We start from the raw sequence: 72,089 nt of genomic DNA, 5'->3' as shown, positions 1-72,089 counted from the left end.
CGAGATGGCCGCTGCAATGCGTCTCGCGGGGGTCTCGTCTCTCCGAGACGAGACGCGAGCCCGGCGCGAGACGCGTTGTGGATGGTCTAAGCTTTCATCACTTGGAGCATGTGCTGACTATTATTTTATTAGTTTCCTAAAAATATGATTAAATGTTTTGGTAATATGTAGTAATATATTATCCTACGCCAATCCGTCTAGCGTCATTTGACATTGCTTAACACGCTTCTAATAAATGTATTGTTGATAATACATTACATTTTATTAAACTGTATAGTTTTTGGGATAATTAATTTCACCATGTTCTAAATGGATTGATCAACATATTACACTCACACGAGATATTTTCATGCCAAGAAAAATATTTAAATCTCAAACCTATTGTTTTGATGCCACCACTCTACAACAATGAATGAACTGATAGAAAATTCATAGAAACTATAATTTCTTAAGAACGAGATTTGTTATCAAATCATAAATTGACTAGAAAATAGTTATATCCATTATTTACATAATTACATGCGATTGAGAAATTCCAACAAATTGTAAATGAGTAAAAGGAAGTTACAAAAAATTTAAATGAAATCTTAAAAACCAGCAAAATATATTTTTCACAAATCGTATGGTCTATGATTGCGAAAATAAATTCATCATGCATTGGCACACTCCAGTGAAGACCTGAGTTACACTCTTTGGCCTGATTTCGTTCAAGCCTTTAGCGTCTTTCAAATCATTCTAACAGCGTGAGTTGTAACTAAATATTTTTCCTTGATTTAAACGTATCGCTCAAATATTTTAAAATTCATTTTTTAATGATAACCTGCCAAATTAAAGATTTTCATTTGTTATATTTCTGAAAATTTGACTTGTCAGGTCATAGCAGCCATGCTATATAATTATAACCTAAATATTAGGAGAGGATGCAATGAATTTACTTTTGTTGAAAATATGATATGCCCCACCAAAATAATAATGTTAAGAGTGGGTAAGAAAACTAGAAACAGGAGTAGATAATGACTTGCAGATGATATAAGAACCTCTGCCCATGATTGTGTTACATGTGTATATATGATATACACTTGATATATTCATCTAATAATTTGTCATAATTGGCTTAGATTTGCCGAAACGTCTATACATATAAACTGCATATGAAACCGAGGCGCAGGTAATTCCAATCTCTTGCTTGGTTTTATATTCGAATAAAATGCCGACTTATAAAAAATTTAACAGCATGCTCCCTCCGTCCCTCAAGAATATGTACTCTTTCATTTTTACTCCGTCCCATAAAAATATGCAATTTCTAATTTTAGAAAGTCTTTTCTCTCTAATAAGATGAGACCATTCTCCACTAACTATACTTTATTTACTTTTTCTCTCTACATCTCTCTTACTTACCAATTTTACATTAAAACTCGTGCCGACCCAAAGTGCATTTATTTGGGGACGGAAGGAGTATATAAATACAATGAAACTATATCTAACATTGTATAGTCAATCGTTTTTAATGTACCACTTTCTGAAGTGATATATAATTTCTTTTTTTTCAAAATTTTCTAATCCAGGAAATGACATACTGACCAATTTCAGTAGACGATGCAGAAAACGCTAACGGTGTTGGAATGAATTTAAAATTTATACTCCCTCCGTTCCCCAAACAATATACACTTTGAGTTTGATATGAGTTTTAATGAAAAATTGGGAAAGTAAGATAAATGTAGAGAAAAAGTAATTAAAGTATATTGTTAGTGAAGAATGTGTCCCACCTTATTAGAGAGAAAAGACTTTCCAAAATTGGAAAGTGCATATTCTTATGTGACGAACTAAAAAGGAAAGAGTGCATATTCTTGTGGAGTAGATGGAGTATTAGCTTGTAAAACTAGTTGACGAGTCGATCTCATCCCTAATTTTTGTCATTTGAAATTTGACCATCTAACATCAAGATAAATATCTATTATTTATTATTTCATGATTTTATTTTAATTTTCATAATTTCTTTTTATTTCGTTGGAGTTCATTGGAATCGTTTAGAGCATCCGCAATGGCGGACTTCCGCGCGGAATTCCCACGGACGTCCCGGAATTCCGTCGCGGACGTCCGCCATTAGGCCTGCCGGGCGCGGATACGGAATTGGGTTGATGACGTCGTAGGTCCGAGGAATTTAGCGGAATTCCGCGCGGAATTCCGTCCTGACGTCAGCCATTGCGTGGACTGTCACGGAATTCCGCACGGACGTCCCGTATTGTGCATTAAATGTTTTTTTTTATTTTCTATAAATACATCCCGTTGAACTTCATTTCATTCGCACCATTTGTTTTAACGAGTATCTCTCTCTCTAAATACCATTCTTTTGAATCATCAATGGAGCACCACGATAGTGATTCTTCTCCCGACTCGAGCGATTCATCGGCGCCGCATTTTCCCATCGGCAGGAGTACGCAATTGTCCCAGTCGATGTCCCAATTTCCGGGGATGCTGCCACAATCCCAAATGCCATCGGGCATGATACCGGGGTACTACAACATGTACCCATAGTGGTATGAGATCATGCTCCAGATGTCGGTGGTGATGCCCCAGATGCCGGGGATGATGATGCCCGGGATGATGCAGGGATCGCCTGGCGCTTCGGGGGGAGTAGGTCGGGTGTCCCCCAATCGCCGGTGGACAACGTCTATCGGCCCTTTATGGATTTACTGTCGACGGACAACCCGGTGAGTACTCCTCTCTAGACTCAGTTCACTGGCGTTGACACGTTCTCGTTCGAGGAGTTGGGGCTTTCTCCGATCCGGGAGGATCCGCCGGTGACAGAGAGGAGGGGAGGCCAAGGCAGGGGGGCAGGGGACGGGGCGTCCCGGCGTACGTTGCTGACGCGGACGAGGATCAGTGCATTCGGAGAGTACAGCAGCAGTGCTGGTTCCGCTGAACTCCCCCCGTCGAGGCAGAGTTCCCCACTCCCACATCGTCGGCCCGCCGCCGTCGCCCGATTGGGCAAAGGTCCGCGATGTGTTTGTCAAGGGGAAGTCCCAGTCCCAGCGGATCCGCCGAGGCCCAATCGGTAGCACCCATCCAAAACGATCCGGATCCCGAGAACCCCTCCTATGCCCGCATCGCCGCACATGACGCCTTGTTACGTGCGATGCAGGAATGGCGCCAAGCGACCGACTACAAGCGGAAGCTTAGACCCCTCCTCAACAGTATGCGCCGCGACTTGGGGTTCGACGCGATGTCGGATAGCGACGGCGAGGGGTGCGGCGAGGGAACCGGCGGCGGGGAATCCGAGGAGTGAGGAGCCGGTTTTTATTTTAAAAATAATGTACTTGTTTTAGTAATTATGTAATTTTTTTTAAAAAAATAAAGTGGTTGCATTTTCTCCGTATTCGCGTCGAAATTTTAATCCCGTAAATTGTTTACTTCCGGAAATTATTTAATTTGTGAATTTGTGATTTATTTAATGTGAGAATTCCGATAGGAATTCCGCAGGGGAAGTTCGCCACTGTGCAGTGGGAATTCCGTATGACGTGGCAGGAGGTGTTTTTGGGAATTTTGCAGAGAATTCCGCCGAGACATCCGCACCACTACGGATGCCCTTAGGGAATGGCAAAATAATGTGCACAATAGCTACGACAAATGAAAGTTTTGGGCTCTAGAAGGATTTAATGTTGCTCATATTTTACAAGAGAAGCTTTCAAACCACTTATGAATAGATTTTATTATTTTATACTCTTTGTTCCGTTTTAAGTGATTGACTTTGTTCCGTTTTAAGTGATTGACTGCTTTTCAACACGTATTTGGGAAAATGATAATAAATAGTTAAAGTGGAGAGAAAGTAAAGTAAATAAGAGAATAATGTAGATACGACACTTTTCTATATTATTATTCTCTCTTATTTTACTTTCTCTTCATTTTAAATATGTATTATCATCTTCACAAAATAACGTCCAAAAAAATTAATCACTTGAGCTGGGACGAAGAGCGTAGTTAATTTTGATTATTATTAATATATTTTAATTTAAAGAAATGGAAAATTGGTCCTTAAAACCATAAACTTTGCTTAAAATTTGGTATTTCCCATGAGCTTTAAAATTGACATATAATATCACAAACTTTGCACTTTGTTTGGTATTTTCCACAACATATCTATACTATATTTGACTAACTTACGAGTCATTTTTATCATATACTTGACACAATAAAATCAACGTTATTTTCAAAGTGACTTTTTATCCTACATGCTATGAACTTAAAAAATGGTTTAAAATATCATAAAACGTATCACGGTTGCATCCGTAAAATAAGATTTTGATGAAAATATCTTTATTTGGGTGGGTTTGGGAATATCAAACAAAATGCAAAGATTATGATATTATAGACCAATTTCAAAGTTCATGGGAAATATCAAATTTTGGACAAAGTTTATGGTTTTAGAGATCAATATCCCTAAAGAAATCGGTGTTTCTTTTATATTTTTATATTTCAGTAATTCCTTGCGGCACATTTGCATTCCATACTCCTTTTACGATCAAGAATGTTGAATAATCTTAATGACGTGATTTTTACTAAAATATTAGAATGACAATCTTGTACTCGTACAAGAGGAAAAATCACACAATTAGTTAATTGCACATATGGCGGGCCCGATTATGATGGAGAGATGTGAACAAAAATGAAGCGTGAACTTTATTAACAAAAGAAAAAAAGTTAGGCATTTTCTGTTATCTCATAAAAATAAATGTCATTGGACAAATAGTTAATCACATTTGAAGTATATTTGTAATATATTCAATATTTTTTTGTTGTTTTTCAAATATTTATATTATTAAATATATTTTAGTCTTTACATTTATTATGTGAGTCCATGAAAAAAACTCATACTCTTTAACTGTGGGCTGTAAATCAAAATTAATCATTATATACTTATAATAAGTTTTTTGGTCTTATATGTGTATCCGATTTTTCACTAACAATATTTCAATCACAATTTTTTTTATCTTTCTATTACTAGAACAGTTCTTTACTAAAACTTGTGTTGTTCATTATTAAAACTAAGTTTTTTAGACAAATGTAGTATTATTTTTCTATCCTCTCCTCTCCCTCTCTCTTTTCCTAATCTTTCATTTCTCTCATTTATTTATATATCATTCTTTTCTCCATTTAATTAGTAATTTAATTGAAATGGATTACAATGTAAATTAAATTAATCAATTTACTAGTATGTTATATTTAAAAGTATAATTCATAACAACTTTATCTTCTTGTGCTTGGAAAAATATCAAGATTTTAAATTATATATTTTAATTTCAACACTAAATCAAAAGCAATAATTAATATATTATTTACAAGTACAAGAAAGATATATCAACCTTTCTAATAACAATAATATTAACTATGAATAAACTAAGAAAATGTAAATAGCACAACAGAATATTACTTAAAATTAATTGATTGCATTTAACTAAAATATGTATAAAGGTAAGCACCAAATAATCCTTAAATAGCCAATGCCTATAAATAGAAAGAGTTAAGGCTTGCAACAAAAAATTTAACAAATTCCATACTAATAGTTTACTTATTCCGTTTTTAGAAAATATTAGGAAAAGTTGTTAGGATTTGGAACCTATATTAATGAATTAAATTAAATTATATAATTGCAATAATAACTCAATTAACTAATTAACATAATTATTTTAAAAATTTTGTAAATAAAATAATAAATAATATAATCATATACTAATACTTTTATAATTGTAATATGATTTAAGTTATTAATATATAACAAAATAATAACAATAATAATACTCTCTCCATTTTGCTAGTTGAGGCTTTTATTTTCAGCCCAAAAATTAAGAAATAGATGTTTATTGTGTTAAATGGATAGATAATATAGTAGTGGAGAAAAATGTATGCGAGAAAATAAAGTACTCCCTCCGTTTTTTAAAAATAGCAACTCTTTTCATTTTAGTCCGTTCTTTAGAAATAGCAACTTTCAAAATTTCTATTTTAGGAAATCTTTACACCCATATACATCAATTTATTTACCACTTATACCACTAATAAAGTGGCCCCCATAATCCACTAATATTAATTCCATTACTTTTTTCTCTCATTCTCTCTTACTTTACCAATTGTTCTCTCCCTCTTTCTTACTTTACCAATTTTTCTCTCCCCCTCTCATACTTTACCAAATTGTTCATTAAAACCCGTGTCATTTTAAATGTTTCTACTTTTAAAAAACGGAGGGAGTATGAAAGAGAAAATTAGTTAATTATTATCATATATAGAAATAACTAAACTAAGATGAACTTCCCAAATTGGAAAACCAACTCAATTATGGAGGAATGGAGGAAATTATTATTATTATAGGATTCATAATAATAACAATTAAAAATAACATAATAATAATAATATAATTATATTCCCTCCATCGCATTTTAAGTGGAGCATATCTATATGGCACGAGATTTTATGCTGTGAGTTAAGTAGATGGATAATAAAATATGAGAGATGATAAAGTAAATTTGTAAGAATCCTAAAAACTGAGATAAAAAATACCTAGGAAAAACCGAGGAATTAGAATCTTGGAAAATTTTACTACTACTTTCTTTGTTTTCAGGATTGTGAGAGCTTCTGCAATAGTTCTCATGCGGATGAGAAAACTCATCTAGGAGGGACGAGACCGCATCGAGTCCCTGTTGCGAGTGACTCGCCATAGAGAACGTCTCGTCGCAGAGACCAAGACTTGGTTATGGAGTCGAAGCGACCATTACACGTGGCACTCTGTGGAGTAAGAGGTGACACCCACTCAACCCCGGTGAGTGGGCGTCGTTCTCGCAATTTGGGGAGCTTCATCTACATTATTCTCTCTCTTATTTTACTTTATCTACACTTTCACTATTTATAATCATTTTCCTCAAACACGTGCCGAAAAGCAGTCAATCACTTGAGATGAGACGGAGGGAGTACTAAGTACTGTAGAATTTAAAATGTCTCGCATACCCGGCGGGTTCATCGTTTGACACACCGGGGAAAATAACTGTTTAAAAAGTTAATTGTTTTTTAAGTAAACTGCCTCATTAGTCCTTAACATTTTGGGTTGTGACACCTAGACCTTCAGATAAAATAGCACCAGAGGACCCTCACGTTTAACATAATCACGAATGATGTTTTTTCGGACTAAAACACCCTCATCCTATAAGAGCATTTTTGTCACTTCATTGTATTGCTGACATATGATTTCTGCCACATTTAGAGCATCCACATCCATGCTCTTGCCAAGAGCATGGATGTGGGCCCAGACCCACATTTATTCATTTTTAATTCCTTGTTCTTCCGCAAGAGCACAACACCCACATCCATGCTCTTTCGTAAGAGCATGCTCAAGGGTCACACCATTCTATTATTCAATTTAAATATTTCAATTACTAAAAACATTTGCACAATATTAAAATGCATTCAAAATATCCGAAATACTATTACAAGTTACTAAAAAATTAAAAATTAGAGCATCTCCGTCTGTGCTCTTGCCATCGAGCATGTATGTGGGCCCGGACCCACTTTTACTCACTGTCCTTAGGCAAGAGCACAACACCCACATCCGTGCTCTTCCGCAAGGACAAGCTCAAGGGTCCCACCATTGTATTATTCAATTTAAATAAAAACATTTCAACAAAAATAAAATGCATTAAAAATATCCGGAATACTATTACAAATTACAAAAAATTAAAAATTACATAATTAAAATCCTAAAAATTAAAAATTACATAATTAAATTCATAAAATTAAAAAACCCACTTCTCGTGGCTGAATTTCACCCAAATGGATGATGAATGTGTGTATTTATAGATGATTTTGGGATTAATTTTTTAAAAGAAATTTTAAAAAAAAATTCAAAAAATGGTAATAAAATCTGTATATTTTTGGGAATCCGAAAATATATATTTTTTAATTTTTGGTATTATTTTCGATTTTTTTAAAAAAAAAGAAAAAGAAAATGCCAACGGCCAATAGAAACGTGCCACGTCGCCCTGCTCAGCGGCACGGACGTGCTCTATTTATCGAGCAGAGTCGTGCCAGCGGCAAGAGCGCCGCGGTGGACAGGGGTGTGTCGTGCCAGCGGCACGGACGGACGGACGGACGTGCCGGTGCAGATGCTCTTACATTATTAAATCCTAAAAATTGAGATTGGGAGAGTTGTTTGGTGTAGAATGAATTTTTGTGTTGCAATGGAGGTATTTATAGATGAATGTGTTAATTTTGGGGTAAAAATAATGATAAAATAAATTTAAAGTGTGGAAAAAATGGATATATTTTATTGGGAAGTGGGAATTTTTTTTTATTAAATATAAGTTTCTGAGATTTTTTCAAATTTAAAACAAAAAAAATGATAAATCACGGCCAACCAGAGCATGTCACATCGGCTGCTCGTGCTCTAGCCGTCGGCACGACGGTGCTCGATGGTAAGAGCATGGTCGTGTCATCGGCAAGAGCACAGCGGCGAGCACAGACATGCACTTACCGTCGGCAAGAGCACGACTCTCCGCAAGAGCACCAATGCGGATGCTCTTATGTCAACAACTTCAGTGTTTTCAAGAAAATCATTATTATATCATTTAACTAAATGTGAAATATTTTTTATTCTGTGTATTGTTGATTCAGATTTTATTGCATAAATAACTTTACTTTTCCATAATTTTTGTTATTTGTCAATGGATTTCCTATATGATATAACTAGTAGTATATTGTTACCACTAACTAGAAATAGAGGGATATAAGAATTTTTTTGTGCAAACAGTGAGAAAACTTTAATGATGTATGAAGTACCATAAATTATTAAGAAATCAAATAAGAAATTGCTGATAGAAATTTGATAGAATTCATATGTCCCTAAATTTAGGGATTGACAAGAATACCCTTCAAGCTATATAGGCATTTTCATTAAAAAAATAACTAAAAATACTACATTTGTAATTATATTATACGTTAGATTCATTCGATGCTATTTTTATATTAGGAGTATGTAGTGTCACAAATCTGAATGTTAAGAACTAATAAGGCAGTCCACTTGTTTTATTTTGCCATTTTTTAAGTTAATAGAAAATAACATATTTTTATAAAATTTATGATTGTAAAAATCAAAATTCCTATCAACATGATTTACTTTATATTTTAATTGACGGTGCGTGATAAGTTTCAAAATTAAGGGTGATGCCGCAGCCTAGGTTGCCTCTCTATATTTTACTGTTTTGTGCAAGATTGAAACTCTTTCCACATATTTGATCTCAATATATAAAGGGCAACTTTCTATAAATATATAAATACTCTCCTTTGTAGGTTAGTATGCCACTTTCAATATCACATGTACGACACCTACTTTTCCATTTTCGATTAATCAGAAACCATAAACATTTATCTGTAATAAAGAATAGAGAAATAGTGAAGTATCTATCTTAAGCCAATAAAATGTTATTTAAGACTTGATAAATGGTAAAGTATAATGATCGATTTGATTGATTTACAAAAAAAGGGCAGGGAAAAGTTCTTGTGTTGTCCCATGACATGGCGAAGACATGAAAATGTACAAGCAATAATGCGCGATATAGCATGTGATTCATATAACAAGAATAATTCAATATTGATGAGTATAAAAGAAATGAAAAAGGAAAACCGAGGGAGTTGAGCAAGCAGCACACAATATCGAGGCAGAAACCGCTGCTGCGGTGGACTTTTATGGAAATAAAAAATGTAGTGGGGTTCAATGTAGATTCGTTGTTGCCTTTGCGATCTTTTCAGCATGACGAAAAAGGATACCGTGAATATAATTTGTTTCTTATCTGCCGCTGTACTAGTCGCTTGCCTCACCTTTCTCTCTCCATATAAACTTCTTTAGAGTGTCGACTGTAAGATATAAGGCGAACATCCCAATAGCCTCGACCCAATTTTTGTCCATAATCTTAAAATTATTGTCCACGGTCGCAAAAAATTGTTTCCGCCACTATGATAGACACTTTCAATAACCCCAAATTCTATAATCAATTTTCATTTTAAAATGTTTTTAGTTTCGATCAGGTATAATTAAAATCATCGCAATGTAAATAATTAGAAAACGAGGTAATTGAGACCGAATATTCATTGTATTGAAAATTGGTAAAAGATTATAACAACGAAAATATTTAAAATAAAAATCAAATAAAACTCTGGCCACCCGTCTACTCGGTGTTCGGAGTCGGCTTCCTCGTCTTCTTCATTCATCATCATCATCATCATCATCTTCCTCTTGCTTCTTCTTCTTCTTCTTTCTTCTTCTTCTCTTCTTTTTACCTTCTTCTTCTCTTCTTCTTTTTCTTCTCTTCTTCTTCGTCTTCTTCTTCTTCTTTCTTTATTTCTTCTTTCTTCTTCTTCTTTCTTCCTTCTTCTTCTCCTCCTCCCTCTCTGCGTTCTCTTCTGTCCGCCGCGGTTCCCTCAGGAGCATATCAGCCACCTCTAGACGACGCTCAATCCGAGTGATGAGCTTCTGGTATATATTCTTGATATACGGGTCATCGGTGGCTAGGTATTTGCTGCAGACGTCCTGCAGTTGTTGCATCAACTGCACATCGAGGTTCTCCCTCAAGACCTCATGGGGACCAGGAACCATGTGCTGTGAGATTGGGGCGGGCTGCGGGATGCGCGATCCAGACGCTGCCGACGGTAGGCGGGAGGCACTTCGAGCCCTTCTAGCGCTGTGGATAGAGGCCTGTTGTCCCGGGGGCCGTCCTCGCCGAGTGTGTGTAGGGGCGGGCTCTTCGACTTGCTCGTCGTTCTGCTCGAACGAGTGCGAGCCGCTTCCGCTGCTGTAGTCCCCGGCAAGGTTGTGTCTTGTACGCTTCGGCCCGGGAGCTCCAGTGACCTCTTGCGCGCAGATTACCTTGAATTTCGGACAATCCGCAAGGACTAGATACTCCTCCCATATTGTGAACTTCGGCCAGCCCTCCGTGTTGTATTGGCCCATCGACATGGCCTTCACGTCTGCTTCGCTTCGGCTACTCTCAGCGTGGAGAAGATTGTTCTGGTATATGCACGCGAACCGCTTGGTAGCCGGCAGAATCCTAGACCACTTTTTGCGGATCTGTTCTGGGTCGCGCTCTCGGGCGCCTGCAGGTTTCAACTCGTCGTATGCCATCAGGACGCGCCGCCAAAAGCTCCCCGCGGTTTGATCGGTACCCACTATGGGGTCCGATGTGATGGCATCCCACGCCCTCGCCACGACAATGGACTCCGCTTTGGTGTAGAGCTTGCCCCGTTTGGAGCCCGAGCCACCGCCACTGCCGACGCCGCTGCCCGAGCTGCCTCCGGCGCTGCTACCGCCACCGCCATTGCAGCCGCCGGCCCTACCGCCGCCGCCCCCGTCATTGCTTTGGGTCCTAACGGGCATTTCCACCAGGGCTGTAAGCGTATCCGAGACACCGGAACTGAGCAGCCCCATCATGGTATCCAGTGCGTCTTGATCTGCTTCGGTGTGAGGAGATTGGCTGGATAGGAAAGGGGACTCCGGACGCGGCTGGTTAAACGCGTCGAGGTTGGGTCTGTAATCTCCAAACGCCTAGCGACTCAGATTCCGCTGTAAAGGTGGGGGCGTTGGAGAAGACCTCCACGATTGAGATGAAGGAAGGTTTGGACTCGATGCCCACGGCGGGGGAGATTGACCCCAAATCCACGGCTGGGACGGAGACCCGCCATATCCTAACGGCTGAGAAGGATAGCCGCCATATACCGACAGCTGAGAAGGATAGCCGCCGTATCCAGACGCTGTGAAGGATTGCCACCATAGCCCGATTCCTGCGAGTCGGGTGATTCGTCGTCTCCATCGTGCATTTTTAGAGAGTGAAAATGTAGATAGTAAATGAAGGAAGAGTTTGAAAATGGTGTAAAAATGGGTGGTGGAGCCTATAGGCGCGGCTAATGGCCGACCGGCGCGTCCTCGCCCCGCTTTCGCCAAATGGGCGTCCGCCCCGGGGCGGACGTCGCCTACACTATAATCCGCCCCGCGATCGCCCCCGCCGGGGCTATAGGCGCGGCGATCCCATAGTGGATACCCTTAGCTCCTCGTCCACAATAATGGAGCCCTAGTCCAAGGCCAAGAAACTTGGTCGGGCCACAAAAAACTTATCCATCCCAATAGTGAACAAGCCCAAACCATAAATTATTATTTATTTTTATTTTTTAACTAGAATAAAAATTATCGGACTATAATTAATAAACAAATAAAAAATTGCATAATTTAATAAAAAATATTAAAACCAAATATTGGTTGTATTATATAAAGGGGAAAATTATACAACGAAAATTAAAACCAAATATTCGTTGAAAAGAGTGGAGATTGAAATGGGGTAGAAAATGGAGAAAAAATGGTGTATTTATAAAAAATAAGAAAAAAAATAGATGTTGGGCGGGAGCCGCGGCTCTTGGCCGCTACAATAGCGAGCTGCGGCCCGTGCCCAAGAGCCCCGGCCAGGCCACCTGTGTGGCGCTCCCTTGGTCGACACCCCCTCCCCCCGTTGGGTTTTGGAGCTCCTTGCACAACGGAAGACTTGTACAAAACAAATAAATCAAACGTAGGATCTATTTGACAGATTATGAGATTAATCTATTCACATGTTAACACAGAATTGCATGCTAGAACACAAATAATTCATGCTTAAAGAATATAAATCCTAAAACATGAATTCTACGGTTTAGAGTTACCGATTTGATTTTCCAAAGAATCGTCGATTGCTCGCGCCTTCTCCACGATGATCTTCAATACTAGACCACGGATCTTCTGACTAGTTCCCGAACTGTATCTCGATATCAGGGTGGGTTGATCTTATCAAAATACTAGGACTCGAATAAAGAGATAGAACTTTCTCACGGAGGAGGAGCTGAAAAACTCACGGAGGAAAAAATTAGAAAATTTCGTCCTCCTTCAGAAAGAGAAGGGACGAAAATTTCATCTTTAAAAATTGTGTTTTCTGTCTCATTTATTCTCCAATTTATATTAAGTTCATATTGGGCTCAGTTAGGGATCTATAGAAGGTTTTGGATATGGGCTCCCCCAATTAGCTTTTTACTAATTAAATTGAACCCACAATTTAATACAAGCTTATATTGGAATATTACGAGCAGCCACTACAGAAGTAATATTGACCTCCCCATCCAAATCCGAAATTACAAGTAATCCGGGTTTCCATTTTGTTTATTATTTATTTCCCGCACTTAAGATATAAATGTCCATTAATTAATTTAAGTCTGTTATGGACTTAATTAATTAACATCTTATCAATTCCAAGAGTGGACTTAGCAAGAAACATTTATTTATTATTCATGGAATAATTAAATTCCAACTGACCAGTTTCCTAATAATAAAACTTTGTTTAAGCTCCTCTTGAGGACATTATCAAACGAGACTCACCTCGCGCACGATTCAACATAATAGCAATCCTAGCACCGCTAGATATTAATCACCACTGCCCAATATATCAGGATTATTGGGTTGCGAAAACCCACACCTTTTGATAAGTCAAAGTAGTGCATAATCAATACTGTATGCTCAATGCTAACGTATGTAGATTAAGAAATAGTATTTTATCAAGACCTAGTCTTTTAGTAGATAGCATAAAGGCACGTCTTGCTGTTAGATCCATTCAGTTCTCTACCACACCAACGTCATCTTATTTCAGAAAGGCTTAGAAATAATCGGACTGGCATTGCAACCTTTCACGATAGGTAGTATAAGCCTATCTGGGTTGTGAAATTCTTCTTTTTCTTTTGCAAAGCATTGCATAGAACCGACTGTGTTACCTTAAAGTGGACGACGCCCACAACCAGTCTACTAAGCAAAAGACTTATACTTTGTTTGCTTCTTATACATTTAAATGTTTATAAAACATCTTATAAATGCACAAGAAAACACAATGTAATAATATACTGATCCTATTTGTGCGATACTGCTCGAATAATACTGAATCGGGTTAAAAGTGGATTGTAGAATTTTCCGTATACAAGCAAGATTATATTCGCGCGAACTTGCTCGAAACATGCTTTTCAGTATACCAAACCTAACAATCTCCCACTTATACTCAAAACATGCTTTCGAGTATACCCACTACCAAAAACTCTCCCACTTATACACAAAGCAGGTCTTGGAGCTAGATATATCGAACTACCATTCATTTCACATCATGTTTGAAACATGTTGTGAAATCTGTTTGGTTGTTCTCTGATCATATCTTTTCCACCACTATGTCTTTGCTACGTACTTGATCTTTAATTAATTTAATCTCTCTATGTGATTGCTTAGCTTATGATCTCGTATGTCCCTTGAGTTAGCCTTTGCTAGAGTAATTAAAAAAATACTCATAGCCATACTCAAACTTACGATCAAAGCTACTAGGAATATACTCCTAAGGTAAACACATATAATGAGGATGACTTACTCGATCACTGATTAGTCATAAGACTTAGTCAGTGTAACCCCAAGGACATTACATGAGTGACTGGTAAACTAGAATATAGCGATTAGTCTTTCTCAAGTATTATGGTATATTCATTACCTCAATCAAAGTCCTTTGCCATGGTTAATATGATATACACTTGCTATGCATAAGCACAACTAATAGCATATATGAGACATCTATCTCCGAAACTAGTCTCATCATTCTTGATCTCACTAAGTGTCAAACGACACTTACTAGACACAAGACAATTCCATCTTGAAAGGTAAAAGCCTTTGCATGGAAATTCTAATGCTAAAATGTTCCAAGCAATGTATAGATATAAGATTCCTAAGAGAATCTCAACATTCTTTCTAGCAATCTTAAAGACTTTAGATGCTTAGAATGTAATTAGTTTCTCTTTTCCTAAGCCAGATGTCAATCTCAGTTGTTTGCAACTTTTGTAGATTTCATCATCGTAGAGTACCAATAATACCATATTTAATGCACTTTCAACTTGCTTGTGCTTACAGCACTATTAAGGGCACAAGTCAAATTCAAAACATTTGACAATCTTGATAAAACACATATAATCTGATTTAGATGCATGCCTAAGACCACAAAGGTCTTCATAAGCTTTTAATCATGTGTTTCTTGCCCTCTATTACATACCCATTAGGATGTTCCATGTAGATGATTTCCTCAAGACTTCTATTAATAGAAAGCTGTCTTGACAATCATAATACATATATTCTAATTTATGTATGTTCTGATAGACAGTAGGATCGAATCAATCTTGGCACAACGACGGATGAGAAGATAATGTTTCTCTTTGGGCATAACTCATTGACATTGTATAGCCATTTGAGATCCACATTTACACTTGCAAATATATTAGCTCCCACTGACTGACACAACCTGTAGGTAGTATTGCAAGTCTTGTAAAACATGTTGTCTATCTTAAATTGTAGTTTGTAATCTATCACCTTTTTAAGGATGAATATCCAATTGAACCAATGCTACATTATAGTTAATGGGATTATGTTCAAGTTAATCTAAGACCGAGTCTTGCGACACTCTTAGACCCATGAACTTGTTATATTCCAAGGAACACTCCCACTATGACATGGTTCTTACAATCTTAGGTACTAAAGTAGATTTTATTAGTGCAAAAGTTTCTAAAGGTATGACTCCTTGGTAATATGGAAAATCCGATATCTCTCTCTTTATCTTGAGAGTTATCACGGTGTTAGGCTTGTAGTTCATCTCTTGAGCTTCATACAAGAATTCTATCTTTGAAGATTAAAGAACTTATAACCTTAATCATTTGGGACAACCTTAAAACATACCTCAGTACTCAACTCCAATTACTTGGATACCTTTCCAACATGCATTGGAACAACATTACACCTTGAGATGTGCTAGACTAGAGTTGCTCTAGTCCACAACTCGTGTTTTGTAGAAGGTACTGATGTTGGTAGTTTCTTTAAGGTGTATCTCGTTGTATATAACGCTTATCCCATCAATGATAAGATTTTCATGAGTACAACTCATCACTTAATCAAACTTGTCTTAGAAAGACTTCGATTCCTTCTTACATAACTATCCCATTCTTTAGAAGAATTCTTGGATTCGTCAATGGAGATTAGACTCCCACTACTGATCATAACCCATTGCTCGTCTCCTTATGGTGTAAACCATTGAGACTTGCTAGTCTTTCTATGTTTCACTTCTGTAAGTGATCTGAATCAAATGATTCTAACTTACAGTGCATCAAAAAAACATTCTCGACTCTCAAGCAATTTAACAAACAAATTGTTAAAATCTCGATAGTTTAGATCAGTGTGAACAATTGCTAAGTATTTTTTTAGCCTTAATACTAAGAGCCATAAATACTTTATCATTCATTATTTAAGAAGTTGATGTGTTGTTTGATACTCAATCTTGTTGCATTTATATTTTTTCAATACTATGATGCCTTAAACATCAACCATAAAACAATAATTGAGCATTAATAGCTCCCACTACAACAAAAACCTAACTGGATCAAGATCTCTTACTTAGAAGTTGCATTGTCATGTAGGTCATTATCCTTCTCTAAAAGAGGTCAACCCAACTTACAAAGCATCTTCACTTCGCTTTTAAACAAACATTGATGACAATTCAGGCTCTCCCATTTCTATATCTAGTCTTTTGTTCAAATGAACTAGGACTTAGGAAAAATGCAGCCTTTATGAATTCGTCATCTATCATGCTACTTTCCTCTAACAGTAATATAACGACTAATATTCTGAAGGTTTTCTACTTTTCGGTTAAACCTTCTTTTAGTAATTTCTTATTACTTCAGGCGATGACTTGAGTCAGAAACTATTTGAATGATCAAAAGATTCCTCAAAACATTCTGTCCCTCTAGGATATTCCAATCGAATCATCTTGATAGATTCTATTGATATCCATCTTTCATCATCACTAACTAAGACTTGTCATGCTACTTAAAAGAAAATAGCTTGACCTTATTCCTCAAAGAACTTGTCAAGTACATGCAAAAAGCATTCTCGAACATTCTTCATGGAATTAGGTCGAGGATATGGAGGACATGAATCATTGAGTATAAACTCCAAGTTTTAGCGACGAGAATCTTATCCATTCACGTTTCCAGTCTACATAATTTTGGCATTCGAGTTTTTCTTTAAGGATCGTAGATAAAATATTGAATGGCATAATGAAGATTTGACAAATTAACTTATTATCACATACTTATGCTCAATACATAATCGCAAATAACCACAAAATAATTATGTATCTTGCAACTGTAAAATCGAAAACAAGTACCCTCCATAAGAGGTCAATACTCATTCACAACTTTAACATTTTTACTGGTCACAACACCGACGAATAGTTCAGAGACCACATAATGACATGGCCGCCTAATGTTGCCTAAGCACGACCATCAGATTTAGCATTACAAAATTTTGTTTCTACAACACATTCCCATAACAATGCTCATGTGCTGATAACAAAATCAAACTATCTCATAAATTCTGTATGAACTTTGAAACTTGTAATTTCTTAGGATTATTGTCCCCACATAATGAGTGGCGATAATATTAGAAACTACTTTCTAGTTCACACTATTTATATTTGAGAAGTCTTCCCATATGAACTTGCTATTTCGTAGGATTATTGTCCCCACATAATGAGTGGTGATAATATTAGAAACCGACTTCATAAAATTTGCAAACCAATCGATGGAGACCATATACAATACACTTGTTGTAATTATCGCTTAGATATTTTATATAGTTTTTGCATAATTATCGCATAAGCAGATAAGACAGATAATCCACTTAAAAAGATAAACACCAAATAAACAGATAAATTCATTTAATGCATAGCATTTAAACACACCGGATAATTAAAGACAATTATTTAATCTAGTCGAGGGAGAATCAATTAAATAATTAAGATTTATCTTGGATAATGATTATTTAAATTCATTTATGATTTATCAAGATAGTGTTAACTATCTAAATCCATTTAGGATTATTCTAGATTTTATTTCGATAAAATCAAATCCTACAATTCAAGATGACGTTGATCTAGGATTATCATTATTTAAATCGTACTAGGATATTACTAGATAGAAACAATTCCATCATAATCCATAAGATAAAAATGAAATCCAGTCAACCAAGATTTATACAAATCTTAATTCTATTTAGAATAGACATCTAGAATACATCAAATATTACTTAGGATTTCTTAGATAAATAAATTTATCTAAATCTAATTAAATAAGGATTTTCTTATATATCATCTTTATCCTAATCTATCTAGGATATAAATCCAAAAGATAAGGATAAATTGGATTAATATTTATTTTAATCCATCTAGGATTTGTCTTAATAGAACTAAATCTATTCAAATCCATATGATAAAAATAAATTAATATAAATATTAATCCTAATCCACGTAGCATTTTTCTTGGAGTAAATCCATATGAATCCATAGAATTAGATAATATTATATTAACACCATTCACATCCATCTAGAACTCATATATGAATAAACTCATATAAACTCATAGGATAAGAATAAAATATTATATTATTACTATCCAAATCCTTCTAGAACTCATATATGAATAAATTCATATAAATTTATCGGATAAGAATAAAATAATATTATCATTATCTAAATCCAACTAGGATTTGTCTAGGAATAAATCCATAGAAATCCATAGGATATAGATAAAAATTAGATTGTCATTTTCCAAATATAACTAGGATTCATCTAGGAATTAAATCCATATAAATCCATAAATAAGGAAAAAAATCTAATTAATCCATGATTTAATTCATAAATTAAATCTCAAATAATATATAAAATCCACAAAAGATATATTCAAATCTTATTTCCAAATTCATCTTTGAATTATTTCCAAAATTGAATCCAAGGAAAAACCCTAATCAATTTTTGCAAAGCGAAGTCACGGAACGAGGCCAAGCGACGTAGAACTCGAGTATGGGAAACTACCAGCGAAGGGCTCCTACTCGAATCACAACCGCTGCTCTCCCTAGCCGCCGCCGCAGCTCATGGCAGACCGCCATCCTCGGCTGCTGGAGCGCGTCATCGTCGGATCGCTGGCGCTGCACTGCGGGATACCGATGCTATTGTCGCTGCGTCGTCGCACCCGCCGCTGCCCGATCGCCGTTGTCCGCGTCGCACAGACTGTCCAGCCTGAAGGCTTGGGCTGCCGCTGCATCATCTTCGACGCTGCTGTTGAGTCGTCGTCGCTGCTGCGACGTCGACTTCGCCGCCGCCTCGCTGCTGCGTTGCTGTCCGTCTGCTCGCGAGGACGCACCACACGCTGCGTCGTCTCTACGTTGATAACGCTGCTGCGTCATCACCCCGAGCCGGATCACCGGTGGTCTCCGCGACCGTTCTTGCCGTATCTGCAGCCGCCGGCTATGGACATGTGCAAACCACCGTCCTCAGCCACACGACGATTTGATTCATGATCATGCAATTATTACTCTTTTGAATTACATAAAATAATCAAGACTTAGTTATCATTATCTGCATGAATTCGGGAATTAGTCTATGATCAATAGACATGCCGGCTACTCTTCTTCACGAAACAAGCCCCCATAGTTGTTCAAACTTCTTCGTTCTTAAATTATAATAATTTAATCGAAAATTAACAACCACGCAACAAAGAAAAACATGCATTCAAGCAATTCACATAACATGAAATTAATCCACATAATAAGAGCTAAAAATTGGCTCTGATACCAATTGTTGGGTTTGGAGCACCTTGCATAACAGAAGACTTGTACAAAATAAATAAATCAGACGTAGGGTCTATTTGGCAGATTATGGGATTCATCTATTCACATGTTAACACAGAATTGCATGCTAGAACGCATATAATTCATGCTTAAAGAATATAAATCCTAAAACATGAATTCTACGGTTTAGAGTTATCGATTTGATTCTCCAATGAATCGTCGATTGCTCGCGCCTTCTCCACGATGATCTTCAATACTAGACCACAGATCTTCTGACTGGTTCCCGAACTGTATCTCGATATCAGGGTGGGCTAATCTTATCAAAATACTAGGACTCGAATAAAGAGATAGAACTTTCTCACGGAGGAGAAAATTAGATAATTTCATCCTCATTCAAAAAGAGAAGGGACGAAAATTTCATCTTTAAAAATTGTATTTTCTGTCTCATTTATTCTCCTATTTAAATTAAGTTCATATTGGGCCCAGTCAGGGATCTATGGAAAGTTTTGGATATGGGCTCCCCCAATTAGCTTTTTACTAATTAAATTGAACCCATAATATAATACAAGCTTATATTGGAATATTACGAGCAGCCACTACATAAGTAATATTAACCTCCCCATTCAAATCCGAAATCACAAGTAATCCGGGTTTCCATTTTGTTTATTATTTATTTCCCGCGCTTAAGATATAAATGTTCATTAATTAATTGAAGTCTGCTATGGACTTAATTAATTAACATCTTTTCAATTCCAAGAGTGGACTTAGCAAGAAACACTTATTTATTATTCATGGAATAATTAAATTCCAACTGGCCAGTTTCCGAATAATAAAACCTTGTTCAAGCTCCTCTTGAGGACATTATCAAACAATACTCACCTCGCGCACGATTCAACATAATAGTAATCCTAGCACCGCTAGATATTATTCACCACTACCCAATATATCGGGATTATTGGGTTGCGAAAAACCCGCACCTTTTGATAAGTCAAAGTAGTGCATAATCAATACCGTATGCTCAATGCTAACTTATGTAGATTAAGAAATAGTATTTTATCAAGACCTAGTCTTTCAGTAGATAGCATAAAGGCACGTCTTGCTGTTAGATCCATTTAGTGCTCTACCACACCAACGTCATCTTATTTCAGAAATGCTTAGAAATAATCGGACTGACATTGCAACATTTCACGTTAGGTAGTCTAAGCTTATCTGGGTTGTGAAATTCTTCTTTTTCTTTTGCATAGCATTGCATAAAACCGAGTGTGTAACCTTAAAGTGGACGACGCACACAACCAGTCTACTAAGCAAAAGACTTAGACTTTGTTTGCTTCTTATACATTTAAATGTTTATAAAACATCTTATAAATGCAAAAGCAAACACAATGTAATAATATACTGATCTTATTCGTGCGATACTGCTCGAATAATACTGAATCGGGTTAAAAGTGGATTGTAGAGTTTTTCATAGACAAGCAAGATTATATTCGCGCGAACTTGCTCGAAACATGCTTTTCAGTATACCAAACCTAGCACCCCCCCCCCCCCCCCCGCGGCTCTTCATGGATCCAGAAATAGGAAGTCGCGGCCCAGCCACACCTAGGCCGGGAGCCGCGACTCCCCTATTGTGGACGCTCTAACTATCCACAATGGTGACCTATCTCCGGAGCTTATTTCAGAGTCTATCTTCATTTTTTTCTAACATGTCAGCAGGCTCATCTCAGAGCTTATCTCCCTGCAATGAGAGCCCATCCTAGAGCCTATCTCATTTCCACATCATCATATTTTTTTATATTTAACTTGTAATTGTTGGTGTAAATTAAAGACAACGTAATATACGATAAATAATAAATTCATTAAAAACAAAATAAAACATCATACATTAAAAAAAAGATAAAGATAGATTACATAATAAAAAAACAATGGAAGTAGAAATTATGAAATATAGCACACTCATACACCAAGCTCGTCCTCCCCGACACAACCCATTAACCCTATGAATTTGGGGCAATCCTTCAATTGCAAATATATTTCCCAGTACTTGAACCCTCTCGCATTGCCATGGTAGAAATCGTGAAATTTAGCACACTCATACACCAGGCGTTTCCAATGTTGCGTAGATTGCCGGGCTGGTGTATCGGGGCCCCTACGGGATTTATTTGTTCATATATTTTCGTGATACGCCCCTAGAAACTGCCCTCGCAATTTTTGGCTACCATCGGGTCCTCAGAGATCTCTGTCCAACAATGAGCAAGAGCAATCGACTCCTCTGTGGAGTAGGTACTCATCGTCCGCCTAGCTTCAGACGCCTCCCCGACCGTCTCCTTCTTCCCCTTCATGTCGGGCACCTTGTTGCTGAAGTTCATATCACTGTGGAGAGATGTAATAAAATTGAAATTGAGATTAGAAAGGGATGAATGTGAATTGAAGGAGAATGAGGTATATATAATGGATTAAAAATTAAATTAAATTACAAAAAATTGGATATCGGCTCTGTCATCGGCCCAGGCCCCCGAAATGGCGGCCCATCACAGGCCAATGCGGAGCCGATATGCTATCGGCTGGAGCGATCAATTGGCTCATGGGCGGAGGCGTTGGGGAGGGGGGAGAGATGGGCTCCTCCCACAATGGTGACCCATCGGAGGCGATAGGGTGGCCGATCGATCGGCCCTTGTGATCGGCCCCCATTGCCATTGTTCTTAGTACGAGTTTGAGAAATATAGTACTCCCTCCGTCCCGGCTAAGATGACACATTTCTTAGCCGGCACGGGATTTTAGGAGTTATTGGTTAAAATTTTTAATTGGAGAAAGAAAAGGTGGGTGTAAGTATTAAAATAGATAGATGAAGAAAGATGAATATTTTTATATGAGTGAGAAAAAGTGATTGGGTGTATTAATTGGAGAGGGAGAGTGTTTCCAAAAAATGAAATGTGTCATCTTAGTTGGGACAAACTAAAAGGAAAATGTGTCATCTTAAGCGGGACGAAGTGAGTATAAAATAGGTTGAAAAAGTTAATAACAATGTGGGTCCTAGTACCAAAAATAGTACTCCCTTCGTCCCAAGGAAGATGAACCCTTCCTTGGGCGACACAAGATATATGCACTTTTATTTTGTGTGTTATGTGGAGAAAATAAATTGAGAGATATAATAAAATAGAGGTAAATGAATATCTATTTTCAGTAATGTGTCATCTTGGGTGGGACAAACTAAAAAGAAGAGTGAGTCATCTTCTATTGGACGGAGGGAGTATTAAGGGGGCCAATTAATTAGGACATAAGAAAAAGGACATTGGTGTCAATTAATGGGGAACGGAGGACGTATATAGATCACCAATGTGTTTCATATTTGCTCAATAATAATTGTAGGTACTTTTCAATAGCCTATTTGTAAGTTCTATGGTCATGCATCACAACTCATACGTGAGGGTGCATGGATGCACCGTTCCTCAGCCACACATGATCCGAGCCTTCGGGAAGTTAGTTATAACCAGCCAATGCTTCATTGGGAGAGAGATATAAATATCAGCTACTGCAACTTGTTGTGTAACATGAGGTTTTAGTTACGAGAGAGAGAGAGAGAGAGAGAGAGAGAGAGAGAGAGAATATCAACTAAGAGTGTTATCTTGAGATTAGATAGCAGCTAAGTAGTTTGATTCTTTATTATTCATCTCTGTAATCGTTCGTGTTTGAGTGTGAAATACAAACAATATCCTACCATTTCCCGTGGATGTAAGCCTCTAAGGCTGAACAACGTAAATCCTCTGGGTCTCGTTCTTTGTTATTGTCGTTCATCTTCGATCTGTACATCTTCAATTCTGAACAACTGGCGTAGTCCTTGGGAATGGCGATGGCTCGTTTTGATACGGAGAAATTTGATTGGAAATCAGATTTTGGTCTCTAGAGGATCAAGATGCAGTAGCTCTTGATCCATCAAGGTCTCGATGAGGCGTTAGAGGCAGATGAGGATGACCAAAAGGCGATTGGGAAGCGGTTGGAGATCTTGCGGAAGGCGCGCATCGCCATTTTCTTGAGCCTCGACGGCAAGGTTCTGAGAGAGGTGGCTCATGAGAAAACTGAGAGTGCGGTATGGAAGAAGCTTGAGGATCTTTATATGGTAAAATCCTTGGCTAACCGTTTGTATTTGAAACAGCAACTCTACAGCTATAGATTTGTTGAAAGCAAGTCCCTCTCTAATCAACTTGATCAATTTGCCAAATTTGTGGATGATCTTGAGAATGTGGAGTTCAAGCTCGAAGATGAAGACAGGGCGATCGTATTTTTGAATGCTCTCCATCTTACGAGCAGTTGAAGGATGCACTCCTATACGGGAGAGATAAGCCTATCACCCTGCTTCAAGAAATATAAGGGCAAGGGAAAGAATAAGTCAGGTTTCTACAAAGAGCAACAAGAAAGTGAGAAGGGTCAAAAGAAGGAGACAAGGAGTTGCCACTATTGCAAAAAACCTGGACATATTAAGAAGAACTATTTTGCTTGGAAAAGAAAAGAAGATGCTGATGTAGCTGGCATATGCACCACTAATTTAGTCCAAGATGAAGGTAATATGCATATTCTCAACATTCTTTAAGGATGTAGTGGTGAAAGTTGGATTGTAGACTCTGGCTGCAGTTTCCATATATGCTCACACTATGAATGGTTTGAGGAGTTTAAAGCATCATCTGGCTCAGTAATTCTTAGGAATAATCAGGGCTGTGCAATAAGAGGGACAAGAAGCATAAGGCTAAAATTAGCATCTGGTTCTGTGATTTTACTTACTGATGTAAGGTTTATCCCTGAGATTAATAGAAATTTGGCGTCTCTGGGAGTATTGCAGAAGAAATGATTGAGTTTCAGAGGTGAAAGTGATCACATGGAAATTCTTCAAGGCACAAAAATAATCATTAGTGCAGTCAGAAATGGGACTCTGTACTATTTGGATGCAGATGTAATCACTGGGCAAAATTGCAGTGTCTCGAAAGCAGATGGAGATTTTGAGTTGTGGCATTCGAGGTTGGGGCATCTGGGACAGAAAGCTATGGAACATTTGGTCAAAGAATGAGTGATCAAAGCTGATGAGTCAGCAGATTTGAAGAGCTGTGAAAAGTGTATCATGGGAAAGAGTAAGAAGTTACTATTCCCAAAAAGCAGACACACTTCAAGGAAGGCACTGGAATATGCGCATAGTGATATCTGGGGACCAGCTCAAGCAGCTACACTCAATGGTGGAAGGTACTTCATCACTATCATTGATGACTTTTCTAGAAAGCTGTAGGTGAAAATCTTGAAAGAGAAGTCATAAGCTTTTGCATTCTTTAAGGATTGGCATATCATGGTGGAAAGAGAAAAGGGAACAACATTGAAGTGCCTAAGAACAAACAATGGTCTGGAATACCTCTCATCAGAATTTGATAACTACTTCAAAACCAGAGGGATTCAGTGGCACAAGACAGCACCAAGAAATCCTCAACAAAATGGAACTGCTGAAAGAATGAACAGAAACATAATGGAGAGGGTCAGATGTATGTTGATAGCTTCAGGAGTGGATAAGGAATTCTGGGGTGAGGCTGTGACTACAACTGCATATCTCATCAATAGAAGCCCATCTTCTGCTATTGATTTCAATATTCCAGAAGTGAGGTGGAGTGGTGTTGTTCCTGATTATGGGCGCTTGAAACCTTTTGGGTGCAGAGCATATGCCCACATCAAACAAGGGAAGCTAGAACCAAGAGCACAGAGGTGTATTTTGTTGGGCTAATAAGATGGCTCCAAAGCCTACAAACTATGGTGTACTGGTCAGGGGAGTGAGAAGCTTTTGATCAGCAAAGATGTTGTTTTTGATGAGAAATTGATGCCTTGCATCAAAGCAAATGCTACATCTGTTGAGGTGGAGTCACCAAGAAATGATAAGGATCCAGAAGTCAGGGAGGGAGCTGGATCAGAAACACATGAAGAGGCTAGCCCACAGCCTGCTGTCAGTTCATCAACACCTATTATTGAAGCTACTGGAAAACCGAAGAGAGTGATAAAGTTGCCTCAGAAGTTCAGTGATTATGAGATGGCTTACTTTGCACTTTGTGTTGCTGGGAATATTGAGTTTGATGAGCCTGCAAGCTATGAAGAGGCAATGAAGAGCAGCCAATGGGAAAAGTGGTTGGATGCAATGAGGGAAGAAATTGAGTCTTTATTGAAGAATGGGACATGGATACTTGTGGATAGGCCAAGCTCTCAAAAGGCTGTGGGATGCAAATGGATATTCAAAAAGAAAGTAGAGGTGTCAGAAGAGAACAAGATTACATTTAAGGCTAGACTTGTAGCAAAAGGCTATTCTCAAAAGGAAGGAATCGATTTCAATGAGGTCTTCTCTCCCGTGGTTAAACACACTTCAATAAGGATCTTGCTATCTGTTATTACTCATAGAAACTGGGAACTACATCAACTAGATGTCAAGACAACCTTTCTTCATGAAGATTTAGAAGAGACAATCTATATTGAGTAGTCTACTGGTTTTCTAATCCCTGGGCAAGAAGATAAGGTTTGTTTGTTGACAAAGAGTTTGTATGGATTAAAGCAGAGCAGCCGTCAGTGGTATAAGACTTTTGATGCACACTTGGTAAATATTGGGTTTCAAAAGACTGCATACGACAATTGTGTTTATATCAAGGTAGAAGTTGGCAAGGCTGATGCATACTTGGTCTTGTATGTAAGATGATATGCTAGTGGGAGCCAAGAATTTTGCAGAAATCAACCAGATAAAGAGGGAGCTGCAAAAGCAGTTTGAAATTAAGGATTTAGGAGAGGCTCGAAGGATACTAGGAATGGATATTCATAGAGACAGGGGAAAATGTGAACTTTAGCTGATTCAGATCGATTATTTGTCAAAGTTAGTCCAGAAGTTTCAGGTGCAGAATTCTAAGAGTGTTTCCATTCCTTTAGGACAACATTTCAAGTTGTCAATTGAGCAAGCACCCAAAACAGAAGAAGAAAGATATGAGATGCAAGATATCCCTTATGCTAACATAATAGGAAGCATTATGTATTGCATGATATGCACCAGACCAGACTTGGCGCATGGGATGAGTGTGACCAGTTAATATATAAAGGATCATGGTAGAGAACATTGGTCTGCACTCAAATGGCTATTGAGATATATCAGCGGCGGCAGGACAACTGGAATACTCTTCAGGAAGCAACCGAAAGAATCAGAGAACCCTTTGTTGGATATTGCGACTCAGATTATGCCACAAATCTTGATACCAGAAAATCCCAGTCAGGGTATATCTTCAAGTTGAATGGCAGTGCAGTTAGTTGGAAGTCTACTCTTTAATCGGTCGTTTCTCATTCCACCACAGAAGCGGAATACATTGCGCTCACTGAGGCAATAAAGGAAGGAAAATGGCTAAAGGGAATACTTGGTAATTTTGGGATTGAGCAAGACAAAGTGAGAGTAATGTGTGATAGCAGCAGCGCCATTTGTTTAGCAAGACTTCAGTACTTCCATGAAAGGAGTAAACATATAGACGTCCGACTACATTTAATCAGAGATGAGATAGCATGCGGTGAAGTTGAGGTGTTGAAGGTAGGGATTGAAGACAATGCAGCCGATGCATTGACTAAAACACTTCCAGTTTCAAAGCTGAAACATTGCTTAGAACTGGTTAGTGTGTTATCGAAGTAAGGTGGAGTTTGGAAAGGAAAGGAGGATGGAGTTTGTTCAGCTTGACCAAGGTGGAGATTGTAAGTTCTATGGCCATGCATCACAACTCATACGCGAGGGTGCATGGGTGCATCGTTCCTCAGCCACACATGATCCAATGCTCCTGCTACTTGTTGTGTAACATGAGGTTTTAGTTACAAGAGAGAGAAGAGATCAACCAAGAGTGCTATCTTGAGATTAGATAGCAGCTAAGTAGTTTGATTCGTTGTTATTCATCTCTGTAATCGTTCGTGTTTGAGTGTGAAATACAAACAATATCCTACCCTTTCCCATGGATGTAAGCCTCTAAGGCCGAACCACGTAAATCCTCCGAGTCTCGTTCTTTGTTGTTGTCATTCTTCTTCGATCTTCACATCTTCAATTCCCAACACTAGTATTTCTGTGTTATTCTGTTTCAATTTGTTTCACAAAAGATGTTATATTTCTGTTTCTTAAAAGTTTCTCTCTCACAATAATATAAATATACTATATTCTCTTTCTACTTAACACGCAATAACCCAAGTATTGTGCATAGGAACAATTGATCGATGACGAACACAAGGACAAAGAAGCGACAAGAGTATACGTGGTTCGATCTGAATTTATCTACATCACCGAAAAAGAGGTACTTCACTCAACAAGAAACGCAACTTTCTAGCTCTTTAATCTATCTCTCTTTTGTATCGAATGTGTGTGTTAACTGTTAACTAACCAAACTGCTAGTTAGTCACCTTTATACACCAATGAATAAGCTATAACAAACTTTGCTCACAGCCCCTTCATCACCACATTTGCATGGCTAACTTTACAAATCTCCATCTTAGCTATGTCAAGTAATAAAGCTCAGCACCACCTGTTAGAACCCCCTTCAGTATTCCATCAAATTAACCAGCTCCAAAAAATAAGAAAATTTGATGTGTAACTATGTTTTGAAACACTTCTATACTAGTACTTATAAAAAATTAGAAGATACGAATAAAATTATTGTTAGATAAATAATAAATAAACAAAATAGTTCTTAGGCCATCCACAATGGAGCACCCTAAGGCGCACCCTAGGCATCGCCACGTCAGCATTTTATCCTCCTGTCTTTCCACCTGCAGTGGAGCGCCTTAAGGCGCGCCCTAAGCATTTTCTTCTATTTAAATATTTAAATAACTACAAAAATTGGGAAAAACCTTCATTTTGTAATATCCCAACCTTAGAAGAATTAGAGATTAGAATTTATAGTTTAGTTAGTGGCTTTATATGTATATGTTTTTGTTAGGAATAGAAGAGATAAATATAGGATTTTTGGAAAATTAAGAAAAAGAATGAAATAAAGAAAAAGAAGAAAGAAAAAGAATAGGAAGATGATGAGTAAGTTGGTGAAAATTACGTGTCTTATGGATAGAAATTAGGGAGAAAAATATAGAATTAAAAACAAAAAATTGATCCTCGTCCTTCTCCTCTTTCTTTTGCTCTCTCCCTCCACGCATGCTCCCTCCTTTACTGTGAAGATTTTCATCAGCCGCTCTCCCCCTCCGTTCAGCTGCACACCTCAGCCCGAAATCGCCGGCGAAGTTGTCGGGACGCCGAAAGCGCACATAGCTTACCCAAGTCTCCAATTCCCATTAGTTTATCTCCGCATCAGAAACTGAAATTCAAACCCACATCAAACCAATATCCAAAATGGGTGCAATGGGAGGTTAGATTATCCCATGAACTCTTTAATCTTGTTTTTATAGGTAGTATCATGTTATTTTGATGTGATTCCTTTTTGTTTGGTTACAAAAAATTAGGGTTCTTGATTTGGGGATTTCAATTGTTGGATATGAATCATAATTGGACTAAAAGCATATAATTCTTGGTGTTGAACATAAGGTGTTTGGAGAAATTACCCAATGACACACAAATAGGAAATAGCTTGTATGTGGGCTGTTCTGATGCTGCTGTACTGATCAGTTTCGGCCACTTTAACATGATATAATTTATGTTCTAAAAATTTTAATGCACACTATAAGGTCTTGGTAAGATGTCTGCAAAATTTCAGATCGTTTCGTCAACGTTTGCTATTTTTAAAAATTCATGCTAAACCGTCGCCAGAATCTGTCACAAACTGGCAGGCTGTAGTAAAACGTTCATAACTCCCTAATCCCTTGGAATTTTGAGAAAAACCTTTTTTGTAATTAAAATAGACACCTAGAGGTTTATTTTGGTGTAGGGCTCGACCCCTAGTTATCTCCGAGCTAAGTCAGTTTATTATATGAAGTTGATGTAATGCAGTCAATATTTTCTAAAGATTTAAAAGTTGAGAATAGAGGTTTTTATGCTAAAAGGAAGATAGATAGATGTGATATGTTGGCTTCCATATTTGTGCTTTAAGTGTTTATTTATAATTGCATATGTGCTTGTTTGAAAAATTAGGTGAACCGAGTGCAAGCACAAGCGATAAGGGAAAAGGCACCTCCATGGTTGACTAGCAAGTAATAGCGGTTTTTTTTGACGTGTACAGGTAGTGTACGCGTGTTCTAGAATTTAATTCCTTTAACTTCGATAAATATTACTACTTGTTTGTGATTCGCATGCTTATGCCATAGAACTTAAAAATGATTGTGTGGATTTTGTATACTTCAAGGTGATGTGATAGAAACGGTGATATTGAAATTGTGTTGAATAAGGTGAAAGTTGATATGAGATAGTTGCGTTGTGCCCCATTGCTTAAGTGAACCACAGGGTATAGTTGTCATGCCATAGGACAGCAGTACTGCACACATGTTGATCACTCGTCTTCTGGATAACCGAAGCGATGGTCTATATGATATATCGATTGTTGAAATGTACCCTATACGGGTAATATATGACAGTTGCCTTGCATAGGCCATATGGAAGATTACAGTGTCCGGTACAGACTTACATGATAGATGCCCTGATAGGGCTACCGATAGTGTCCGTGTACCCGTGTCCATCACTAAGCATAACTTGGGGGCGGAATGTGATTTGCTATTTTTGAAATAATATGGTTGTGCTTTGAACTCTTTAAATAGTTATGTTTTCCTCAGGTAAAGTTATGTGTATTGTGTTATATAGTTCTGATTAATATGATTGTGATGTTGTACTGTTTGTAAACGATATAGGTGATTCCTTTAAATGATTCAAATTGTTATGAATGCTTATACCGGGTGACATTATTTTAAATTTGTATATTGATGCCGACGTAAATTGAATATGTGTTGTACGACATTCCAGGTAATAAAGTGTTTACTTGTGATAGTGATATAGATTGAAGTTTTAGAGGTTTTATTCTGAAATGCGATTACACTACGAGCTTTTCGAAGCTCACCCCCCTTTTATTCTCCCTCTTGCAGAGTATAGAAGCGAGTGAACTCGCTAGTTGGCAGCAGCACGTGTCAAGTCACCACCTCCCTTTTTGCTGGTACAGTCGGAGTTTACACGTGGCATGCTTAGGTTTCTTTTGTTTGTAATTAGTTAACTTACAAATGTAAGGTTATAACCTTCTTTTTGCTAATGGAGTAGTATATATATATATATATATCGAAACAGGTTAATGTTATTTTGTCATGTTTAGTAGTAAAGAGTTGTGTTAACAGGTTTAGTTTTTTTTATGATAGTATTGTATGTTGTGGGTGTTTGCAAAGTGGTTGGAAAAAAAATAGGCAGGTCTTGTTTATCGATCGTACCGAAAGGTAACGTCACTTATTGGGTTAAAACTAACCGAGTAAGGGGTGTTACATGTTTGGTATCAGAGCCCAGATTTAAGTGATTCTCGGGCTTTAGTTGAGTCTTTAATATGCATAGAAGCATGCCACATAGGTTTGAAATGTCTGTGACTTGACACCGCTGCCATTTTAATCAGGATCGAGATGTCAGGTGAAGAAGCCTCTAGTCCTTTTTATATTTCTTCTGATTCTGAGTCCGAGGGGGTTCCTTTAGCCGATGTTGCTGCTCCTATGGCGGGGCAAGATGATATATTACGCACTATGGCAACTGCAATGCAACAGATTGCTCGGAATGTGCCACCAAGTCAATCGTCCATCCTTAAACAGATGCATGAATATCACGCAGAAGAATTCAGAGGTAAACTAGATGATAATCCAACCAAGGCTGAGTACTGGTTGGAACAGTTAGAGCGAATATTCGGCTGTATGACTTGTACATCAGATGAAAAGTTACAGGGTGCAACTGCACTTCTGAAAGAAGAGGCTCACAGGTGGTGGGTCAGTGTGGCTCGTGCTACTCTTCCAGACATGTTGACGTGGGATTTCTTTCTTAATAAATTTCGTGAATGCTATGTTGGAGAGCAGTACATAGAAGACCGACGACAAGAATTTCTACAGTTAGTTCAAGGTAGAAGGACTGTTCAACAGTACGAGATTGAGTTCCGACGTCTTTCGAGATATGCACCAGAGGTAAATTATTCAGATGTAGATATGTGTCGGAAGTTCATGAGGGGTTTGAGGAGTATTATACAGGCTGGACTAGTTGGATTGGAGACATCAGATTTGACAAAGTTATCACACGCTGCCAGGACTCTTGAACAACTTAAAGTTGCTGAGAAAGTCGAAGAGGGCTCTATGAATCAAGAGAAACGACCTGCAGAATCATCTCACTCGGCTTCTCGATTCTCGGGAAAAAGATTCAGAGACTTTAGAGGTAACAGGAGTTCAGCGCCTAGTCGATTCCAAGGCCAAAGACCAAGCCAAATGTCAGAGTTTAGGCCAAGGCAACATGCAAATTCAATGGCTAGTACTGGAGGATCAGACAGAGTACCGATGTGCCAACATTGTGGAAGACCTCACCATGGTGAATGACGAAAATTGCTAGGGACGTGCTTCTTATGTGGATCTAAGGATCATTACTACAGAGAGTGTCCGAGGGGACAAGTATCTTCTGAGACTAGATCGGCGCCAGGAGTGCAACAAGGTCGTGGAACCGGAAGGGGGTCTGGAGCAGCAAGAGGACAGAGATCAGCATCTGAGCCCATACAGAGGCCAGCATCGAGAGCTCCTTCACGTGCTTATGCTATGCGGACTCGCGAGGATTCTGATGCTCCTGATGTTATACTGGGTACTTTTACATTATTTGATATGCCTGTTATTGCTTTGATTGATCCCGGTTCTACTCATTCATATATTTGTGACAAACTCATAGAAGAACATAGTTTACCCTTAGAAAAGACTAAATATGATATCTTAGTGTCAAATCCCCTGGGTATGAGTGTGGTAGTGAATCGAGTTTATAGAAATTGTCCTCTAAGTGTTCAAGGATGCCTTTTTTTAGCCAACCTGATGGAGTTACCGTTTCGTGAATTTGACATTATTTTGGGAATGGATTGGTTGTATATTCACCGTGCTCTAGTTGATTGCGGTAAGAAGAGAATAATATTATACACACCAGATGGCCATGAGGTGGTAGTGGTTGGTGAGAGATCAGACTACTTTGATAATGTGATTTCTGCTACTACGGCTCGTAAGCTGGTGAGAAAGGGTTGTGAGGCATATTTAGCCTATATTCTACATACACGAGCAGAGGATCCGAAGTTAACTGATATACCTATAGTATCAGAATATCCTGATGTGTTTCCTGAAGAGTTACCAGGTTTGCCACCAGAACGCGCGGTTGAATTTGCTATTGAGGTTATACCAGGCATCACACCGATATCAATGGCTCCTTATAGAATGGCTCCGACAGAATTGAAAGAGTTGAAAGCTCAGCTTCAAGAATTACTTGATCGAGGGTTTATACGGCCGAGTGTATCACCTTGGGGAGCGCCAGTGTTGTTTGTGAAAAAGAAAGATGGATCATTCAGATTATGTATTGATTATCGACAGTTGAACAAGGTAACTGTTAAAAACAAATATCCTTTGCCTAGAATTGATGATTTATTTGATCAACTAAAGGGAGCAAGCATATTTTCGAAGATTGATCTACGATCAGGTTATTACCAGTTGAAGGTGAAAGATGATGATGTGTTTAAAACGGCTTTCAGAACTCGTTATGGCCATTATGAATTCAAAGTTATGCCTTTTGGGTTGACGAATGCCCCAGCTGCTTTTATGGATTTGATGAATCGGGTTTTTCAACCATACCTTGATCAGCTTGTAATTGTGTTTATTGATGACATACTTGTGTATTCTAAAACCAGGGATGATCATGAACGACATCTGAGAACAGTGCTGCAAGTATTGAGAGATAAGAAGTTGTACGCAAAGCTCAGTAAGTGTGAGTTCTGGCTGACGAAAGTAGCTTTTCTGGGTCATGTTATATCAGCAGAGGGAATTCGAGTGGATCCGAAGAAGATTGAAGCAGTGGTACAGTGGAAACCTCCGAAAAATGTTTCAGAAGTTCGCAGTTTTCTGGGCTTAGCGGGTTATTATCGCAGGTTTGTGAAGGGATTTTCTGTTATAGCAAAGCCAATAACTACCCTACTTCAGAAGAAGGTGTCATTTAACTGGAGTGATGAATGTCAGGTAAGTTTTGAAAAACTAAAGACGATTTTGACAGAAGCACCAGTGCTAATTCAACCTGAATCGGGAAAGGAGTACACTGTATTTAGTGATGCATCACATAATGGTTTAGGCTGTGTATTGATGCAAGAAGGCAAGGTAGTTGCTTATGCTTCCAGGCAGTTGAAAACACATGAGAGAAATTATCCTACACATGATCTAGAGCTGGCAGCCGTTGTATTTGCCTTGAAGATTTGGAGACACTACTTGTACGGTGAAAAATGTTATATCTACACAGATCACAAGAGTCTTAAGTATCTACTTACACAGAAAGAACTTAATTTGAGACAGAGAAGATGGGTAGAATTACTTAAAGATTATGATTGTGTGATTGATTATCATCCAGGTAAAGCGAATGTTGTGGCAGACGCACTCAGCAGGAAATCAATTGCAGCTTTGAGATCGATGAATGCACGACTGGAAATGTCAGATGATGGAAATCTTGTGGCAGAACTAAGAGTGAGATCGACACTGATTCAGCGGGTTAAAGATTCTCAAAAGAGTGATGATAAAGTGAAGTTTAAGTTTGATCAGATCTCTCAAGGGAAGACACATGGATTTGATAAAAGTCCCGATGGATACTTATATTTTAAAGGAAGATTATGTGTATCAGAAGACAAAGAGTTGAAGAATGACATACTCCAAGAAGCTCACAATAGCTTATATTCTATGCATCCCGGAGGTAATAAAATGTATCGTGACTTGAGGGAATTCTACTGGTGGCATGGTATGAAGAGAGATATTACTGAATATGTGGCAAGGTGCTTAACATGTCAACAAGTCAAAGCTGAACATCAAGTTCCGTCCGGTTTATTACAATCAATCACTATACCAGAATGGAAGTGGGATCGAATCATGATGGATTTCGTTGTAGGATTGCCTTTATCACCTCGGAAGAAAGATTCAGTTTGGGTAATTATTGATCGGTTGACCAAATCAGCTCATTTTCTTGCGGTAAGAACTGATTATTCACTAGAAAAGTTGGCTGAGTTGTATAGTTGTGAAATTGTGAGATTACATGGAGTACCTAGCTCGATAATATCTGACAGGGATCCACGATTTACTTCGAGATTCTGGAATAAATTTCAAGAAGCCTTGGGTTCTCGACTACACCTTAGTACAGCTTTTCATCCACAGACAGATGGTCAATCGGAACGAGTAATACAGATTCTAGAAGATATGTTGAGAAGTTGCACCATCAACTTTGAAGGTAGTTGGGAAAGATACTTGTCGTTGGTAGAATTTGCATATAACAACAGTTACCAATCGAGTATTCAGATGGCTCCATATGAAGCGCTCTATGGCCGTAGATGTCGAACACCACTATGTTGGACAGAGCTGAGTGAGAACAAGATTGTGGGTCCTGAAATTATACAAGAGACGGAAGAAAAGGTCCGATTGATAAGAAATCGATTGAAGGAAGCGGCTGACAGACAGAAATCTTATGCAGATTTGAAGAGGAAACACATTGAGTTTTGTGTTGGTGACAAAGTGTTTTTAAAAGTGTCTCCTTGGAAGAAAGTGCTCAGATTTGGCAAGAAAGGAAAGTTGAGTCCGAGATTTATTGGCCCCTATGAGATTTTAGAATGTGTTGGTCCAGTAGCATATCGACTCGTATTACCACCTAATCTAGAAAAGATACATAATGTGTTCCATGTTTCAATGTTGAGAAGATATAGATCAGATCCTTCTCATGTTATCCAAGCTGAATCGATTGAAATACAACCAGACTTGACAAATGAGGAAGAGCCGGTGCAGATTTTAGCAAGAGAGGTGAAAGAGCTTAGAAACAAAAGAATAGCGCTTGTTAAAGTATTGTGGCGAAGTCATAAAATAGAAGAAGCTACATGGGAGCCGGAAGATACGATGAGACAGCAATACCCCTACCTTTTTGAATCAGGTATCAATTTCGGGGACGAAATTTCCTAAGTGGGGGAGAGTTGTAATATCCCAACCTTAGAAGAATTAGAGATTAGAATTTATAGTTTAGTTAGTGGCTTTATATGTATATGTTTTTGTTAGGAATAGAAGAGATAAATATAGGATTTTTGGAAAATTAAGAAAAAGAATAAAATAAAGAAAAAGAAGAAAGAAAAAGAATAGGAAGATGATGAGTAAGTTGGTGAAAATTACGTGTCTTATGGATAGAAATTAGGGAGAAAAATATAGAATTAAAAACAAAAAATTGATCCTCATCCTTCTCCTCTTTCTTTTGCTCTCTCCCTCCACGCATGCTCCCTCCTTTACTGTGAAGATTTTCATCAGCCGCTCTCCCCCTCCGTTCAGCTGCACACCTCAGCCCGAAATCGCCGGCGAAGTTGTCGGGACGCCGAAAGCGCACATAGCTTACCCAAGTCTCCAATTCCCATTAGTTTATCTCCACATCAGAAACTGAAATTCAAACCCACATCAAACCAATATCCAAAATGGGTGCAATGGGAGGTTAGATTATCCCATGAACTCTTTAATCTTGTTTTTATAGGTAGTATCATGTTATTTTGATGTGATTCCTTTTTGTTTGGTTACAAAAAATTAGGGTTCTTGATTTGGGGATTTCAATTATTGGATATGAATCATAATTGGACTAAAAGCATATAATTCTTGGTGTTGAACATAAGGTGTTTGGAGAAATTACCCAATGACACACAAATAGGAAATAGCTTGTATGTGGGCTGTTCTGATGCTGCTGTACTGATCAGTTTCGGCCACTTTAACATGATATAATTTATGTTCTAAAAATTTTAATGCACACTATAAGGTCTTGGTAAGATGTCTGCAAAATTTCAGATCGTTTCGTCAACGTTTGCTATTTTTAAAAATTCATGCTAAACCGTCGCCAGAATCTGTCACAAACTGGCAGGCTGTAGTAAAACGTTCATAACTCCCTAATCCCTTGGAATTTTGAGAAAAACCTTTTTTGTAATTAAAATAGACACCTAGAGGTTTATTTTGGTGTAGGGCTCGACCCCTAGTTATCTCCGAGCTAAGTCAGTTTATTATATGAAGTTGATGTAATGCAGTCAATATTTTCTAAAGATTTAAAAGTTGAGAATAGAGGTTTTTATGCTAAAAGGAAGATAGATAGATGTGATATGTTGGCTTCCATATTTGTGCTTTAAGTGTTTATTTATAATTGCATATGTGCTTGTTTGAAAAATTAGGTGAACCGAGTGCAAGCACAAGCGATAAGGGAAAAGGCACCTCCATGGTTGACTAGCAAGTAATAGCGGTTTTTTTTGACGTGTACAGGTAGTGTACGCGTGTTCTAGAATTTAATTCCTTTAACTTCGATAAATATTACTACTTGTTTGTGATTCGCATGCTTATGCCATAGAACTTAAAAATGATTGTGTGGATTTTGTATACTTCAAGGTGATGTGATAGAAACGGTGATATTGAAATTGTGTTGAATAAGGTGAAAGTTGATATGAGATAGTTGCGTTGTGCCCCATTGCTTAAGTGAACCACAGGGTATAGTTGTCATGCCATAGGACAGCAGTACTGCACACATGTTGATCACTCGTCTTCTGGATAACCGAAGCGATGGTCTATTATATGATATATCGATTGTTGAAATGTACCCTATACGGGTAATATATGACAGTTGCCTTGCATAGGCCATATGGAAGATTACAGTGTCCGGTACAGACTTACATGATAGATGCCCTGATAGGGCTACCGATAGTGTCCGTGTACCCGTGTCCATCACTAAGCATAACTTGGGGGCGGAATGTGATTTGCTATTTTTGAAATAATATGGTTGTGCTTTGAACTCTTTAAATAGTTATGTTTTCCTCAGGTAAAGTTATGTGTATTGTGTTATATAGTTCTGATTAATATGATTGTGATGTTGTACTGTTTGTAAACGATATAGGTGATTCCTTTAAATGATTCAAATTGTTATGAATGCTTATACCGGGTGACATTATTTTAAATTTGTATATTGATGCCGACGTAAATTGAATATGTGTTGTACGACATTCCAGGTAATAAAGTGTTTACTTGTGATAGTGATATAGATTGAAGTTTTAGAGGTTTTATTCTGAAATGCGATTACACTACGAGCTTTTCGAAGCTCACCCCCCTTTTATTCTCCCTCTTGCAGAGTATAGAAGCGAGTGAACTCGCTAGTTGGCAGCAGCACGTGTCAAGTCACCACCTCCCTTTTTGCTGGTACAGTCGGAGTTTACACGTGGCATGCTTAGGTTTCTTTTGTTTGTAATTAGTTAACTTACAAATGTAAGGTTATAACCTTCTTTTTGCTAATGGAGTAGTATATATATATATATATATCGAAACAGGTTAATGTTATTTTGTCATGTTTAGTAGTAAAGAGTTGTGTTAACAGGTTTAGTTTTTTTTTATGATAGTATTGTATGTTGTGGGTGTTTGCAAAGTGGTTGGAAAAAAAATAGGCAGGTCTTGTTTATCGATCGTACCGAAAGGTAACGTCACTTATTGGGTTAAAACTAACCGAGTAAGGGGTGTTACACATTTCATTTACAAAATTAATACATCACAATAGGATTACAAAAAAATACGCAAACTCAGCGACGAAGGCTGCATTTAAGGCTCGAGTCAAGGTCGGACTACCGTCCTCCGAGGAACTCCTGTCGTCGTCGTGGTTCATTTTGGCTTGTGAGATTTGGAGAGATGTGAGAGATGAGAGAACTGATGCGAGAAATGTTCGTATGAAAAATGTAATGACAATCGAGGTTTAAATAGACAAATTTTGAATTTAGAAAAAAAAACGCGTTGCATCGTTCGCGCCTCCCACAGTGGGCGGACGATGACGCGGACGATGCCCTATCGTCCGCGCTTCGTCCGCGGACTAAGCGTCGGGCGCGGACGACGCATCGTCCGTCATCGGGCGCGCTATCATCCGCCCCATTGTGGATGGCCTTAATTGAAAACTAAAACAACATATAATTAATCCCCCAATATAAAATATAAACGGCATGTTGGATAGTTCCTTTCTTCATAGTAGCTTTTTAGCATTTTGGTTTCTACTTCATCAATTTTAATTTTATTCTTTTCAACTTCTTTAAATCTCATCATCAATAATTCATCCGTTGCTACAAATGATTGATTTCTTTTGAGCTCCATATTTAAGAATTTGTTGAAATACATAGAAAAAGAATAAAATAGGAGACATAATAAAATAGAAAGATAAATAAGATAGAGTAAGGTAGGAGAAAGAGAATAAATATGTTCTTTTTATTAAAAATAGAAATTAATCCCTTGTAATATGCAATATAAAAAGAAAATCAATTCACCTATACCTAAACGTAAGGAGTACTTTATAGAACGGAATCAGTACTTGGTTTACAAATACATCTAACAGTTTATTCCATTAACTTCGATTTTGTTATACCAGCATTTTGTTGTTTAAGAGTGTCAAAAACTTTGATTTTTCATTTACATCTAACAATTTATTCCATAAACTTTGATTTTCTAACCCAGCGTTTCGCTCTTCTACAATATCAAAATCTTTTATTACTATTATAAAATCCATAACAGTATGGATTAATTATTATAGAATTATTTATAAATTCTATTTTATTTGCATAACTTTAGGGATTGTTTGTTAATTGATTTATCTCTATCTACAATGTCTTAGGGTACATTTAATACACAAAATATAATAATAACAAATAAAAATGAGGATATTATGGCATGTAGACGTAGCAAAAAATCATTTTCCCAAAGATTATGGTGGTTTGAATTGGTGAACTAAATTGAGAACTTGACCGCATATTTTTGTATTACTGACATGGCGACATAAACTATAAATTGGCAAAATACATATTATTACTCTAACAAGATACATCAAATACGTACACTTCGTCGATCAGTTCTTCTCACGGTCAGAAATTCATATACACATGTAACAGAGCCAGGTCTCATATTAAAAATTTTAAGTGAGAGTAAGCGAAAAGAGTCGGCTGCAATAGCTGACATTGGAGCGCGACTCCCACATACCTTAAATGGAGAGAGAGATGATGAAACTATTGTTGGATCAGACGTGCTCCTGCTGAGGCGCGGCTACTGAAGTGCCGGCAGCATGTGGAGTGGCCAATAAAGCGACTGCCGGAGCAGCTGAGGTGACGAGGAGACCTCTGCTTTGTGCTGATTGAACCACGATTGCAAACTGTGCAGCCGCCAGAGCTGCAGCCTCCTGTTCCAGGAAACAACGATTTCAAGACTTTAATAACGGCTAATGTGCAAAAGGTAAAGCTTCGATTAGAGAAATACTCATATACATACCTGCCTCTGCCTCCTACGTTGCAAGATGCTGATAGCCCAGATCATGATGTAGCAAGGCATAAGAAAGCCAACAGCTCGAAGCAAGAATAGCTGCATGCACCGTGTGGGGGTATTCAGCATATTTTGGTAATCACATGGTCAAGAGGGTTGGGATAGTATGATGATCTAGTAAACTTACAGATAAGAAAGTTGATGCGTCGTCTTCTCCATCTCCTTCCCCATCATCAGTGATGGACAGTGCGTGTCTCAGTAGCAGAAGAGCCATCAACTGCCAAGTGAAACATTCTTTTCATTATATTAACTGAACGTGGTGTATGTGCAGTGTTGTTCAGGAAGTTTTCATATTTGAAGCAAATTCTACAATATCCAAATAAAATGAAGGAAAACACAGTACTCAAACAGATTTCCAGTTCAGCCTTCATGAAACACACATGAATCAGAAGTCACATGCACAAAAATCATGTCCAGACTATAATTTATAGACAACTCTAGTTCCACCCAAGGACAATCTATAGTGTATTTTAAACTTGTATTGTTATATTGTATGTGTTCTAGAAGGGTGCATATAAGTTTATTTTCTGGAAACTCAACCAAACAACAGAAATACTACCAAATGAGGCATTGTATAAATAAATAGAAGTACTAAAGGCTTACAATTAGAGCTGCGGAACGACAAAAGGCAGCGCCACTGCTGTTAGCATTGTTATAATCATCATAGTCAGCATCAAAGAACTGCCGCTCAGCCTCAGCAATCGCCAGAAGACGTGGATCACGCATGTCTAGTGGTGTGCCAGATATTTGCCATACTCCACTGGGAAGAGATTTAAGAAAGCAAATCATAGTTAGCCCATGATACTTATACTCAACTTTAATCCCATGAAACATTAAAAACTTCTACTTTTCTCTCTCATTCTGAGGATCTGATGTCTGGAAACATAACTTTTACACTTTTTAAGAATTAATTATTTACCCAATATCAATGGTAGTTTCATCAGGTTGGGTACGTGGTACTGCAGTGTAACCAGGCTGATATTGCTGCAGAACAGAGTAAATAATGTCAAAGATACAGGACAAAAAATGGCATCATAAATTGTACTCCCTCCGTCCCAATAAATATGAAACATTTGGTTTCCGGCACGGGATTTTATGCAGTGTTGCTTTGTGAGTTAATGGATGAAGAGAGAGTAAAGTAAAGAGAGGAAAAACTAGAGATGATGTTCTTTCCATTTTAAGAAACGTTACATTTTTAGTGGGACAGCCCAAAAAGGAAAACGTTTCATTTTTAGTGGACCAGAGGAGTATCTTCTTGTGAGATCTACAATTTCATTATTCCGAACATGTACACCCTTTACACATCAAAGGCAGTGAGATGGAATCTTTTCAGGATAAACATGTGAGGCGAAACTGTTCCTTGTGTAATGTTTAGCACAAAACTGAACCAACACGTTGAAGTTGTCATGATTGATGAGCCAAAAACCATCCATAACTGTTCCCATCTATGAAGCATCGGCACACCCAGGAGGATAGTATCCCTGTTCTGGGGCGTATTTAATAAGAATACTTAAATATGTCCAAAAAATATGTACTCCCTTCATCCCACTCTAATTGGATCATTTCTTATTCAGCACGAGATTTTATGCAGTATTGTTTTGTGAATTAAGTGGAGAGAAGATAAAGTAAGAGAGAGAGAGAGTAGAGAGAGTGCTATCTCTCCACTTAGCTTTAGAACACAGCCAACCAAAACCCTTAACACCCGATAACTCCTTCCCTGCCCACTAGAAGCCACCGCTCATACTGCCGGCGCAGCCTGGTTCTCCCCGTCTGCTTCGCCCTGTGCGGCTTCTCTATTCACAACTCCGTATCGCCACTGCCCATACCGCTGCCTCCATTCTTAGGATAGCTAGTGTCTACCCCAAGATCATTCGGCAGATGTGTTACTTTTTCTATTTCTTTACTAAATAATACTCCCTCCGTCCCACTCAAGATGGCCACATTCTTGAGTGGCACGGGATTTTAGGAAGTGTTGTTAGGTGGAATGAAGTAGAGAGAAAAAAGGTAGTTGAATATTTTAATGAGGAGAGAGAAGGTTATTTCTAAAATTAGAAAGTGGTCATCTTGATTGGGACAAACAAAAAAGGAAAGGTGGTAATCTTGAATGGGACAGAGGGAGTATTATAAATATTTAATACTCCCTCTGTCTCCCATAAAAATATGTGCACTTTCTATTTTCGGTCGTCCCACAAAAATATGGGCATTCCATTTTTGGAAAGTTATACCAATTTAATAATGTAGGACTCACTATCCACTAACACTACTTTAACTATCATTCTCCTCATCTCTCTTACTTTACCAATTTTGTCTTAATTCCCATGTCATACCCATTGCCCATATTTTTATGGGACGGAGGGAGTATATAAACATATTTTAAACGTATTTGTATCTTAGTATTTTGGAAATGGATGTATTTTCATCCCCGTATCAGCATAATGTACCTTCATATCCATATTTTGTTCCTGTTCTGGTGCTTCTTAGCTTTCCTTAAATTTATATATTAGCATTGCCACTAGAGATAAAGCTAGAATATGCAAACAAACAACATCACTATATATTTTGGCAGATTAAGTAAAAACATTAAATTTGTAAAGGTAAAATCACATACCTGATTACAAATCTCACATGTAATATCACCCTTCTCATTGCACCAGTGTTGAACACATTTCCTATGAGCAAACTGCAAAATAAAAGATCTCAATAAAACAGTAACCAAATCATTTGACCAAACAAATAACCAACAACAAAAAGAGAAGAGGAAAGGAGAGGAAAGGGAGGATAAGGATCATCATATATAAGACAGGCCAAAAGGATAACCTTAATATGACATGCTATAACTCATGTAAGATTCTGAATGAAATTTAGGGGGCAATGATGGAAATACAAAAACTTAATGAAAACACACTCTTAAAGGGAAATGCACAAAAATATCTAATCATGAAAGAGAAATTTATGAAACTTCTGACAATATGCACAAAAAAATTCAGTTCAATACCACTACCAAAAATAACATGGTCTTCTTCAAAATAATAGCTAGCAGACCCAAATTGAATCAGTTCTACAATAACATGTAATAGATGCTCACAATTATTCATATATGCATATAAGCATATTGTAGAGTTGGAGCATTTATTTTGGGCATGGAGATTAAGAAATAGAGTACATATTTAAAAAGTTAAGTGGAGTGAGATTTGAGATTTAGAATGAAGTAGAAGAGATAGTAAAGTATGAGAGAGTAAAGTAAAAGAGATAAGTGTGTTGTATTTTGCCAAAAAAAGGAAATGGCCCAACTCTAATGAAACATCCCAGAAAGGAATATGATCCATCTAAAAAATCTGATAAATTTTCCCAACAACTATATGATCCCAGTATTAGTGGACACGGCAAGCAAAAAGCTTAACCATAGCAACAAAATTAATAAGATAGACAGCCCAGAAAAAATATTAAAAAACCTGAACCAAATCAAAAGAGCAAGCATCAAACGAGCATTTTACCTTAAGACTCCCACTGCAAGCACAAGGACTCTCCAAATTATTTACAGAATCCTCCTCCTGGCAGATCCGGCATTCCCCCATCCCTATCAGTGGTGCATTCTCATCTTCCTCCTCACTGTTAACTGTGACCACCACAAGCCTATCTTCAGTCATTGATGATGATGAACCCACAATCTCAGGCTTCTTTCGGTTTAGCCCCACAGTCTCAGGAACTGGCTGGCTCGGCAAGCCCGCCTCAGTCTTCAGCAGCTGGTTCACATTCCCCACCAAAGGTTCAGACATTTATACCCTGTCTACACCACCACCGCCTCAAGCAACAATAATAAGCACAACAAAAACCCTGGGCTGAACAAGTCAACAGAAACCCTTCAACATCACAATCAATTGTCCAATATATTCACAAAAGAGGTACAATCTTTCGACCTTTGGATTACAATAAGCTAAACGCCCTTTTCAATTTTGGCATGAACTTCTACTCAAGCTACATAAAGGAAAGATATTGAAACCAAAACAAAAGAACCTCATCTCAACCAATATCTATAAACTAAACCCTAACAAAAGAACAAAAATTGAGGATCAAAAGGGGTCAGAATTCATTGATCACGCTGGCAAATGCAGCGGGATCAGCGAATTTTCTAGGTTAGGGCGACAAAACAAAAGGTCAATAGCTTATCGACAACAAAAAATGAATTGGGGGAAACAGTAACTACGAAGATGAAAAGAGGAAAAGAAAGGGAAAACATACCTGAAGGAGAAACTGAGAAATCGAAACGAACACGGAAAAGAAATCGCGAATTTGATGCACAACCAGAAAATTAAAATCTTATAAAAGGGTCAAATGATCAATTATATATTAGTAATATATCTATTTATTGCTCACGCGTTTTAATTTAGGAATAGATATAATCATTTGTAAAACTAAATACAGATTGTTTATTCTTAAATCATTGATAAATGACGCTGTGTTTTAATTAAGGAGTCCAAATTGAATAATGGCCTATTTTTGCCTTCGAGATTTGAGTTTCAACAAATACAAAGTTTGCTTCACAAGTAGTGGTAAATAAGTGAATCGAATTAATAATTGATATAGATAATTTAAATACTAATATAGACGCCCCTTTATTGCAGAGAAAGATCAAAGGACAATGACAGTAGTAGAGAGGCAGCCAAAAGATACTCCCTCCGTCCCACATTTAGAGTCAGTTTTAGTTATGGCTCAAGTTTTAAGGAAGAGTTGGTTGGTGTAATAAATGAAGTGAGATGGTAGAATGTGTAATAAATGAGGTGAGATGGTGGGGTAAAATTTTGATGTAATTTTGATGAAGAGTGGGGTAAAATTGTATGTCCAAATATGGAAAATTATAAAAGTGACTCTTAAACTGGGACGGACTTTTATGGCAAAAAGTGACTCTTAAACTGGGACGGAGGGAGTATTATTTAGCGAAATCAAACTTTCTGGAATATACTAGAAAAATATAATTAGTTGACAAAACACAAGATTAGACCTGAGCTGGTGATAGGGTTTTGCAGTTGGGCTCCACTGATTTCCATACATATAAATGGTAATTGAAATTTTGAAATAGAAAATTACTCTCTCTATCCCATCGAAATAAGTTAAATTTCATTTTTCATCGTTTCATAAAAATATTTCATATTTATTTATAGAGGAATAGTATTTTTTTAGAAAACTAGACCAATTCAGAGTAATAGTTAATTCATAGTATTAAAAGCATCACATTTTAAAGGACAATTATACCATTTCTTCTCTACTCTTATCAAATACCACTATAAACAAATATACTCCTTCCGTCCTAAAAAATATACATTTTTAGTTAGATGCAAGTTTTAATGCATAATTCGTCAAATATGTTTAAACATATGAACTTATAATTTCGTTTTCGTTTTGATACTCCTTCAATAGAAGGTTGTACGCCACTAACAAAATTTTACAACTATCTTATAAATATGTTTAAACATATGAACTATCAATTTCGTAGGATTACGACTCCCATTAGAGTGGGTCGCGAATAATATTAGAACCACGCTTCTAGTTTCAACAATTTACTATTAAGAAGTTTAATCTTATGAACTTGCTATTTCGTAGCATTATTGCTCCTACTGGGTGAGTCGCAATAATATTAGAAACTTCTTTTTACATAGATCAATTTATGGAGACTATATAACACAATGTTGCAATTATCGCTTAGTCATTTTAAACATAGTTTTTGCATAATTACTACATAAGTAGATTAGAAAAATAATCCAGTCAAACAGATAACACCAAATAAATATATAAATTCATTTATTACAAGGTAATTAATCATACCAGATAATTATATAGATTATTTAACTAGGGAGATTTAATTAAATAATTAATTTTTGTCTTATCCAAAACAAGAATTTTGAATTTGATAAGGTTTATTTTGGATAGTGGTTATCCAAATTGATTTAGGATATAACTAGATAGAATAGAATCTATCTAAATCCAATTATGATATTTTAGATTATATATGGATAAAATCGAATCCTAAAATTCAAGATAAATCTGAATCATACTAGGATATTTGAGAATAGAAATCTTTTCCAATTCATAAGATAAAGATAAAATTCAATCATTCTAAGATTTTAAAAAAATTAGATTGTTTAGAATATGAAGCTAGAATTTATCAAATCTATTAAGATTTATTGATAAAATTAATTTTTTATCAAAATTCAGTTAGATCATGTTATATCTTTATCCAAATCTATCTAGAATATTTTCTAAATAGAATTAAATCTATCAAAATCCATTGAAATTAATGATGATCCTGGTTAATATTTATTTAATCCAACTAGATTTATCTAAAATCTAAAAAATAGAAAAATGTATCCAAATCTTGGATTAATTTATCCAAATCTACTAATATATTCTAGATAGAATTAAATGTATTTATATCTACATGATAAGGATAAACTTAATTATTTAATTCGACTAGGATATTTTCTAAATAGAATTAATTCGATAAATATTCACAAGATAAAAATAAACATGGATTTTAATTTTCCAAATCTAGTACTCTCTCGGTCCCACCATAAATGAGGTGCTTCGTTTCGCACTTTTGGGAAAATGATATAAAATAGCTAAAGTGGATATAATGTAGAGTAAGAGATACCATAATGTAGATTAGACTATTCTCTATAATATTTCCTCTTACTTTAAATTACCTCCACTTTAACTATTTTATACTCCCTTTGTCCCATAATAGAAGTCACATTTTTCTTTTTGGTTTGTCGTAGAAAAGATGTCACATTTCCTTTTTTAGAAAAAGTTCTCTCTCACATTAATATAAATATATTATTTTCTCTTTCCACTTGACAAAAAAACATCTGCTGAAATCTCGTGGCATTTTCCAAGTATGTCATCTATTATGGGATGGATGGAGCATTATATTTCCAAAACGAGTGCAAAAATTAAGCGTCTCGCTTACGATGGGTTGGAGGAAATAAGATATATTCTAAATAGATATAAATCTATGAATATCTACTAGATATAGATAAACTTCATTAATATTTATTGTAATCTATCTAGTATTTATCTAGATAGAATTAAATAAATCCAAATCCATAAAATAGAGATAGAGTCCAAACTTAATTAGTTATAAACCTAACATATCTTAAATCTATATAAATCCATAAGACAAGATAAAAAATAATTATTATCCAGAATTTTATCAAATTAAATTTTAGATACTCCAGTTAGATATATGAAAGTCTGTCTTCTTATCTTCTTTCTGGATATTTTCGTCGTTATTTATCCTTCGCTGAAAACCCAAACGCGAGCTGGTAGTTGCATATTGATCAAGTCGGAAAGCTGAACGGATCCAGTGGACAATATCTTATGTCACATGCGTGTGTCCCTTGAGCGGATCCAATAGACAAGCCTTACTGATCAACTTGAAGTGTTTCCACCTACTCTGACTGTGTCGGGTGCGCGAACGGAGAAAACTCGAAGACTTTCAAAACCTTAACCCACAATACTATTACCTAGTAAAGGGAAGTAAGGATCGAATCCCACATAGAGGATGTGTTCTACATTTGTTAAGGACAGATTGAGAATGGCTGCTACTACCACGCTTTTAAAGTGGGTTAAGTTGAGATTGCTAAGGATCTAAACAAACTGAGTGGCTAACTAAACTGAACTGATCAACTCATTCTAATTGAAGAACTTGTACAACGGTTTCCTGAAATAGCCAAACAGAATAAAAAGTGAGCCAGTGTCAGAGCTCTGCAAGACGTACTCTAAGGTGAAACTTTACTAACAAACTCATCTTCCTCATAGAAACAAATCAGAGAACAGAGTAAAACGGATCTGCAGGGATTTCAATCATAACAAACTTGCATAAGGAAGCGAAACTCCAAAACTAACGCATGACTCCAAATTAAAATAGCAAGAAGACGACTACTCACATAGATAAACTGACCTACTCATAATCATGCAGCAATCTTAAATCGATAATCAGATCTACATCTACGAAAGTTAAATCAGACATGATCACGTCTTCAATCGACGTAAACAAACTCAGATCTACTCTACTGTACTCCAATGTACCAGATCTAAACATCCTAATCCAATCCATTCAACATATCTTCGCAACCAAGCAAAAATCGTAAGTTAACAACTCAGATCCAACAGATTTACAATAACGAGAAACTAAGTTGACAGATGCATCGTAAAACGAAAATCAAAGATGAATCAGACAACTCATGCATGGAAATAGAACAGTACAACAAAAACGGAAATGGTTCATCGGATTTACTTTGCAAAAACACTAGAGCTAATAACAACAAGAAAACATAAAACCAAACGTAGCAAGCACAAAGTAACTGATTGTTTCATCGTTCCTTCTCGGAATGAAATTACTGCACTAGAATGAAAGTGTGAAAAAACCAACACCAAACCACTGTTAAACTAAAACTAGACTATGAACCAAGTGTGTGTGGCGGAAATCAGGAGTTTGGAGTGTTGAGAGCCCCCATTTCAACCGTAGGAGATAGCTGAAGTCTATTGAGTGCTGCCTCCTTCCTCCTTCTCTATTTCCATTTATAGGAAGACGTGAGGTCTTAATCCTGATGCACTTTTTATTAGCACTATAAATACCTGCAAGTATACAGAGTAGAAATAGTATAGCTAAAGTTAGTACCAGATGTCGATCACGGGGAAAACAAACACAGGCTGTCTATCTTATACTAAAACTCAATTACTATTTGGAGAACCGAAAGTTTTGGGAATTTTTGAAAACAAAAAACAATAAAAAGCAAAGAAACAACTACTATTTGGAGAACCGAAAGTTTTTTTTTTTTTTTTTTTTTTTTTCAAAAAAAAAAAAAAAAAAAACTAATTGCAAATAAGTCACGGAGATAAAAGTATAGAAATAAGAGAATTCCAGGGATGTGCTTTCACAATTATTGTTATACAAATTCCAACTACAACACCCTAGCACAGTTTTTACTTTGATAGAACGAGTCATCTAGTTTATGCTCATGCGATGCAAACGTTGATTATAAACATTAGGGTTGTCAATCCTAAATACGTAACTCCTAGAAGCTCCTAAGACCCTTATAAAGTCCCCACTCTCAATTAACAGTGCCGTTTTAAAAGAAGCTAATTGTAGTGTCTATTAAGTGGATCTAACTCGCCAACCTCCTCTCACGGTTATGTAGCAAGTTCTATTAAATCATCACCGAATGTGTCACTCAAACGTGAAGTATTATGGAACAACTTAAGGAAGAAACAAAGTAAGAACAAATGGATGTTAAACAGAAATAAGAATTGTATGAACCAATTAAAGTTACTAACACATGCCTAGAATTCTATGAATTTAGTTACACATTATAGAATAAGCTAAAAACATTGATTGAAGGGAAGACAATGAAAAAATAAAAACTAAAGCAATAACCCAAAGGTTGAATCCTTATAGCCTTGATGATCTTGATTCCTTCTTCAACTCCTTGCACAATGAAGCACTCTAACTTTAAGCTCTAGAAATATTTGGCAAAGAGAAGATCTCTTTTTGATGAAGCTTCGGGGGGCTATTTATAGGGGAAAAATCGCCCCTCATCATATAAGGAAATGGTTGCAAAATATGGTAAATTTTGGAGAGAAAGTAGGGCAAATTCTGCTCGCCGCTATTTCCCAGCGGGCAGCTGCACCTTGGCCAGCGATCGTTGTGGGTTGGTCCGAGGCTTCTGTCTCTAGGCTGGAGGGCCGCTGCACTTTTTTCAACTGTCGCTAGCCATCATCCCATAACTCTCTAGACTCTCGGTAGCAGTCACCAGGAATACTCCAGCGGTCGCTGGGCGTGTCTTGACTTCATGCACAACTTCCCCGAAGCGGGCCGCTACTGGCTTAGCGGTCGTTGGGCGCCAGCGGTCGTCGGCAGAGTTGCAGCTGACTGCTGGACATGCAGAACAGCTCCAAATTTCCAACTTCGCATTTTGACTCCCTTTTTAGGCTCAAATATGCACATTTCTCATAAAACATGTCAAAATACCAAAATAGATAAAATATGCAAATAATGGACATGTAATGCAACTTTGACATTGAAAACAGACCAAAAGATGGCTTAAAACCGTGTAAAATCTGAGTGTATCAGATCCCTAGGGCAACTGTCCCTCAAAAGGTCACTCTTGCCCTTGCTTTAGGGTGCCTTAGGGCAACCGTGCAAAATCCGAGCGTATCAGATCTCCCAATCGGGTGCTCTTGTTGCTGCCAATTGCTTTGTCTTGATCTGTTTGTGCAGCAAAACAACTCCTATTCCTTCATCCGCTTGTCCGCCCAACTGATCAGTTCATTTTCCGAATATGGCGGACCTTTGCATACACCTGGCTCACAATTGCACGTTAGAATACATAATTGGGCCTTGTTTTAACACAGAACACATGCATGAAACGAGCCATATCAATATATTTTAATCTTATTATAAATAATATCTTCAAAATATATCCAAAATCAAATCTAGGGTTTAGGAAACCTAATTATTTTCAGAAGCTGGCGCAACCACACGAGCCAGGGAGGCAGGAACCGCCACTGACGGGCTCCCACCCGGTCCGTAGCCACTTCTAGAGTGCTTGACCTCACTGATCAGAACGTCACTGCTGTAGCAACCAACCCGACAACGTAACCACCGACGGAACTAGCATAGGGCCAAACCCCCGCTCTAGCGGGGGCTTGCCTGGTGTCGGCCGCCCATTTACACATAGGAGAGTTAAAGAGGTGGGAGTGGAAGGGAGAGAGTGGGGACATGGCACATAAAGAATGGGGAGGCGGAAATGGGTTGAAACGGAAAGGAGAGAGAAAAGGGAGTGAGAAAATAGAAGAGAAGAAGGGTGCCCATAGGAGAGAGAGAGTGGTTTTCTATTATTTGTCAGTTTTTAGTAAGTTTTGGAGTAAGACGGTTACTGATGCAGTCAGTCTCCAGGAAATAAATTATCCGTTGAGGGCCCGACTGATGAAAATCTAGATCGGAAGTAGAAGGGTACTCAAGCACATAACCGGCAATCCACCACCACCAAAACCAGAGGCGGCCGATTACACCTATTGGGAGGAAACAGATTTGATAGTTTTCTCGTAGATATTGGATAATATTGAAACTAATATTATGGTCGACTTAACTCATCACCAAATTGCCCAAGCTTTGTGGGAAAGCTTGGATGTGACTTTCGAAAGCTCTTCCTATCCCTACCTGTTGTACGACCTGGTGGAGAAAGCGGGACAAATCACACAAGGAGAATAAGATCTCGAAAGATGTTGGCAACACTTACACGGGACATGGATTGATGTGGATCGATGCCAACATCAACCTGTTGATTGTTGTGACAAAGGAATTGGGCAGTTCTGACGGTATAGCGGAACGCAACGATTGTTCAAGTTCCTAACCGGCCTCCACACGTGATAAGATTCGGTCAAACGGGATATTCTCAAGGAAACTCCTTGGCCCTCAGCGGAGGTTATATACGTCTTGATCAAGAGGGAAGCCGTCCAACTCAAAATTATGCCGGCAACAACCACAAATCCAACCGGCAACGAGCGTGATCGGTCTCAATTTTGCAGCCCGAAACCAGCAATGAACGGGAACTCCGCCTCAATGCTCCGGAGCACCAGCCACCACCAAACGCCGCCAGTTCAAACAAGACAAATCGAAGCTTTAGTGTTCTCATTGTGGAAAACAGAAACATAAAAAAGAATCGTTGTTTTTCATGGTCTTTCATATTCTTGGCGGTCTTCGTGTCATCGAATATTCAAGAGAGAATAACAACACAAACCAAATGAAGAAACTCATGCGTTCAAGCAATTCACGTGACATGAAAATAATATATATTCCCCTTGCATGCACCAGCACGTCTCGGGGAGCCCGATGGACTGCCCATCCCCGCAATCGCAACTTGATGATTACGACATCCAAGCAGCCATCGGCACTGTTGCCTCGATGTCTCCATGATGATGATTCTCCAACCACAATCGCAGTGCTACTTTCTCATCGACGCGATTTGATTCTCCACGGAATCAAAGATTGCTTGTGCCTTCTCCACGTGATGATCTTCGTACTCGACCACAAATCTTCTAATCAGTATCATGAACTGAGCGTACGACCTTTGGGTGGGAAAAACTTGTCAAAATCGAAAGGACTCGACTAGAAAAGAAGATAGATCTCCAGTTCAATGAAGAACTGAAAATTTCCACTACCAGTAAGTAGGCCACAACTTTTGAAGTAAAGTAGGTCACCAATCTTAACAGAAAATTTTTTGAGTACCAAAACTAACCTAGAAAGATTAATAAATAAAAAGAATTTAGGGAAGTAGTGAGCATCACCAACATAACTCATCTTTCTGCAATCATTCCATCTATGGATTATATGAACAGGACCCTCTACGCCTCTTCTTCTTCTTCTATACATATGGGCATGTACATACCGTGACATGACCTATGATCTTGCTTTACAAAATGGAATATAATGTTACAATTTAGAAGAAAACTAAGATTCGCACCTCCCAACTTCCTATGATCGATGCTTTACAAATGTACTTTTGATCATCCAAAGAAATTTCGAGACTATCATGAAGCATGGCCACAATATATATACTGACGAGAAACAATAGTGAATAAGATACTCTGCCCGGAGGAATGAGTATTTCTTTGTCAACTTTTACCAATCATTGCTGCAAAATTCTTCCCCGACAGCTACCAATAAAAATGATCTTTGCAGCAACCTAAAGAACTATTTGACGGAAGAAAAGGGAAAATCTCAGGAACAAGACTACACAATTATTAAAGAAGAATAGAGACATTTGGAGGTTGAATTACATCTTTGAAGTGTGAAAGAAAATTTCTATTACCAGAAACTTCCTGTGAAGCTTTGGAATAAAAGATGACCCGATGTAGCAAATGCAATAAGAACACTAGTCTGCATCTGACATAAAAGAGTGTTAATTATATAATGTAAAATGATTATGAAGAAGCATGTGAAGTCATCACACAAAATACCTTTCCCTTTCTGTAGCAACTTGTAAGAAGTAGATCGACATTTGGAGAAATTACTACTCGGAGATAAAGTAGACATGTATCTCCTTTCGCGACCAAAGAAGTAGGAGAGAGCCTTCGTGTCTCACCTTTAGAGGAGTATCCTCTAAAAGTACAAGGATCCATTTGTTTCTCTGCATAAAGAGATTTTGCAGTTGCAACAACAAACAAATTTACAAACGTTAAACAGAGAATTTAACTTTCCATATGCTTGGAGTAGAGCAACATAACAGATTCCAGACCCTAACTAGTCAAAATAAAGAATGAACTTAAGATGAATACAAAACAAACTGAACAACTCAACCAAAAAGGTACGACTGCGAAAAGTAATCGAGACCACTGAAAAGAAACTATGCACTATTGAAAAGATGCTACAACAAAAAAGGTGACAGAGATGGTTGTTCTAACTAACTACGGCCTTCTTCTACGTTCCACAAAAGTAAATTAGCTAAGCATCCATGGCAGATCCAAACATAGTATTTAACATAAAACGAGCTAGAAAATAAATTTGAGAAAGATCCATGCAATTCAGACGTAAAGGAAACAAATCAACATGAAACTACTCAAACTCCATGCAACCAACATCTCAATCTCAGATCCAGGCATAAACAAGCAAATACAAAGAGATTCAAATGTTACACTCAAATCTAGACTAGCAATCAGAGATCAACATAATCAAACTCAGATAAACAAGCTTCAACTCGGAATACATCAGATCTGAACAAACTTCAAACAAAAAAACTCCATCTCATAAACGATCTTCGACAATCTCAACTTAAATCACAGAATTCCAAACTCAGATTCAAGATCGAGCAACAAAACGGAAAACAACAAGAGTTAACTAAGAGAAAAACATCAAAACAACTACTGTCACGACCGCCCCCTAGGGTTAATAAAAGCGGGCGATCGCGACTTAAAGGGGCTTAATGAACGGGCATAGAAGACTAGGGTTTCAATAAAGGTTTGACCAAAAATTTAAGTTTAATAAATAAAACAACCAAAAGTATTTATGTTCAACAAGTAAAAGACTAAGGGTTTAGCATTTATTCAAAATAAGTAACGAGTTTGCACAAATCCCAAATGAAACAGTTTTAGAATTTAAATAAAAAGTATGTAAAGCAAACATCATAGCGGAAGCATCCAAGAGAAGAGTGACGTCATGTGTGAAGACACGACGACGCTCGGAGTTTCAAAACAACCATAGTTTATTATTAATTCCGGCTCAACACCACCAACCGCTCGTCGCTGCTCAACCTGCACATAGAGAAAACATATGCAGGGCTGAGTACTTTTGAAAATACTCAGTGGCTCATGCCGAAAACATTTTAATTAAGAGTACATATTATCATGACATACGTAGGTAACCATCGGGGTTTGAGCTTTATAAAGGCCCGAGGCACCAAAATATTTTCCATTGTTCAAAACAGCGACTGCGCAGTCATTTTTCCCTATCGTCATCAACCATATCTGCCAATACATGACAAGGAATGCGGCCGCAAACCAGGTCACTAGACCGGCCAGGCCGTACGCTAGCACACAGTCTACCATAGGTGTACACTAATCCAAGTAGGGTTTGCGGCCCTACGAGGACCCGAATTCGATTTATATAACAGTGGCAACAGCCACATCAGATAGACACGTTAAAACAAATCACGGCATGATAATCGCTTTAAACCACCCTTATAGCTCCACAGTCATACGTAAAAGATTTTAGTAAAAGAAAACCCACAAAAATGTAGGGTAGAAAAGAAGCCCACCTCGACCGTTTAGATTTCGACTACTGCTTTCCCTTTGTTATCACGCTTCGCGCACGAGTTATTACCTTTAGGTAATATATATATCTTATCAGTCACAACCATCGACTTAATATTATGCATGTCTCTATCGTTTCCCTTTTCCCATATTTGAATAACACATCACGTCATCACATAGATACATCAAGTAATTCACTTGTAACAACATAGTGTTTTTGTCAAGATAGAAATCTGGCAGCACTGCGTAACTATTTTGTAAAAATTATTAAAACTTCACCCGACTTCCGTTGGGGCTAAAACTTTACCACAAAGCAGTAGACTCATAAAATAACTTCCAGTTTAAAAATCACGCAAAAATAACCTTTTTAGGTCGGTCAAATAGAAAACATAACCTACTGGTCGAGAAAACAGTTTCTGCCAGAAATGCGCAGTCAAATTTAAAAATTCACCAAAAATCCATCTTTTATCCAAATGAGTTGAATTTAACAAACAACACAGAAGACATCATGATGTTTACTTAGGAAAAAGAATCGATCAAATTGGAGTTCATTTGGTCGGTCAAATACATATCGAAACCTACTGTCCGAATTCACAGTTTTAAATGCTTCAAAATTTCGAATTAGGGTTTTATCCGCATTCATTCAAACACAACCTTTTCATGGTTTTAACACACATACATGCTTAAAAGAGTCCTCACACTCATGTTTTCATAACATCATATATATCATTCACCATAGATTCATTAGATCATCATACGAATTCATTCAAAACACAAACACACATACAAACACAAATTCCCACCGATTAAATCCCTTAGATTTTAAATCCCTACACTCACTAGATGCATGAGGGAAACAAAAGAAGAGTTGGGATGGAAAGGATGAAGAATGGAGGTTTGATTTTACCTTCTTTGGACGAAACAAACGGTAGGAACGAATAAAAGTCTTGCTTCTTCAACAATCTCTTGGAAATTCGAAAGAATATTTGAGTAGAGTGGAAGAACAAGTGGGAGAGAAGTGGAGCAAGGGGAGGGGGCGTGTGAAATGAGAGAGGGGGCATGTGATTTGGGGCTAGGGTTTGGGGTTGGTTATATTTATAAGGTTAGAATAAAATCTCTCATTTAATTGCATGAAGATGTGGAGGATTAATTAAAAGATATTTGGAGGAGATTTGGGGGAGGAATTAGCGTGAATTGGAGGGAGAAATTAAGGTGAGATTTTCGAAAATCATGGCTAATTGATTAGTCTTTGATTTAATTTGGTATTTTCACGGAGCAGAATAAAATAATACGGAGCAGGAAAATTAATAATAATTCTCCCCAAATTAAATGGTAGTAGGCGTGTGATTTAACTCCTTCCACAAGGAATAATTTCCAAATCTTTAACAAAATAAGACAAGGCAAGATTTGCTAGGATATTCCAATTTAATCATGGAAAGAAATAATTAAGGGATCAAAATAAAAAATGAATAATTTCTTCTCCCACAAATTAGGAAATTTCGAAATTGCTGTCCGGAATTTTGCAAATTTTCATCTAGCAGTCGGCTATGGAATTTGACATTTTTTGCAGTTTCATCCTGTTTCCATGACCTATCTCATGTTCTTCCGATTTCTCATCAGAATTATATTCTCAAAGCTCTATATGTTTTATTTGATACCTCTAAACCATTTAATTCTTAGAATGGACAGGTTAAGTCCAATGAAACTCAATCATTGCATTGTTGTTCTTGCTTCCTTAATTAATTTTGGAGCCTTCCCGACTAAAGACATCCTTAGCAATGTTGCAACAATTTGAAGTCTGTTCATAACCAAGTAAGACTGTTGGGTCAAATTTCGAATCCTTGATACTAGACGGTAGGGAAATGCAGTAGTCGACTCGAATATACACAAGGAATAAGTTTCTATAGTCAGACATGCTCAAAAATGACACACCACTCCCGGGAGAAAAGGAAGTGGGATGATTCTCAGACTCCTTACGGCGGAAAACGGTACCAGTCGAGTCAGCATCGATCTCAACACGGAGGAGGACAACATACTTCTAGTCAGAGAGGAGACTACCGATCCAGGGCACCACAGTGCAACGTGTGCTCTAAGTATCACTTCGGAGAATGTCGACATCAAAACGTTACCAAGTGTTACAACTGCGGAGGGAATGGTCACTTCTCTAGGGAGTGTCCGAGCAAGAAGGAAGGATCGGGATTGAGGCAGAACGATCAAGGATCCCGTCAGCAACCAAGGGCACCGCAGGGTGAATCGAGAGGAAATCACGACCAGCCGTCACGACAACAACCACCCCACCGCCCAATACTTCTGACTCAAGCTAGAGCGTACGCGTTGGAACAAAAACAACCGAAGATGGAGCGAGGTGATCGCGAAAAAGGAAACCTGACAGGTATGGGTGAAATTCTCGACACTCCTGTCGTTGTGTTGTTTGATACGGGCTCATCGCTTTCATTCGTATCTGATTTGTATGTGAATACATTGAGCTTGCTTGTTAGCAAATCTGAACTTAAAGATGGTATTGTCTTCACCAGTGGGTGGGACAATAGAAATCTCTCGAACATGCTCGAACATAGAAATCGTTATGGGAAACCTTAAGTTAGTCGCTCACGATCGCGAATTTTAGGGATGGATTGGTTGACCGTGAATTTTGCGACGATTCGTTGTAATGAGAGACAAATATCTCTACAAGCTCCGGGGAAAGGAACCCATCGTGTACCATGGAATCTCGATGAACCAGCGAACCGCTATAATCTCTTCACTTCAAGCTACCGCAATGATGAAGAAAAGGCATCCTGCATATCTCGTTTATCTCCACGGAGAGGAGATGGAGGAAAGGAAAGTGGAAGACGTCGCTGTTGTGCGAGAATTTCCAGATGTTTTTCCCAAAGCGTTACCTGGACCGCCGCCAGATCGACAAGTGGAGTTTACAATCGACCTCGAACCAGGAGCCGCACCTGTGTCTAAGGCACCGTATCGAATGGCGCCTAAGGAGTTGGAGAAACTCAAGATACAACTTCAAGAGCTCATGGACCTAGGATTCGTTAGGCCTAGTGTCTCACCGTGGGGCACACCGGTGCTTTTCGTCAAGAAAAAGGACGGGTCGATGAGAATGTGTATCGACTATAAAGAGTTGAACAAATTGACTCTCAAGAATGAGTATCCACTGCCGAGGATAGATGACCTGTTTGACCAACTCCGAGGAGCCGGCGTGTTTTCAAAGATGGACTTAAGGCCCGGATATCACAAACTGAGAGTTCGAAAGGAGGACATACCGAAGACCGCATTTCGTACAAGATATGGTCACTATGAGTTTGTTGTGATGTTGTTCGGTCTAACAAATGCACTTGCGGTATTCATGGACTTGATGAACCGGGTATTCCATCCGTACTTGGATAAATTCGTTTTGGTCTTCATAGATGACGTCCTGGTGTAGTCGAAGAACGGGAAGGAGCATGAGGAGCATCTACGAATCGCTTTGGAGACGTTGAGGACCGAGAAGCTATAAGCCTAATTTAGCAAGTGTGAATTTTAGCTGAAAGAAGTAAACTTTCTTGGACACATTGTATCGGCAGAAGGAACCCAAGTGGATCCGGCCAAAGTTGAGGCAACTCTTGAAAGAGAAATTGACCACCGCGTCAGTGTTAGCTGTGCCGGAGCCTGGAGTGAACTACGTAGTCTGCACCGACGATTCGAAGGTGGGACCAGGATGCGTGTTGATGCAGAACATCAAAGTGATCGCCTAAGTGTTACGACAATTGAGACAGCACGAGTTGAACTACCCAACCCACGACTTGGAGCTAGCAGCAGTAGTGCATGCCCTAAAGATTTTGAGGCACCATCTCTACGGAGTTCGATGTGAAATCTTTACGGACCACATGAGCCTGAAATTTTCCTTCGAGCAGAAAGATTTGAACATGCGACAACGAAGATGGCTCGAATTAGTAAAGGACTACGATTGTGGCATCACCTAACACCCTGGCAAAGCAAATGTAGTTATAGATGCTTTGAGCCGAAGGAACCATTCGCAACTAGCTGCTTTTCTGACGGAAGATGAAAGTCTAATACGAGAGTTTAGTAAAATGCAATTGGAAGTGGTAAGGGCACCTGAAACAGTGGAAGGCCGAATTGCCACCTTAGTGGTTGAACCTAATCTAAGAACGAGAATCGTTGCAGCACAACGGATGGATACGACAATGCCCTCACTTTTGAAGGGAGACTGTGCGTACCAAACGACGTGGAACTCAAGAACGAGATCATGAGTGAATCTCATGAGACTCCATACACCGCTCACCCGGGAAGCACGAAGATGTATCAAGACTTGAAAAAGTCCTTTTGGTGGAATGGCATGAAGAGAGACATAGCGGCATTTATGGAGCGCTGCTTAGCCTGCAAGCAAGTGAAGGCTCTACATCAACGACCGTACGGAAAGTTGCAACCACTTGAAATTCCCGAGTGGAAATGGGAGCACATCGCTATGGATTTTGTGACGGCATTGACAAAGACGCAAAAAGGGAATACTGCCATATAGGTAATTATAGACCGACTCACCAAGTGTGCGCATTTCATACCGATTCCCGTAACGCATGGATCGAGCAAGCTAGCTCAGATCTACATAAAGGAAATAGTGCGACTGCATGGAGTCCTAGTGACAATCACGTCCGACCGTGACCCGAAATTCACTTCAAGATTTTGGATGAGTCTGCAACGCGAGCTTAGAACTCGATTGAATTTTAGCACGGCGCTTCACCCGCAGACCGATGGACAATCCGAGAGGGCGATCCAAACTCTTGAGGACATGTTAAGAACCGTGGTGCTCGACCGCAGAGGAAGTTGGGAATCAGTGCTACCGCTGATCGAATTTGCTTACAACAACAGTCTCCAAGCAACGATAAACATGGCACCGTACGAAGCCTTGTATGGAAGAAAGTGTAGATCTCCGCTCTATTGGGACGAAGTTGGCGAACGAAGAGTACTTGGACCTGATGCAGTTAAAGAAATGATTAAAATTTGTTCGACAAATTCGTGAAAAAGAAAATCAAACAAGCCCAGGACAGACAAAAGTCGTACGCGGATGTCTGACGAACCGACTTGCAATTTCAAGCCGGAGACAAAGCTTTCCTCAAAGTATTCCCGTCGAGAGGGATAACGCGTTTTGGTGTTAAGGGAAAGTTGAAACCGCGATTTATCGGGCCTCATGAAATTCTAGAAGGAGTAGGACCCATTGCGTACCGACTGGCGCTACCGCCAAGTCTCGGAAATGTGCATAGCGTCTTTCACGTATCACAGTTGCGGAAATACGTGTTCGACCCAAAGCATGTGATTCATTACGAAGAAGTTGCGTTGAATTCCGACTTGAGCTACGAGGAGAGACCCCAAATGGTCCTGGACAGAAAGGTTCAGAATTTGAGAAATAAATCGATAGTTAGCGTAAAAGTGTTGTGGAGAAACCACGGGTACGAAGAAGCCACGTGGGAACTTGAGGACAAGATTATGGAATTGTACCTAGAACACTTCTCATGAAGGGACCAAATTTCGGGTTGAAATTTCTTTTAAGAGTGGTAGGATGTAACGCCCCACTTTCGGAACCCTAATTTGCGAAGCATAAAATTTTTGCATTTAATGCTTTTAATGTCGTGAAGTATGTGAATTAAATGATGAGTGAATTAAATGATGAGTGAATTAATTGCATATTTTCTGTATGACCTAATTGCGTTTTGGAATTTAGATTTGATTTGATTAGTCAAATCCGTTGAGCATATGACGTGGTTGTTGAATAGTTAAAGATGTGGAACATATGACGTGGCCATTGAAAGGTCAAAGTGTTGAGAATATGTGGTGGAAGTGAAAATGGTTGAAATTGTGACGTGGTTGTGTTAATAATCTATGCGGGGTGAAATATATTGTGGCGAATTATTTCTTAAGGGATGAGTGAGATTAAATAGGAGCATCAGTATTCATTTGGCATTTTCGACCCTGTTATTATTGGAGAAGAAATCCTATTTTTCCTTGGATTTAATTAATTGCTTGGGATATTTATCCAAATTAAATCCAAAGTCCGATTATTCCTTATTCTCTCCATGTGAAAATGACACCTATGCCTTACACCATGGAGATTTCGAAATTCTCCTATTTATGGGAGGAGGAAATTATTCATTATATATTTTGATCCCTTATTTATTCCCTTCCATGAATAAATATAAACATCCTAGCAAATCTTACAATATCTAAGGAGATCTTGCCATATTCTATTTAAATTCGGATTTGAATTTAATTCCTTGTGGGAGAATATATATAAAAATCGCCTACTCATTATTTATTGGGAGGATTTATTATTTTCTGCTCCGTAGCATTTTATTCTACTCCGTGAAATACCAAATTAAATCATAGGCTAATTAAATAGCCTAAAATTCGAAAATCCTCTTATTTCTCCCCAGATTTCACGCCAATTCCTTTCCCCCATATCTTCTCAAATCTCTAATTATTTAATTGTGGGATTATATTCTTGATCTCTATAAATACATGAGAAAACCCTAACCGTAACCCCACTAACTACAGGCCTACTCCCTCTCCCTCAGGCCACTCTCCTTTCCCCACTCTCTCCCAATTTTTCTCCATAAATTCTTCATCTTTTGAGAAGAATTTAAGTTGAAGCCTTAAGAATTTTTGAAGAATAAAGATTATACTTTGTTTCTACCGATTGCTTTTGATCAAGAAAGGTATAATTGAATTTCTTTTCCTCATCCTCTCCATTGAAACCTTGATTTTGATTCCATCATGCATATAATAAGTGTAGAGATCGTAGATCTAATATTTAATCGGGTGGGATTGATGGTTACATGAAAAAGAGGATATGTATATGCATTTAGGTTGTTTATGAATGAACTTGTGGATGATTTGTGGTGAATGCTATGTGATTATATGAGGACATGATGGTGAGATCTTTTTGAAGCATCATTATGTGTTGGAAGTATGAATATATATGTTGGGATGAATATTTGATAAACCCTAATTCGAAATTTGGAAGCATGACAACTGTGGTGTTCAGACAGTAGATTCCGACGTGTGTTTGACTGACCAAACGATCTTATTTTGGTGCGAAATTTTAACTGAGTAAACTTCAAGGTGTCTTCTGTGTTGTGTGTGAATATCAGCCCTTTTGAAATCGACTGCGCAGTTCTGTCAGAATTTGTATTCTCGACCAGTGAGTTTTGTTTTTGATTTGACCGACCTAAGGATGTGATTTTTATGTGAAATTTTAACTAGATGATCTTTGATATATCTACTGTATTGTGGTAAAATTTCAGCCCCAACGGAGGTCGGATGGATATTTAACGATTTTTACTAAAACGACTTCGCTCTTCTGCCAAATTTAAGTCATGCAAAAACAGACTATGTTGTTAAGCGTTGAATGATATACATGATGCATATGTGTTAAGAAACTCATTCAATGATGTAATGATGTGTTGTGCGTTGATGTATGCTATGGTGCGTTTCCTTATGTTGATAAAATGAATTGATGGGAAAAGGGAAACGTTGGGGACATGCATGATTTTGAGTCGATAATTGGGACTGATTTGTGATACACATAAATTTTAAAGGTGATAACTCGAGCTCTCAGCGTGATAGCAAGGGGAAGAAAGTGCTTGAGATCTAAGCCGTCGAGGTGGGCTCTTCTTTTAAATAAGGACCATATCCTAAAGCTAAACCCCGATGGTTACTTATGTGTAGCATGATAAATAATACTTTTATTGAAAATGTTTTCGGCATGAGCTCACTGCGTATTTTATAGTACTCAACCCTGCATGTGTTTTCCCTATGTGCAGGTTGAGCGACGACGAGAGTATGGTGGTGTTGAGCAAGTTAATTGAAGAATGAATTGTTTATCTTTGATCTGTGAGTGTCGTTGTGTTTTCATACATAATTTCACTCTTCTTTTGGATGCTTCCGCTGAAACCTCTTTTACTTATTGTTTGATCTTGACACTATTTTGAGTTCCGTTTAGAATCTAAAGATATGATACGTTTTGGAGTACGTTGAACCCTTTGTTATCTTGAATACCAATGATTATAATTGTTTTCTCCTTTGGTCCATCTGTCAAAGCGTCACCCTGACCCTTTTCTCTTGATTTATTGTTCATTTACTTCCTTGGTCAAACCCCTTTTTATAAAACCCTAGCCCCTTTTATTTGATTGCATTTAAGTCCTGTTATGTCACGATCGTCGCATTTAATTACCCTAGAAGGGCGGTCGTGACACATATGTTTTGGGTCCCGTAACACCTTCCGGTTCAAAAGTTATGGCCTTCTGAAGATATGAAGGAATAAAGTGAGGATGTATTGATGGGTGCTATCATACCAACGGTAATGCATCGGATCCCATCAGAACTCCGAAGTTAAGCGTGTTTGTACTAGAGTAGTACTAGGATGGGTGACCCCTTCAGAAATCCTCGTGTTGCACCTCATTTTTCGAGTACGTCAACATTTTTTTACATCATTTTAGTTCTATTTCCATTGGTATTACTATGGTGCGAAAATCAATGAACTGCTAGTGGTTAAAGAATACGAAGAAGAAAGGTCAGAAATTCTTCGCGCGCTGATAACGAGCGGGTCCCACAGCCTTAAACGTGCTGAAAAATAGCATTTATGATAAAAAAGTGCCCAACATGGCCCGAAAAGACCTTTTTTTGCTCCCGGCAATAGTTGCAGGATGAGAACGTGGGGCTCGGCGAGAGCTTCGCGATCATATGCTGTGGGTCCCGTAACTCCTTCTGGTTCAAAAGTTATGGCCGTCTGAAGGGTGGGTGATCAGAACGTGCGGACGGGAGCGTACGATGTAAAAGAATAAAGTGCGGATGTATTGATGAGTGCGATCATACCAGCGCTAATGCACTGGATCCCATCATAACTCCGAAGTTAAGCGTGCTTGTGCTAGAGTAGTACTAGGATGGGTGACCCCCTTGGAAGTCCTCGTGTTGCACCACATTTTTCATATATGGCAATATTTTTTAAAATCATTTTAGTTCTATTTTCGTTGGTATTACTACGGTACGAAAATCGATAACCTGCTAGTGGTTGAAGTGTACGAAGAAGGAAGGTAAGAAATTCTTCGTGCGCTGATAACAAGCGGGTCCCACAGCCTTAAACGTGCCAAAAAAAGCATTTATGGTCGAAAAATGCCCAAAACGGCCCGAAAAGACCTTTTTTTTGCTCCCGGCCATAATTGTGGGCTGAGGAGGTGGGGCTCGGCGAGAGCTTCGCAATCATATGATGTGCGTCCTGTAACTCCTTCCGGTTTAAAATTGGCCGTCTAAAAGGTGGGTGATCAGAACCTGCGGACGGGAGCGTACGATATGAAAGAATAAAATGCGGATGTATTGATGGGAGCCAACGCTAATGCACCGGATCTCATCAGCACTCTCAAGTTAAGCTTGCTTTTGCTAGAGTACTACTAGTATGGGTGACATCCTCGGAAGTCCTCGTATTGCACCCCCTTTTCGAGTACGTCAATATTTTTTTACATCATTTTTCGAGTACGTCAATATTTTTTTACATCATTTTAGTTCTATTTCCGTTGGTATTACTATGGTGCGATAATCAATGACCTGCTAGTGGTTTAAGAGTGCGAAGAAGGAAGTTAAGAAATTCTTCGCGCGCTGATAACGAGCGGGTCCCACAGCCTTAAACGTGCTGAAATACAGCATTTATGGTCAAAAAGTGCCCAAAACGGTCCAAAATGACCTTTTTTTGGCTCCTAGAAGTAGTTGCGTGTGGAGGACGTGGGGCTCGGTGAGAGCTTCGCGATCATATGTTGTTGGTCCCGTAATTCCTTCCGGTTCAAAAGTTATGGCCATCTGAAGGGTGGGTGATCAGAACCTGCGCACGGGAGCGTATGATATGAAAGAATAAAGTGCGGATGTATTGATGGGTGCGATCATACCAACGCTAATGCATCGGATTCCATCAGAACTCTGAAGTTGAGCATGCTTGTACTAGAGTATTACTAGGTTGGGTGACCCCCTCAGAAGTCTTCGTGTTGCACCCCATTTGTCGAGTACGTCAATATTTTTTTACATCATTTTAGTTCTATTTCCGTTGGTATTACTATAGTGTGAAAATCGATGAACTGCTAGTGGTTAAAGAATACGAAGAAGGAAGGTCAGAAATTCTTCACACGCAGATAGAAAGCGGGTCCCACAGCCTTAAACGTGCTGAAAAAAGTATTTATGGTAAAAAAGTGTCCAAAATGGCCCGAAAAGACCTTTTTTTTGCTCCTGGCAATAGCTGAGGGATGAGAACGTGGGGCTCGGTGAGAGCTTCACGATCATATGTTGTGGGTCCCTTAACTCCTTCCGGTTCAAAAGTTATGGCCGTCTGAAGGGTGGGTGATCAGAACCTGCGGACGGGGAGCGTACAATATAAAAGAGTAAAGTGTGGATGTATTGATGATTGCGATCATACCAGCCCTAATGCACTGGATCCCATCAGAACTCCGAAGTTAAGCGTGCTTGTGCTTGTGCTAGAGTAGTACTAGGATGGGTGACCCCTCGGAAGTCCTCGTGTTGCACCCCATTTTTCGAGTATGTCAATATTTTTTTACATCATTTTAGTTCTATTTCCGTTGGTATTACTACGGTACGAAAATCGATGATCTGCTAGTGGTTGAAGTGTACGACGAAGGAAGGTAAGAAATTCTTCACGCGCTGATAACAAGCGGGTCCCACAGCCTTAAACGTGCAAAAAAACAGCATTTATGGTCGAAAAGTGCCCAAAACGGCCCGAAGAGACCTTTTTTTGCTCCCGGCCATAATTGTGGGCTGAGGACGTGCGGCTCGGCGAGAGCTTAGCAATCATATGATGTGCGTCCCATAACTCCTTCCGGTTTAAAAGTGGCCATCTGAAGGGTGAGTGATCAGAACCTGTGGACGGGAGCGTACGATATGAAAGAATAAAGTGCGGATGTATTGATGGGAGCCAACGCTAATGCACCGGATCCCATCAGCACTCCCAAGTTAAGCGTGCTTATGCTAGAGTACTACTATGATGGGTGACCTCCTCGGAAGTCCTCGTGTTGCACCCCATTTTTCGAGTACGTCAATATTTTTTACATCATTTTAGTTCTATTTCCGTTGGTATTACTATGGTGCGATAATCAATGACCTGCTAGTGGTTAAAGAGTACGAAGAAGGTAGTTAAGAAATTCTTCGCGCGCTGATAACGAGCGGGTCCCACAGCCTTAAACGTGCTGAAAAACAGCATTTATGGTCAAAAAGTGCCCAAAACGGCCCGAAACGACCTTTTTTTTTGCTCCCAGTAGTAGTTGCAAGTTGAGGACGTGGGGCTTGGTGAGAGCTTCGCGATCATATGTTGTTGGTCCCGTAACTCCTTCTGGTTCAAAAGTTATGGCCGTCTGAAGGGTGGGTGATCTGAACCTACGCACGGGAGCGTATGATATGAAAGAATAAAGTGCGGATGTATTGATGGGTGCGATCATACCAACGCTAATGCATCGGATCCCATCAGAACTCTTTAGTTAAGCGTGCTTGTAATGCCCGTACTTTTAAAGTACTAAATTAAAGTATGTCATGAAATAATTAATATAGAATATTTATGCATGCTATGTTTCTCGTTAAATGTGCTTTGGAAAATAGTGTGGTTTCTATGTGATGATGTGATTTTTTTTTTGGAACGTCCTTTTTTTTAACATTGAGAGACATGTTGAAGGTCTCGTTGAAAGAATGACGACGATATTGCTATATTTAGCAAGACGAATGAAATACGTGGAGATGAATATTTTTTTGGAAAATAACGTGCGTAAATCGAGGAATGGTTGAAGGGATTATATTTGGAACAACACCAAATATAAGTTGTGTCGTTAAACGTACTTTAATTTTTTTTAGAGTTTTGGTTGTGAAGAACGAGATAACCAAAATTAATAAAGACCCGTAAATTTTGATTATCGAAGGAAAATATGAAAATATAAAGTATGTATTTATTTTGGGCCTTGCAAGTTTAATTAGAGCCCAAATGGTTATCTACAAAAAATGGCTTTGGGGCCATGGAAAAAAAAGAAAAGTGCTTTTACTAATAAATAAAGTTGGGCTTGTTTTAATTGCAACCAAATGAGCCCAACAATTAAATAAGGTGTTGGGAGATGTTTTGAGCCCAACAAACATGGAATTTAATTAATTCAAGCCCAAAGACCCCCTCTTCTTCTTCTTCTTCTTCTTCTTCTTCTTCTTCTTCTTCTTCTTCTTCTTCTTCTTCTTCTTCTTCTTCTTCTTCTTCTTCTTCTTCTTCTTCTCCTTCCCTTCCCCCCCAGCCGACGCCTCTCCCCCTTCAAGGTGGAGATCCTCCAAATTTCCACTTTTCCACCTTCTATCTTCCCCCATCAATGTCTACAAACCAAGAGTCACCCACCACTTATTCATTTACCTCTTCTCTAACTCTCCACAACTTGCACAAAGAAAGAAAAAAAAGATTGAGAGAGGGAGCCGAGAGAGAAACCGAAGGGAAGAGGAGGAGGATTCTTTTTCACCATTCTTCTTCACTCACCACCAAAACCAACCAAGTTGAAGGTATATTTCTCCCCTATCCTAAAGCATGAATTGTTGTATGTATATATATACATTGCCATCATTCCATAATTCTTCCATAACCAACTCAACCAACTCAACTTGTAAAACAAATCAAACGATCGACGTATGTAATCAAAAGTCTCAAAGAACTTAACTTTATATTGAGAGTGTATGTTGCGGGTTGAATCAGGGGCGTTCGGAGTGGTTTCGGAAAAGGGGAAGCCGCCGTCGGCGACGGGCAGCGGCGGACAGCCGCGCTCGACATCCCCAGGGGCGGACAGCGGCTCCCGGTGGCGACGGCAGTAGCTCTCCTTCCCCGCGGCGGCAGCAGCGACTCCAGCTGCACGGCAGCGGCGACGTTTGATTCCCTCCGCGGCAGCAGCTCCCCGACGGCATAGCAGCGACGACTGCTGCGAACAGGCACGGCGACGGCAGCTGGAGTGGAGGCCGAGATCACGACGACGGTACGACAGTAGTAACCCGACGTTTTCGGTGGCGGCGGCGAGCCAAGGCGAGCGACGGAGGAGGGCTTGTAGTCACTGTTGAGAGAGAGAGAGGTAGAGAGAGAGAGGGTGGTGTGAAAGAAGAAAGAAAATTTGCGCCACTTTTGGTTTGGTTGTGGAATGGGGCCTTTGTTGTTAGTTTGGGGCCTTATTAGTTAAAATTGGAAGTTTAGTTAAAGTAGGGCCTCTTTAAACTAAGCTTTGGGGCTTCCTAAAAATTTTTTAATTGGAGGAATAAGGTGGGCTAAGTAAATATATCTTTTGGGCCGTCAATTAAATTAAATCGCGGGAAATTATTTAATTAAATTTCGGAATATTTTGAAGGATGAATAATTTTATCCTAAGTATGAAATAATATACATTCAAAGATAAATAATTGCGATAATTAATGTATACGCTTAAATAACTTTTTTTTGAAATTATTTTCGACGTCACGGAAAATACGAGGAACCAACGGAGGAAAGAACGAGAGTAAGCTGCCGACCGGCGTCGCACGCGATGCCTTGGGCGGCCGCTGAATAACTGAAAACACACCAACACCGAGAAAAAGAATTAAAAGATTTTAATCAGAGTGCATGCATTCTAAATACCTTCGTTACCGAGAATTTGATATGAACTTTATGTTTTTTCCGAAAAGGTGGTTCGCACGGCCGCTAGAGTCGGAACGAGAAGCTACTTAAGGAAAACTCTAAGCTATTGAGGAGGGCTTTATTACTTAAATCTTTTTATTTGAAATTGATATGTTCAAGGTGAAATAAGGGAGGTTTTTAAATAGTATGTCATGCCGTATTTTGTTTTTGAATTGCTTGTCTGATTGTCTACTAGAATAAAGTTCTACTAGACGTTGATGGTTAACGAATTCGGGTCTAACTAGGGGCTCAGCCCTACTTAGGCTAGTGCACTGATGGGGACTGTGAGCCGTCCCTTAGGTCGGCCGGTCCAGTGATCGAGTTTGTGGCCACATTCTCGTTTCACATGATGGTTCAAATATGGTATATGATGGAGGATGACGATTGTCCGCGCGGACACTATTTTATTAAAGGAATGATTTTAGTGTTTCTCGGCATTTTAAAGAAAAACCTGAGTTTCACTCAATGATGGCTGACATAATTCTATCGATAAACGTATTTCGGGCATGAGTTCACTGGGTGCATCAAGTACTCAGCCCCTGCATATGTTTTCTCTATATGCAGGTTGAGCGAGAACGGGAGGCGGAGGATGTTGAGCAATGATTCCGGAATTTTATTCAATAACTGTTCCAGTTACTATTGTGTCTTCATACATACTAGTAGCCAAACTCTCAATTGCTTCCGCTACTCTACGTTTTAAGAATTTCTTTTATTTCCTTTGAATTGTCAAACTATGTCATTCACGTTATGTACTTTCAGGATTTGGAACTTTGATTTGATAATGAAATTTCGCCTTTTGATCTACATGTCGTACCCCTTGATTATTTTCCCCCTTCTTCCCCGCTTCTTAATTCCCCCATTAGTCGCGATCAACCGTGTTTTCTATCCTTAGGAAATGCGGTCGTGACAGAATGGTATCAGAGAAATTTTTCCTTCCGCTCTGGACCGAGAGTCGTTTATTTAATCTAGTCTAGACTCGTTTTGCTAGACTAAAAGAGTATCCATTTAAGGCTCAACACTCCGTTTCACCGCGCTCAACAAGAAAGAAGGTAAAAGTTTGAACGAGGCATATTGGAAGTGATAACGAATGGGAAGGTTTGAGAAGTAGACTTCAACAGCCTTTGGTGTAGGCTAGTCGTTCATACGAATTTCTTCGTTGATGACGATACAAGTATTGATGGAACGAATGGGGCGTGAATCCCAAGGGATGATGAGATGGCGAGATAAGGATAACCTTGTGAAGCGCGACTAACGCTAGATCGAAAGATCGATGAAATTGCAGATTGCTACGTTTATAAAATACGCAACATCTATCCTTGGATGATAGCAAAAAAAAAAGGAAAAGAATTGTTATGACGTTTCCTTATGGAAATCGACAGGTATATGCACGGTAGCACGTATGACGTTCTCTACGCGTTTAATTCTTTTTCTGCGACTGGTTGCTAAGGGAACTTACTTTCATGTAGATGGCATCATGATCCACGCACCGCTAAGGGGAAGGTACGTCAAGAATGGACTGCGGGCGGTGGAACTGTATCGCGGGTTCGAGAGGGACGAGAGGGCCCCTTTAATGTCTTATGTTGCCGACTACTTGGCACTATGGCGGGATGCTCATGGGTGTGGAGTGAGGTACTATGAAAGCATTAAGAGATTGATTGATGGATTACCGGCACCTTGGAATAGGTGGGCCGACGAGGCTTCGCGGCCATAAATTTGGCATAAGCTCCTTGACTATAGTGTGCAAGGAGACATGCATGGTTTTGTGAAGGTCCTCTTGGAAGCCCTGGTCGATGCTCGTGACGGACCGCCACCCTATGCCCCTCCTAGGAAAGAGGCACCCTCATCGAGTCGCTGCCCTTACAGAGGGGGTCGGTACGAGAGTGAGACGCCGCAACCAAACTTCCCCAAGAGGAGGAGGCTTGGGATGCGCACCTCCGCACCTTCCGCGACGGAAGTCCTTGTTGTCGATAAGCATATCGACGTAGCTACCTGTGTGAGGGAGAACGATGAGGAAGAGGAGGAAGATCCTCTTGAAGATGAGGAAGAACCTCTGGAAGATAAGGAAGATCCCATGGAGGAAGAGGATGACCCCGACGAGGATGAAGAACCCCTTGAAATGGAGATTGAAGTTGAAAGCGAGGGAGGGGCGAATGTCGAGAGAGCACCCGAGGAGTAGAATTTTTTTTTCTGTTCTTCTTAGTTTTTGGATGTTTTTGCTTTGACGAACTGTTTAATGTTTTCTTTTGAGTTTTGGTTGCACTTGTTGCAAAGACCTTGTGGAAACACGTACTTATTTTTTTAGTTAATAAAATTCCCGTTGTTTTATCGTTGTGCTCATTTTTACCTTGTTATGTATGGAAAACTTGTGAAATCGCTTTTGGAAAGGTTGTGCGGTATGGTGTGGTTATGGTAAAATCGGACTTTTGTACTAATGCATGTGTTGAACAGAATGCCTCCCCGACGTGCAGCAGTTCATCACGAAAACGAGGCAAGCAATGAGACCCAAAGTAGTGTGGGCCCTGAAGGACAACGACCACCACCACCTCTACCACCGCCACAGCCGGAACGAAACATCGAGAAGGAGTTTTGAAAGGAACGTCCTCCCGTGTTTGATGGGATGGGAGATCCGGCCAAGGCTGAGACCTGGATTCCGAGGAGTTACCGCAAGGCTAAGGAGGCCGAATTCTACAGTCTGAAGCAAGGGCGGATGACAGTGACGGAATATGACCGTGCCCTATGCGACATGTCTAGATATGCACCGGAGCAGGTGAATACTGACGAGAAAATGGCGGAGAAGTTTTGTGCCGGTCTGAGGCACGAAATCAGGATGGCTTTGGCATGCCGTGGAAGGCTCTCGTATGCCGATTCATTGTCTCGTGCACTGGACGTGGAGGAAGCAATGCCACGGGAAAAGACAGTTACACACACTACTCCAACACCACCGACCCCACAGCAGAATTTCCGAGACAAGAGAAAGTGGGACGGGAACCGCGAACCCTTTGACAACAAGAGATTCCAAGGTACCCCAAACTCTGCCCGGGGAAAAGGAAAGCAAGCTGCTCCATACCAAAGTGGAGATTTCCGTCAGAGAGCACCTCCCTGCGCCAAGTGCCAGAAGAACCTCATGGGGGAGTGCAGAGTCGGGACAAACGTGTGCTACAAGTGTGGCGGAGTTGGACACTTCGCCAAAGAGTGCCCGAACAAAAATAACACTGGAGTTGGGAGGGCACCAAACGGGCCTCGAGGGAATCCTACACCACCTCAGCAACCGCAACAACGTCGCCAACCATATCCAACTCAAGCTAGAGCCTATGCCTTGGGACGCAAGCAAGC

General features: G+C 38.7%; 2 protein-coding genes and 4 pseudogenes across 5 annotated transcripts; 5 read left to right on the top strand and 1 right to left on the bottom strand.

The window, feature by feature from the left end:
• Positions 1–31,285: 31,285 nt before the first annotated feature.
• Positions 31,286–32,233, top strand: LOC121770491. The gene has a single exon (XM_042167211.1). It carries the CDS (start codon positions 31,286–31,288, stop codon positions 32,231–32,233), a length of 948 nt encoding a protein of 315 aa, XP_042023145.1.
• Positions 32,234–39,710: 7,477 nt separating this feature from the next.
• On the bottom strand, positions 39,711–44,775 carry LOC121772393. 4 transcript variants are annotated; one of them, XM_042169477.1, is made up of 8 exons: positions 44,486–44,775; positions 43,741–44,033; positions 42,855–42,926; positions 41,166–41,230; positions 40,850–41,006; positions 40,374–40,463; positions 40,196–40,285; positions 39,711–40,106 (listed from the first exon to the last, which is right to left on the bottom strand). In XM_042169477.1, the coding sequence occupies exons 2-8, from the start codon at positions 44,020–44,022 to the stop codon at positions 39,948–39,950; spliced, it is 915 nt and encodes a 304-aa protein (XP_042025411.1). In that variant the 5' UTR covers positions 44,023–44,033; positions 44,486–44,775; the 3' UTR covers positions 39,711–39,947. The 4 variants fall into 4 exon arrangements, with proteins under 4 accessions (XP_042025411.1, XP_042025412.1, XP_042025410.1 ...); XM_042169478.1 differs by having other exon boundaries at positions 43,741–44,029; XM_042169476.1 differs by having other exon boundaries at positions 43,741–44,085; positions 44,486–44,774.
• An 18,616-nt stretch (positions 44,776–63,391) lies between these two features.
• LOC121773043 lies at positions 63,392–63,510 on the top strand (annotated as a pseudogene).
• A 401-nt stretch (positions 63,511–63,911) lies between these two features.
• On the top strand, positions 63,912–64,030 carry LOC121773030 (annotated as a pseudogene).
• A 942-nt stretch (positions 64,031–64,972) lies between these two features.
• Positions 64,973–65,091, top strand: LOC121773057 (annotated as a pseudogene).
• A 402-nt stretch (positions 65,092–65,493) lies between these two features.
• Positions 65,494–65,617, top strand: LOC121773052 (annotated as a pseudogene).
• The last annotated feature ends 6,472 nt before the right edge of the window (positions 65,618–72,089 follow it).

The sequence above is a fragment of the Salvia splendens genome, chromosome 16 (genome assembly GCF_004379255.2).
Source record: "Salvia splendens isolate huo1 chromosome 16, SspV2, whole genome shotgun sequence".
Classification (NCBI taxonomy): Eukaryota; Viridiplantae; Streptophyta; class Magnoliopsida; order Lamiales; family Lamiaceae; genus Salvia; species Salvia splendens.
Note: the sequence above shows the minus strand (reverse complement) of the source record. Positions and strands in the feature narration are given on the sequence as shown.

Excerpts from the sequence above, each read along its gene's own strand:
- LOC121770491 (XM_042167211.1), top strand. The coding sequence starts at position 31,286 with ATGTCAGGTGAAGAAGCCTCTAGTCCTTTTTATATTTCTTCTGATTCT.
- LOC121772393 (XM_042169477.1), bottom strand. The coding sequence starts at position 44,022 with ATGTCTGAACCTTTGGTGGGGAATGTGAACCAGCTGCTGAAGACTGAG. Across the intron at positions 42,927-43,740 it reads CTTGCAGTGGGAGTCTTAAG|TTTGCTCATAGGAAATGTGT; the intron begins GTAAAATGCTCG and ends TTTATTTTGCAG. Across the intron at positions 40,464-40,849 it reads GTCGTTCCGCAGCTCTAATT|TTGATGGCTCTTCTGCTACT; the intron begins GTAAGCCTTTAG and ends TTCACTTGGCAG.